General features: G+C 51.8%; 2 protein-coding genes across 4 annotated transcripts; one reads left to right on the top strand and one right to left on the bottom strand.

The window, feature by feature from the left end:
• Positions 1-42,180: 42,180 nt before the first annotated feature.
• RRP1 (ribosomal RNA processing 1) lies at positions 42,181-66,125 on the bottom strand. 3 transcript variants are annotated; one of them, XM_061422866.1, is made up of 13 exons: positions 65,724-66,125; positions 54,115-54,197; positions 52,663-52,720; positions 51,077-51,162; positions 50,593-50,654; positions 48,891-49,020; positions 48,731-48,795; positions 48,387-48,565; positions 45,503-45,582; positions 44,759-44,856; positions 44,626-44,645; positions 43,641-43,751; positions 42,181-42,701 (listed from the first exon to the last, which is right to left on the bottom strand). In XM_061422866.1, exons 1-13 carry the CDS (start codon positions 65,764-65,766, stop codon positions 42,469-42,471), a joined length of 1,248 nt encoding a protein of 415 aa, XP_061278850.1. In that variant the 5' UTR covers positions 65,767-66,125; the 3' UTR covers positions 42,181-42,468. The 3 variants fall into 3 exon arrangements, with proteins under 3 accessions (XP_061278850.1, XP_061278841.1, XP_061278859.1); XM_061422857.1 differs by lacking the exon at positions 65,724-66,125 and adding an exon at positions 56,085-56,308; XM_061422875.1 differs by lacking the exon at positions 65,724-66,125 and having other exon boundaries at positions 51,077-51,211.
• A 297-nt stretch (positions 66,126-66,422) lies between these two features.
• LOC133250986 (cystatin-B) lies at positions 66,423-69,942 on the top strand. Its single transcript, XM_061422916.1, has 3 exons — positions 66,423-66,656; positions 69,078-69,179; positions 69,603-69,942. Exons 1-3 carry the CDS (start codon positions 66,438-66,440, stop codon positions 69,729-69,731), a joined length of 450 nt encoding a protein of 149 aa, XP_061278900.1. The 5' UTR covers positions 66,423-66,437; the 3' UTR covers positions 69,732-69,942.
• The last annotated feature ends 247 nt before the right edge of the window (positions 69,943-70,189 follow it).

The following is a 70,189-nucleotide window of genomic DNA, read 5'->3' as shown; positions in this document are numbered from 1 at the left end:
ATTTGGTGGATTCTTTAACCCGGATCTTCCATTTTTATTCCATCTCCTATAATAGGGCAGCTATTTGGAAGATCAGATGTCAGAAACACGGGGGTGCTTCTAAGCTGTTCCCTCAAATTCCTGTGTGGCTCAGAAAAGTTTAACTAGTTTGTTAATTCCATGTGATGCTCCTTCAAGGGTAGCTGGGAACGTGCTATTTAAATCCAAGCTTTAATTTTTATCCTTATCTGAAAAGGCAGCTGTGAACAGTACCTGCTCCAGCAGGCTGCCATTAAATTTAATTGTCTCTTAGTTTCTGGGTTTTCCTGTAGTGAGGTTTGGTGCTGGTGCCTGGGATGTAAGTAAACAGGTAAGCCTACCAGGATGTCAGGGGAAAGCAGAAGAGTTCAATTATCAACACTTCCTTGGGGCCAGAACCTCAGATGTAGCTTCTCTTTGCCCTGTCCAGGCCTGGTCCCAGGGTAGTCCTACTGCAGACTCCACTCCACGCTCCCCTTTGGTGGCCTGGAGCCCTGACTTCAGCACCATGGCCAGCTCTGGACTCTCCCCTTTAGGGAGACAGTCTGCTCCTCTCAGCTCAGATCTTTTGTTCTCTTCCCATATCTTCCGGACTCTCACAATTAGACAGGAGGTCAAATACCCCACAGTGTGATGGGCTTTGGGACTAGGTTTGTTTAGGCGGGGCAGTGACTCGATCAGTCCCAGGTCCTCCACCATCTCTCTGGTGCCTGGTCCTCAAGGAGCTTGTGTACCAAACCCTGGACATCACTCTGACCTGCCCTCTCTCTCCAAATCACTAACCCCACTTTTACTGTCTGAAACATTTATTCACTCTGCAGATTTGCTTAGCAAGCTCTGTTCTCAGCATGGACGAGTTCAGGGACCAGGGATGAACAAGACAATCCCAGTAGATGCTGGAGTCTGGGGGCAAGGCTGGCACCAATGGGGAAGTCTCGAACCTCAGACCATCCACAGCTGTGACAAATGGGCATGAGGGACAGAGAGGCAGCAGACACTCCCTGGAGGGAGGTCCTCACTCAGGTACCACAGTAGCAAGGGGACTCAAGGTCAAATAGCTGAAATGCAGCAGGCAGGCTGCCAGTAGCAGACCACAGAGCTCTAGCATCAGGCCCAGGGCCCAGGGTTGGCAGACAGGCTTCTGGAGGGAATGTCTGGAGCAGGCCAGGCAGCCAAAGCTGGACTGTCTGAGCAAATTCAACTGCGATTCTTCCTGGAGGTAATTATCAGTATCTCCAAAAAATATTTGTACACAAAGATGTTCATCAGGGAATTTAAATTGTAAACAGAACATCAAAAAGGAATAGTTTCATCAATTTAATAAAATATATAGTCATTAGAATTATTAATATTGATGTGCTTACCATAAAATCTCAAATGATAAAAGAAGGCTAAAATTTATAAATATAATTGCTTATGTTGTTGTTATTCAGTTGTTATGTTGTGCCCAACTCCTTGTGACCCCCATGGACTGCAGCATGCCAGGCTTCCCTGTCCTTCACTATCTCTTGGAGTTTGTTTTCAAACTCATGTCCATTGAGCCAGTGATGCCACCCAACCATCTAATCCTCTGTTGTCCCCTTCTCCTGCCTTCAGTCTTCCCAGCATCAGGGTCTTTTCCAATGAGTCAGCTCTACACATCAGGTAGCCAAAGTGTTGGAGTTTTAGTTTCAGCATCAGTCTTTCTAAGGAATATTCAGGGTTGATTTCCTTTAGGATTGACTGGTTTGATCTCCTTGCTGTCCAAGGGACTCTCAAGAGTCTTCTCTAGCACCACAATAATTTCTTACAACAATACAAAAAGAGTTCTACATATTTGGGGAAAAGATTGAAGGAGTATCAGCCCAAATACTCAGAATTATTGTCTTTATGTGGTCAGACTGATCTACTTCTTTTTTTTTAGTTTTCTGAATGTCTCCAACTTTATTCAATTAAAATTTTATTTTTTAATCTAGAAATATGTTTCTGTGGCAGTTACCCTGTTTCTGAGAGGCAGCTCCTAACACATGATGAAATTAGCTTCCATCCATAATTGCAGTGACATGCATGGGTGGTTCTGGGTCCACAATGAAAGGATGATAATTATGTACCATTAAATAGGAAACGCAGTTATTAATATAGCCTCAGTGATTAATCCTCCATCCACCTCACAGTTGTGCTGGTAAAAATCAAACGGAAGGTAGACAGGAAGGTACCCAGAAGGAAATTAAAGCCCAGCTCAAATGCCAGGAGCTCATGCCCTGGAGCAAAGCCTGATGCCCACTTGCTAAGTCCTAAACAGGACAAGGAGGCTGCAGTTTACATGTAACTAGACCAGATTTGCCTCTAATCCTGGAGAGCAGTTCTGCCACGGTGAGAAGTGACAGGCCTAGAGCAGGTCTGTTCTAACCTCCCCTGGAGGCTGTGAATGTCCCCTGTAAGGACCTGAGGTGGGTCCTTCCACATCCTTCCATGAGGACAGAGGTCTGCAGTGGAGGAAGCCCTGGTTTCAGGGAGCTCCGTGGCACTGAGGGCCTGCAGTTACCGTGTTCAGCGTCCTCTCACTCATCAGCTGTGCTCCCGTGGAGTACGACTCCCACAGCAGTGGGGACTGTGCTTCCAGCTCACTCCATGCCCCAGTGCCCGGCATGACAAACACTGGGCATCGTGCTCGGACATCTGTGGTCACCGCTGCCTTTGTTTGAAGGCGATTCGGGATTTGTTTTAATGAGGGATGTTAAGACACACACACAGAAATGATGCCAGAAAGGAAGAGGTTTATACACACAGCTCCCTGGAATCAGGAGACATGTCAGAGCAGGCAGGGCCCCATGGACAGGCATCAGGGTCATCAGGAGATAGAAGGAGTAAGAGGAGAATGTGGGCAAGAGCTAGTTACAGGGTGTTTTCCACAGGAAGGAGCTGGCAAGGCGGGGTCAGCAGGCTTGGGACTAGCTGGCCTGAGTCATTCCAGCAGGCTCTGGGCCCAGTGGCTGTTCCCAGGTATTGGGTACCTGCCCTGGGTGACAAGGGACAGTGGCCCAGAGTGATGGTCCCGTAGAGGAGGGGGTGGGATGTGAGCTCTCTGATTGGTTTATCTACATATGAAAGAAGCACTGGAAGGTAAGTGGTTCACTGTCTCTAGGAATTAGTTGACCTGGGCAGGGCCATCCCTCCAGAGTCAGCAAGGCCCCAACGTGACAAAGCATCAGACACAGAAAATAAACAGATGGGGTGATGCAGTCTCCATAGATGTGTATCTTATTGGCAGGGAGTCTGAGCTGTGGTTTGCTGTACATTTACTGGTTACATGCCTGTCTTGTGACTCCTGGGCCTTGGCGTTGGCTTCAATCCTTAAGACGTTTTCCAAATACTGCTTCTTTTCTGTGTGTGTCTTTGGCGCTACCTGCCAAGCATCTCCATTTTCCCTCTGGGAGGGAACATGCGATAGGATTGCACTTCTGGCTTCCTGTAAACAGGGAGGGGAAAGGGACTGTCGTAGGGTTCTTACAGTACAGGGGAAGTAGAATAGAAACATTGGAAGGTGGAATGCGTGAGTTAAAGATATACGGAGTGTACACACGGCAGCTTGGAGGATACGAGGGTGGGCGTCCAGAAAGAGTGAAACAGAGGAAGGAGAGGGGACCCCAGAGTACGGCCTGGCTCTCTGCACCTCTGCGGCTTCCCCCAGCACCAACCATAGCTCCATCCCACAAGCCATGGCAGAGCCAGAGGTCTCCTAACAAGCAGCTTTGGTTCATAACCACTTCTGAAAAAAACAAATTCTTTGGTGCTAGTGAATAAACTAGAGTCCAGATTCAAGCCTTACATATGACTGTAGGGAGGAAAAAACACCCCATGAAAAATTCATCTTGGATTAATTGATCTGAACATAAAATGAATGGCAGGTCCTTTGGGACACATTCCACATAAAAAGAAAGTGCTGAAAACACCACTGCTGTGCTCCAGCTTTTAGCCCATTCTGAATAAGATGGAAATCTACTGGCTTCCTTAATGAAATGATGGTCTCTCACTCCCAGGTTGGTGATGGGTTTCCCTCATTGTCATTAATTAAAAAAAAAAAAAACACCAAAACTAGCAGCTGCCTTTGTTTTGCTTGTTGTGGGCTAAGTCTTGGTATATCCTTCTCCCAAAGGACAGGGTGCACTTGGGGTGCAAGAGATGGACCTCCTGGGCATATGTTCCTTCCCAAGCAGCCTTGAGCACCAGGGTTTGATTTCATTAAAGGAGTCAGAAAAGGGTACCTTACAGACAGACCCTCACACAGTCACCAAACTGGCAGCATGATGGCCCAGCTACACTCTCATGGGCTCCCAGCATGACCATCATCCACCAGCGAGAAGACAGCATGGCCAGGAGGTGCCAGAAAGACCAACAACCTCAAGACACACAGCCGTGTGTCTAAGGACCATCGCCTTGCCCAGGTCCCTTCCCCCAACTCCACTGGGCCAGCCACTATTGATAGAGCTGAGAGCTGGCACCCAGCAGCAGTTCTGGGCTATCGACAGGGAGAGCTGCCATGCATCAAAATCAGAGACAGGGAATACTTTAGCAGAAATAGCTGCTTTCAGAATGGCTGAGTAAGGACTTCCAAAAAACTGGTCCTCCATAAAATCAGTGAGAACACTGGCCAAAAAAATTATGAAAATGAACTTTTTCAGAACTGTGGAAATTAACCAAAGGCTTGCAACAATTTGAGAAACATTTATTCAAGAAAACAGCTGAAGCTCAGAGAGAACAGTGAGCTTCGTGGCGCTTTAGCTTGCCCCAGTCCCATTCCCCCACTCATCTCTGCAGTAGTTCAAAGACCAACACCTTCAAAATTTAAGTAGCCATGAAAGGCAGAAGCCTAGCACCCCTTGGAGGGGACAGATTGTGTTTGGGGCTCACCAAAAGTCCATCTCCTGATGTGTCATTGGTTGCCCTGTGTGGTAGACCCTGGAAAACCCACTGATTGCTTGAAACAATTAGTGGCAATTGTTTAATATGGCAGCTGTCTGAGACACTGTTTGCAGTTGAGGCAAACAAGAAGTCAACCAAAACATAAAAGGAAAAGTCTGAGAATGAGATGTCCGCAGGGCACTTTGAAAGGCTCTGGTAGAGTCTGGGGAATGTAGAAATTAAACGTCACTAATAGAAGGATTGGTGCTTCCTTGGTGGCTCAGAGGGTAAAGCATCTGCCTGCAATGCAGGAGACCTGGGTTTGATCCCTGGTCAGGAAGATCCCCTGGAGAAGGAAATGGCAACCCACTCCAGTACTCTTGCCTGGAAAATTCCATGGATAGAGAAGCCTGGTAGACTACAGTCCATGGGATCACAAAGAGTCAGACATGGCTAAACACTTTTCATCTCAGATTTTTCAATAGAAGGATATTTAGGAGATTCATAAATAGGTGGAAATTAAAAAGCTCACTTCTAAATCACCAGCTGGTAAAAGAAGACACCACGAAATGAACTAGAAAATGTTTTGAGATGAATGAAAATGAAAATACTAAAACTTATGAGATGGAGTGAAGTAGTGCTTAGAGGAAGTTTATAGCTTTAAATACATACCTTAGAAAGAAAATCTTAAATCAATAACCTAACCTTCCACCCTAAAAAGAGTAAACCAAAGCAAAAAGAAGGAAAAAAATAAGATTAGAGCAGAGATAGATGAAATAGTATGGAATGGAAAAGAATGTAGAGAAAATTAACAAAGCCCAAAGTTGATTCTTTGGAAAGACGAACATTTTGATAAATTTTTAGCTAGAAAGAGAGAGAAGATTCAAATTACTAGAATAAGGAATGAAAGAGGAGATATTGCTACTGACCTTGTAGACCTGATAAAAGAGATTTATGAAATGCATGAACAATTGTATGCCACAAACTGGATAACTTAGAGGAAGTGGACAATTACTAAAAAGGCACAAAGTACCAGCACTGACTCAGGAAGAAATAGAAAATGTCAATGCAAGTAAAGATAATGAATTAGTAATTTTTAAAAAACTACCCACAGAGAGAAGCCAAGCCAAGACGGGTACACTGGGACTTCCCTGGTGATCCAGTGGCTAAGACTTGGCACTCTCAAGGCACGGGGCCCGAGTTCAATCCCTGGTCAGGGAGCTAGATCCCACATGCCACAACTAAGACCCAACTCAGACAGATCAGTAAACAAAAATATTAAAGAAAAGAACACTATTAGGGTGTAATGTATTTTTTTCAGGCCACCCCCTGAAGCTTGTAGAATCTTTAGTTCCTTGACCAGGAATTGGAAGCCCAGGAATTTAACACGGAGTCCTAACCACTGGGCCATCAGGGAATTAAATTAGTGTGTACTTTAATTATATTTTTCTTGTATAGCTTTTTGTTTGGCCTTTATATTTACTTAAAAAAAATTCTCTTATTGAAAAAGTGCTGTAACAACATTAAAAAGAAAAATGATGCTATCTTAACGTAACACTATTCTCATTTTTGTATATGACCTCCCAGATTCTACTTATATCAACACACATTTTAGAATTACCTGAGTGACACTATATTTAAAGTGATGGAAGGAAAGAACCTACAACCAAGATACTCTACCCAGCAAGGTTCTCATTCAGATTCCACGGAGAAATCAAAAGCTTTACCAACAAGCAAAAGCTGAGAGAATACAGCACCAACGAGACCAGCTTTGCACCAAACACTAAAGGAACTTCTCTAAGTGGAAAATAAAAGGCTACGACTAGAAACAAGAACATTATGAGTGGAAAAGCTCACCGGTAAAGGCAAATACTCAGTAAAGCTAGGAAATCGTCCACACAAGTGTGGTGTCGAAACCAGCAATCGTGAGACGGAGAGAATGCAAAGGCAGGATGCTGGAAACGCATTTGAAATTAAAGGACCAGAAACTTAAAGAATCTTGTCTATATACAGGGTGCAGTATTGAAACTTCATGGCAACCACACACTGAAAATCTACAATAGAAACACACACGGAAAAGAAAAACAAATCAAAACAAAGCACTAAAGCTAGTCATCAGATCACAAGAAAATAGCATTACCTGTGTGAGAATTACTGATTTCTTGAGGTTGCAGGCCAACAAAGATTTTTTTCCTTTTCCAACACAGTCTCTGTGATGCTGATCTTGAATAGTGTTTGCCAGTCTCCACTGTGCTGAAGAACTTTCATGTACTAAATGACTATTTTTTAATAACTTTAGGTTATTTTAGATTTTGCCATTATTAAAACCCTGCAAAGAATTTTCTTGTGCCAAAGGATTTTACCTCAGTTAAACTCCCATGGAATTAACTTCCAGTCAAGGAAGAGAACTTCTAAAAATGGTTTTGGTAATGCACTCTGTGTCTGTCATCTCATTTTTTTCTTTAATATTTTTGTATAACAAGTTCAAACCTCAACAGAAAAGTTGAAAGAATTACGCACTGTGCACCCACCAGCTTGATTCCACAATGGACATTTCTCATAGTCGACCAGCTCCCTGTCTATCTCATTTTTATGCATTTCAAAGTAAGCTGCAAGTATCAGTGAATGTCTTCCCACAAAAGATTTCAGCATGCATTAAGCTCAATATTTATCTATGGTTATTCAGAAGTAAAACTTACAATAAGATGCATGGATTTGCTTCTTTCTGGGAAATCCACACATCTGTGTCAACCAAGTCCTTATGAAGGTGCAGAATGTGAATGCTATTCCAGAAGTTTCCTTCATGCTCCCCCTCCACCCCTCCACCCCGCAGAAGGCACTTTTGTTCTGATTCTTCTCTACTGCAGTTCGGTTTGCCTTCTCAGAACTTCATATACATGGGATAATACAGTAGGCATACTTTTGGTTAAGGTGTAGCAGGTTTTGGATTCATTAATGTTGCAGTGGGCATTAATAATTCTTTCGTTTTTATGGCTGAGTTGAATTCCATAGTGTGGATATAACACAGTTTATCCATTTTCCTGTCTGTGGACCCCTGGGCTTTTCCCACTCTGAGGCTATTATGAACAGAGCTGTGCTGTGGACTGAGTGTTACTGTACCCCTCGGAGTTCATATGGTGAGGTCTAATTTCCAATGTGCTGGTGTGGGGAGATGGGACCCTTGGCAGGTGATGAGCTCCTTCCTCATGAGTGGATTCAACAAGAGGTCAGCCCTCCCAAAACCGGACCTGACCTCAGCCTCCCCGCCTGCAGAGCTGAGAAAAGAAAAAGGTCTATGGTCATGACCCCACACAATCCCTTCCCCGTCTTTGGTTCTTTCTTAAAGCGTCCTGAACTGGCAAGGACAAGCTGCTATGAAGATCTTTCAAGGGTCTTTCTGTGAACATCTTTTCCTGTTTTTCTTGGTAAAAAAACCTAAGAGAGTGCTTCCCTGGTGGTACAGTGGATGGGAATCTGCCTGCCAATGCAGGGGCCCTAGTTCAATCCCGCTTTGGGAGTATTCCACATGCCACAGAGCAGTTAACCCATGCACCACCACTACTGAGCCTGGAGCTGCAAATACTGTGACCAGTGACCTAGAGCCAGCACTCCACCACCAGAGACGCCAGCGCAACAAGAAGCCTGCCCACGGCATCGACGAGGAGCCCCCCCACCACAACCAGAGACAGCCTGCACACAGCAAGGAAGACCCAGCACGGCCAAAAATAAAATTCAAAAAATCTTAAAAAGAAATAAAAACCTAGAAGAGCAATTGCTGGATTGTAAGTTCAGTTCAGTCGCTCAGTCGTGTCCAACTCTTTGAGACCTCATGGACTGCAGCACACCAGGCTTCCCTGTCCATCACCAACCCCTGGAGCTTCGTCAAACTCATGTCCATTGAGTTGGTGATGCCATCCAACCATCTCATCCTCTGTCCTCCCCTTCTCCTCCTGCCTTCAGTCTTTCCCAGCATCAGGGTCTTTTCCAATGGGTCAGTTCTTCAGATCAGGTGACCAAAGTACTAGAGCTTCAGCTTCAACATCAGTCCTTCCAATGAATATTCAGGATTGATTTCCTTTAGGATTGACTGGTTGGATGCCCTTGCAGTCCAAGGGACTCTCAAGAGTCTTCTCCAACACCACAGTTCAAAAGCATTAATTCTTTGGCACTCAGCTTTCTTTATGGTCCAACTCTCATATCTGTACATAACTACTGGAAAAATGATAGTTTCAACTAGATGGACCTTGGTTGGCAAAGTAATGTCTCTGTTGGGTTATAGGGCAATTGTATCTTTAGTTTTATAGAAACTCCCAGCTCTCTGACCAAAGAGTTGTAGTGTTTACCTGGCTATCAGCTGTTGCTCTACATTGCTGCCTAAACTCCATCATGTTAGTTTTTAGCCATTCTTTTTTTAAATGGGTTTCTAAGTTTTTTTTAAACACATACTTAACATGTGGTTTTTACTAATCTGAATATATTGCTGTCCTAAATTCACTCTGAGCCAATTTACTGAATCATATTCACTTTGGTATGTTTTTTTTTAAATTGGAGTATAATTGCTTGTTGTGTTAGTTTCTGCTGTACAACAAAGTGAATCAGCTATACGTATAATATACCCCCTCCCTCTTGGACCTCCCTCACACCCATGCCCCGCATCCCACCCCTCTAGGTCATCGCAGGGCGCTGAGCTGAGCTCCCTGTGCTCCACAGCAACTTCCCCCAGCTGTCTACTTTACGCGTGGCAGGGTATATATGCTAATGACGCTCTCCCAGCTCATTCCACCCCCTTTCCCCTCCCTGTGTCTGCATGTCTGTTCTTTACATCTGCATCTCTATTCCTGCTCTGAAAACAGGTTCATCTGTACTGTTTTCCTGGATTCCACATGTATGCATTAATAAACGATATTTGTTTTTCTCTTTCTCACTTCACTCTGTATGACAGACTGTAGGTCCATCCACGTCCCAACAAAGGACCCAATTTTGTTCCTTTTTATGGCTAATATTTTATTGTACATATATGTCACATCTTATTTATCCATTCCTCTGTTGATGGGGCTTCCCTTGTGGCTCAGCTGGTAAAGAATCTGCCTGCAATGCGGGAGACCTGAGTTCTATCCTTGGGTTGGGGAGATCCCCTGGAGAAGGGAAAGGCTACCCACTCCAGTATTCTGGCCTGGAGAGCTCCATGGACTGTATAGTCCATGGGGTCACAAAGAGTTGGACACAACTGAGCAGCTTTCACTTTCACTTTCCTCTTGATGGACATTTAGGTGGCCTCCATGTCCTCACCAGTACATTAATTGTTGTTGTTCAGTCACTAAGATGTGACCAACTCTTTGCTCACTAAGTGTGACCCCATGGACTGTAGCTTACCAGGCTCCTCTGTTCATGGGATTTTCCAGGCAAGAATACTGGACTGTGTTGCCATTTCCTTCTTCGGGAGATCTTACTGACCGAGGGATCAAACCTGCCTTCTGCTTGGCAGGTGGAATTTTTACCGCTGAGCCACCTGGGAAGCTCCAAGACATTAATACTATTGTACGAATACACAGTGCTGCAAGTTTTAGCCATTCTGATGAGTGTTGTAACAGTAGCGCTGTTGTGGTTTTTACCTTTATTTCCTTGATGTTTAATGATGCTTTTAATGAACATGTTTCCATGTGTTTTTTGGTCGTTTGTATGTGTTCTTTTGTGAAGTGTCTGTTCCAGTTATTTGCCCATTTCTTAACTGAGTCGTCTGTCTTTCTATTGTTGAGTTGTGGGAGTTCTTCACATATTCTGGACCCGGTGCTTAACAGATATGCATTTTTACACACATTTTCTCCCAGTCTGTGGCTCGCCTGTTTACTTCCTTTTGAGAGTATTTGCTTATTTGGCCGCGCTGGGTCTTTGTTGCTACATGTAGGCTTTCTCCAGCTTTGGTGAGTCAGGGCTTCTCTTCCTTGCAGTGCGTGGGCTTCTCGTTGCTGTGGCTTCTCTTGCTGCGGAGCATAGGCTCCAAGCACGCTGGCGTCAGCAGTTGCAGCTCACAGGCTCAGTACTTGTGTCTTCCAGGCTCTAGCGTAGAGGCTCAGCAGTTGTGGTGCACGGGCTCAGTTGCTTCAAATCATGTGGCATCTTCCTGGACCAGGGATTGAATCTGTATCCCCTGCATTGACAGGCGAATTCTTATCCACTTCTACCAGGGAAGTCCACCTATTTATTTCATAATGAAACATTTTGATGAGCAGAACTTCTTAATTTTAAGGAAGTCAAATTTTCTTTTATGGTTGTTGTTTTCTCTGTACTTTGTAAGAAAGCTTTGCCTACCCCCAAGTCAAAAAGATATTTTCCTGTGTTTACTCCTGGAAGGTTTATAGTTTTAGCTTTTACATTTATGTCTAGGATCCATCTCCATTGAATTTTGCCTAAGATGAGGGACCTAGGGTCATTATTTTCCACATGAATATCTAGTCATTTAAGACTTTCTTATCTGTATCAGATCACTTTAGTGCCTTTGTTGGAAATCAGATGCTGGTGTTAGCGGGAATCTAACTTCTCTATTTTGCCCCCATGATGTATCTGTCTACGGTTTGCCAGGACCTTGCTGTATGAATACTGGAGTTTTATGGTGAAACTTGATACCCAGTAATGAGTCTTCTAGCTGTTCTTTTTCAGGAGAGCTATGGAGAAGGAAATGGCAACCCACTCCAATACTCTTGCCTGGAGAATCCCATGGATGGAGGAGCCTGGTAGGCTGTAGTCCATGGGGTCGCAAAGAGTCGGACACGACTGAGCGACTTCACTTCACTTTGGCTAGTCTAGGTTTTTGGGTTTCCATATACGTTTGAAACTGGTTCATCAACTGCCGGTTCATCAATCCCCAAATCTGCAGAATTAGGGATTTTGTATTATAGCAATAGATCAGTTTGGAAGGGACTGACCTCATAACAGTATTGGGTCTTCCAAGTCATTGAACATGGTATGTATTAGGTCTTGTTTAATTTCTCACACCACGTCATTGTATGTGTGTGTACACGTGTGCAACTTATTCATTATTAAAATCACGAAGTTTCACTGTTAAACCGATGGGTGCTGTATATAACACAGGGAACTGTGCTCACCCTTGTGTGGCAGCCTGGACGGGAGGAGCGTTTGGGGAAGAATGGACACGTATATGGCTGAGTTCCTTTGCTGTCCACCTGAAACTATCACACTGTTGACTGGCTTTAGTCCCATTAAAAGTTTTTTAAAAATTTAAAAATGGAAAGTACAGTAAAGTCAATATAATGAACAGAAAAGAAAATGCCCCACTGTCTGTGCTTCAGAGACTCCAACTGTTAACAGTCCAGTGTATTTTCTCCCAGTCCTCTTTCTATGCAGTTTCGTGTGGCTGTTAGTCTTGAATATAGAGTTGTGTGCTTTGCGTTTATGACTCAAGCATGCTGTAGTAAACTCCGCTGGTGCCTGCCACCTGTTTCTTGCCTCTCTGCCTGAGGGTGTGTGTCTCCAGCCCTGGAGGCTGCTTGGATGGTGGTGCACGAAGCTGCCAGAAGCCCTGGTGAGTTGATGTAACAGGAGCAATCCTCTGACAAGGAGACAGGATGCTGCATGGACCTCCGTGGAGTGTTCCAGCATCCCTGGCGGGATGGAGCTCCCAGCTCAGGAGGGCATTCTCTTCCCCTACAGGTCCTCTCCCATCTCCCCCAAGGGGACCACCCCACGCCTTGGACCAGCTTTGCCAGGAATTCACACTAAGATGCCTAGATGGCGTGTTAAAAAGCAAAGACATCACTTTACTGACAAAGGTCCATCTAGTCAAAGCTATGATTTTCCAGTAGTCATGAACAGATGTGAGAGCTGGACCATAAAGAAGGCTGAGCGCCAAAGAAATGATGTTTTCAAATTGTGGTGCTGGAGAAGACTCTTGAGAGTCCCTTGGACACCAAGGAGATCAAACCAGTCCAACCTAAAGGAAATCAATCCTGAATATTCATTGGAAGGACTGATGCCGAAGCTGAAGCTCCAATACTTTGGCCACCTAAATGGGAAGAGCCAGCTCTTTGGAAAACACCCTGATGCTGGGAAAGATTGAACTTAGGAGGAGAAGGGGATGACAGAGGATGAGATGGTTGGATGAAATCACCAATTCAACAGATATGAACTTGGGCGAACTCTGGGAGGGACAGGACAGCTGAGGGACAGGGAGGCTTGGCGTGCTGCAGACAGCGGGGTTACAAAGAGTCAGACACAACTTGGTGACCAAATAACAGCAACAACAACAACACACTAATATGCATTTCCCTGGTGTCTTAATGCTCTTGGGAACATCAGCTTTAGTTGCCATGTAATATTCCATCCAATATGTTCACCATTGTTTTCTCAACCCTTCCTTCCTTTTTGGTGAGATTTTCACTCTCAGGAGTTGTACGTGATGCTTTTTTTTTTTGGTACCAAGAGTAATTTCCTTAGGATCGCTTCCTGGAACAGGAATTTTTTCAAGGCTCGAATTCATTCTGCCAAAATGCTCTTCTGAAAAACTTAAACCAATTTAGAGTCCTCCTAGGAGGGTATAAAAGTGCCTGGTTTATCATATGCTAAGTGGCCCACATTTTTTAAAAGGAATTGGCACCTATTCCTAGTTTATGTAATGGAAAGATTAAAAACCTGAGTGGTTTTCTTCCACTTCAGGTGATTCAGGAAGAAAACAGACACACAGCTTCCTTCTGTGTTTCTCTTCTGTGCATGCGTGCTGAGTTGTGTCCGACTCTGTGTGACCCCCATGGACCATAGCCCACCAGGCTCCTCTGTCCATGGGACTCTCCAGGCAACAATATTGGAGTGGGTTGCCATCCCTCCTCCAGGGGATCTCCCCGACCCAGGGATCAAACCTGCGTCTCTTATATCTACCTGCATTGACAGCAGCAAATGGCTATCATGGCCATCAGGGAGTGCTAGCCAGAAGGCCCACTGGAGCAGAGGCAGCAGCACCCACAACAGTAACAGTTTCTGGGCTTGGAGTCAGGTCTGTCCTACTTTGGAGCAACTCAAGGACCAGGTTTGGAGAAAAAATTTGATTTTTCATTTTTCAGATGCTTTTCATTTGGCTGAAGAAATGTAATAAGGTGAGAAGACATGTATAGCTGAGAAATGTGGTTTAGGAGAAAAAGATTTTTAAAAACTAGCTCTTCACTTGGTCTCTAAAGAATTCCACTGAGGTCAGTGTCTTGGCATCGACCTCCTGGATAAGCAAGATTGACTTCACATTTAGGTGGTTTCCATGGTAAACAGAATGATGATCCCGAAGAGGTCCATGTTCTGATCCTGAGAACCTGAGAGTGTTACCTTATGAGGCAAAAGAGACTTTGCAGATGGGGCTAAAAATGGGAAGATGCCAAGGTGAGGGGGGGGGCTTGATATAATCACGAGAGTCCTCTTGAGGACAGAGGGTCAGAGGCAGAGGGTCAGATTCAGAGAAGACAAGATGCTACAAGCAGGTTGGGGCAGGCTCTGTGCTGCTGCCCATGGGGGCGACGGAGGGCCCACGAGCCAGGAAATAGTGCCTGTAGAAGCCGAAAGGCAAGAAAAGGCTTTTCCCCAGAGGGCCCAGGAGGAAAACAGCCTTGCCCAGACCTCGATGACTTCTGACACCCTGAACCGAAAGATAACACATCTGTATTGTTTCAAGCCGCTGCGCTTGGGGCCATTTGTTCAGTAGTCACAGGAAACCAGGGCAACTGTGGTCGGCTCTGCTGGTCACCAAAGACCCTCACAAACTCATCTCAATGCTAAAGTCTCCCACGTAAGCACCACTGTCTTAAAATGTCCAGCAGAGTGAGAACTGCTTTAAAAAGCTCCAACATGGATGGACCTAGAGGTTATTGTGTTAAGTGAAGTAAGTCAGAGAGAGATAAATACATGATATCACTTAAATGTGGAATCTAAAAAAATGGTACAAATGAACTTATTTGTGAAACAGAAATAGACTCACATAGACAACGGATTTATGGCCACCAAAGGGGAAAGTAGGAAGCGATAAATTAGGAGTCTGAATGAACAGATACACACTACTGTGTATGAAATAGATAAACATCAAGGACCTACTGTACAGGACAGGGAGCTCTACTCAATATCTTATAATAAACTACATGGGAAAGAGTCTGAAATAGAATATATATCAATGGGCTTCCCTGATGGCTCAGCAGGAAAGAATCCATCTGCAATGCAGGAGACACAGTCAACGTGACTTCGATCCCTGGGTCAGGGAGAGCCCCTGGAGAAGGAAATGTCAACCCACCCCAGTACTGCCTGGGGAATCCCATGGACAGAGAATCCTAGCGGTCTACAGTCCAGGGGTCACAAAGAGTCAGACACGACATAGCACACATGCACAATACGTGTAACTGAACCACTTTGCACCACACTTGAAACTAACACAACTGTAAGTCATTTATACTTCAATTTAAAAAACAAAAAACCTCAACCAGCCTCCCAGAGGAGGCAACTCTGCAGAAGCTGCCCAGAGATCCATGACCGGGGATAAAGCATGTTGTGCATGGGAACCCAGGACCGTGTCCCCCCGGCAACCCCTCTCTGTGCAAACACAGTGGGGGCAATGGTGTCAGATGGTACAAACTAGCAGTACATTTAGAAGAACAACTAATTCTACTACATATTAAAGATAGAATGGGCATCTTTTCTCTAAGACAGGGCCAGCTGGTCCTTTGCTGGGCCTCAGCTGTGAAAGCCTGCAGCATGCACTGGACAGTGTGATGCAGAGCCCCCTCCTGCATCCACCCAAGAGATGAACCTGCCTTCTCCCTTGGGAGACGGAGGGGGGACCAGGTGGTGCCTGTCATCCTTCCATGGGTCTCAGTGCTGTCTCATGTTCACATGGTCGTGTTGTCAGGAGACCTCCACCCACAGCTTCAATTTGATTCCTTTCAGTTCAGTTCAGTCACTCAGTCGTATCCGACCCCTTGTGACCACATGAACTGCAGAACGCCAGGCCTCCCTGTCTATCACCAACTCCCAGAGAACACCCAAACCCATGTCCATTAAGTCGGTGATGCCATCTAGCCATCTCATCCTCTGTCGTCCCCTTCTCCTCCTGCCCTCAATCTTTCCCAGAATCAGGGTCTTTTCCAATCAGTCAGCTCTTCGCATCAGGTGGCCAAAGGACTGGAGTTTCAGCTTCAACATTAGTCCTTCCAATGAACACCCAGAACTGATCTCCTTTAAGATGGACTGGTTGGATCTCCTTGCAGTCCAAGGGACTCTCAAGAGTTTTCTCCAACACCACAGTTCAAAAGCATCATTCTTCGGCACTCAGCTTTCTTCACAGTCCAACTCTCACATCCATATGACCACTGGAAAAACCATAGCCTTGAGTAGATGGACCTTTGTTGGCAAAGTAATGTCTCTGCTTTTTCATATGGTTTCTTTAGCCGACCAATAACATGACATTAAGCGCCTACTGAGCACAAAGCCTGCTGGTCACTGTCTCCGCCAGTGCAGGGCCGTTTAGGGAGCCTGAAACACGAGTCACACTGCCAATACCTCGACTGAATTTCTGCTCTATTTCTTTTACTTTCTTTAAAAATTGGTTTTCATTGGAGGTTTGTGGCATTGTACAGGAGACAGGGATCAAGACCATCCCCATGGAAAACAAAATGCAAAAAAGCAAAATGGCTGCCTGGGGAAGCCTTACAAATAGCTGTGAAAAGAAGAGAAGCGAAAAGCAAAGGAAAAACGGAAAGATATAAGCATCTGAATGCAGAGTTCCAAAGAATAGCAAGGAGAGATAAGAAAGCCTTCCTCAGCGATCAATGCAAAGAAATAAAGGAAAACAACAGAATGGGAAAGACTAGAGGTCTCTTCAAGAAAATTAGAGATACCAAGGGAACATTTCATGCAAAGATGGGCTAGATAAAGGACAGAAATGGTATGGACTTAACAGAAGCAGAAGATATTAAGAAGAGGTTGCAAGAATACCCAGAAGAACTATACAAAAAAGATCTTCACGACCAAGATAATCGCGATGGTGTGATCACTCACCTAGAGCCAGACATCCTGGAATGTGAAGTCAAGTGGGCCTTAGAAAGCATCACTATGAACAAAGCTAGTGGAGATGATGGAACTCCAGTTGAGCTATTTCAAATCCTGAAAGATGATGCTGTGAAAGTGCTGCACTCAATATGTCAGCAAATTTGGAGAACTCAGCAGTGGCCACAGGACTGGAAAATGTCAGTTTTCATTCCAATTCCAAAGAAAGGCAATGCCAAAGAATGCTCAAACTACTGCACAATTGCACTCATCTCGACTGAAACGGCTTAGCAGCAGCACACGCTAGTAAAGTAATGCTCAAAATTCTCCAAGTCAGGAAATATCAATAACCTCAGATATGCAGATGACACCATCCTTATGGCAGAAAGTGAAGAGGAACTCAAAAGCCTCTTGATGAAAGTGAAAGTGGAGAGTGAAAAAGTTGGCCTAAAGCTCATCATTCAGAAAACGAAGATCATGGCATCCTGTCCCATCACTTCATGGGAAATAGATGGGGAAACAGTGGAAACAGTGTCAGACTTTATTTTGGGGGGCTCCAAAATCACTGCATATGGTGACTGCAGCCATGAAATTAAAAGACGCTTACTCCTTGGAAGGAAAGTTATGACCAAACTAGATAGCATGTTGAAAAGCAGAGACATTACTTTGCCAACAAAGGTCCGTCTACTCAAGGCTATGGTTTTTCCTGTGGTCATGTATGGATGTGAGAGTTGGACTGTGAAGAAAGCTGAGTGCCAAAGAATTGATGCTTTTGAACTGTGGTGTTGGAGAAGACTCTTGAGAGTCCCTTGGACTGCAAGGAGATCCAACCAGTCTATTCTGAAGGAGATCAGCCCTGGGATTTCTTTGGAAGGAATGATGCTAAAGCTGAAACTCCAGTACTTTGGCCATCTTATGGGAAGAGTTGACTCATTGGAAAAGACTCTAATGCTGGGAGGGATTGGGGGCAGGAGGAGAAGGGGACGACAGAGGATGAGATGGCTGGATGGCATCACTGACTTGATGGACGTGAGTCTGAGTGAACTCCGGGAGTTGGTGATGGACAGGGAGGCCTGGCGTGCTGCGATTCATGGGGTCACAAAGAGTCGGACATGACTGAGTGACTGAACTGAACTGAACTGAATACTTGCTTTACAAAGTTGGGTTAGTTTCTGCTGTGCAACAAAATGAATCGGGTACATGTTTATATATATCCACTCTTGTTCTTTTTTTTTTTGTTTTTTTAAATAAGCTTTAAATTTCCTGAGGTCTGACCTGGCCCCCAGGTCTTTGTGGAAATGAACTCGTCAGGTGGGAGGACAGAGCTGCTGTTGCCCGTGGCTGGTTGGCTCGGTTATGACTCAAATATCGAGGCACGGCCGCCTGGCCTGTGTGTGTCTCATCCCCCAGGCAGGCCCATGACTGTGGGGGGCTGGAGGAGGGGGGCCGATGCTCAGGGCCCTCGACCATTCACACTGTTCCTCTCGCTGTGTCCCAGATGAGCTAGGATCAGAGGGACGTTCCTGGGCCCCAGAGACAACAATGGAGCCACAGAGCCAGCAGGATGAGCAACTGGGAGGCACTCGGACTCTGGGGAGGCAAAAGGCGCTGCACACATTGAGTGCCTGCTGTGTGCCCTTGGTGAGTCACCTCCAAACAGTCCCTTTAAAATGATCCCCAAAGATAAGCCTTATTGTGCTAAGGTACTGTTGTTCCCACTGCCCTGTGAGAACACTGGAATAGCTTGGAGGATGGGGCTGGAAGACCCCTCCTCCCTAGAGCTGAGTGACTGCTCTGAGATAGAAATGACCACAGGTGCGGGCCTGCAAAGGCGCTGAACCCAGAGCATGCACGGCCCCCCGAGACAGTGCAGAAGGACAGGCTGCTGTTACTAATGCTATTACGACCTCCGTGCTCCAATCGCCTGTTTCACAAACTCTCAGGGCACAACTAAACGCGTGGGATACAAGGCAGGGATGCTGAATGTGAAGGGGTTTGTCTCTGATCACTCGAAGCGCTTTGGCCTCCAGGGACGTGGCTGCAAATGGTCCGCCTTGAATCCGGGATGAGGGGGTGCCTCGCTGACCAGGCTTCCTGAGCACCACACACGATGACCAGGCTGGCCAGAAATAGGCCCGCGCGGGCGCGTGGGCTCGAGGTGGGGACGTGGTCGGAGGTGAGTCATCTAGAGCTCCTGGCGCCAGCGCTTCTAGAAAGAGAAATTTCAGGGTCCTTCTGGAAAGCGGTTTCCAAAGAGGGCTTTTGACCTGCCGTCGTTTACCCAGGACAGAGAGGAGAGACGCTCAGGGCTGAACTTGAGGTAGAGGGGAGGCAGGAGGGGGCTGAGCCCTCCTTCCCTCCTGGGGGCCGAGCGCCTGTGAGCCAGGTGGGGCCCTGGGGCGGGGCCTCCTTCCACAGCCACGTCGGGGCTCCCAACACAATTGAGAAAGGATCCCAAGGAAGAGGGGGACCTTACTGAGGGTGTGCTTCTAAGGTTCCACATGGGGTCTCCGCAAGTGTCTTCACCACCCTCTCACCAGATCCCAGCATGTTGTCCAAGATGAATCTGGCAGAGGTCACCGCAGGACAGACCCACAGCCTGGAGGCCTCAGAGCAGGGGATTCCTCACCCTCCTTGTGGGCAGCAGACCCGGCTGGAGCAGACTTGAGGAGCCGGAGCCAGGCAGCCCCTCTCTCTGGGCCTTTTTCCTTGTTTGCGTAAAAGGAGCAGCAAGAGGAAGTTTGGAGGATTCTAGAAGATTCCAGCCACAAGACCCTCTGCGCAGGGGCCGTGGAGCCTGACCCCTCAGGGCTGAGCGCTCAGACCCTTTATCATCAGAGAGCAAGTCAGCTCTTGGCACCCACTTTCCAGACACCTGGAGAATCCCATGGACGGAGGAGCCTGGTGGGCTACAGTCCATGGGGTCGCAGGGAGTCCACACGACTGAGCGACTTCACTCACCCACTTTCCAGACACCTGGAGGATCCCATGGACGGAGGAGCCTGGTGGGCTACAGTCCATGGGGTCGCAGGGAGTCGACACGACTGAGCGACTTCACTCACCCACTTTCCAGACACCTGTCCCTGGAACAAAAGAGCTGATTCTGTCCAAAACAACCTGAAAACAGGTCAGCAGGGACAGGGATGCTGGGCAGCGCCCCTTCTGGAGCTTGACAGTCGAGAGGAAACTGCTTCTGGAGACGTTCTCAGGCCCGAACACAACAGTGTGTGGGGAATGCCCGCCGCTGACCCCAAGCTGGGGCCTGTGGGCCTGGGCCTTTGAGAGAGGATGGGCTCCTTTGCCCCCAAGTCCTCCTGGACCCAGAGGGTCCTAGGAGCCTGCGTTCTCATGGTAGAAACTGCCGTCAGGAGGCTGTCTACCCGTTTCTGATGACAGTGTTATCTTGCCCAGTGTGGACGCCCTGCAGTGTGGGTTGGGTGGTCTATCGACTCGATGGACATGAGTTTGCGCAAGCTCCGGGAGTTGGTGATAGACAGGGAAGCCTGGCGTGCTGCAGTCTATGGGGTCGCAAAGAGTTGGACACAACTGAGCAACTGAGCAACCACTGGCAGGGTATATTCTTCATAAACAAGCCCTGACTCCCAGTGTGATGGCGTTAGGAGTGGGGATGCTGGGAGGATGACAATGGCCTGCCCCTATTTGGTTGACAGGGGACCGGGCCTCCGCCAGGGCACTCTGTCACCACAGCCCGTGCTGGAAAATGGGGCAGTCTTGTGCCCCTCTGCCCTCAGTCCTGTCCCCTCGCCCCCTGGCCTGGCTGCTATCCAAACAGCCGCGGCTTCTTGCCCTGTGACCATCTGCAGCTCTGCCCGGTGACAGAGGTCTGCCGGGTCACCCCACACCTCTCTGCTGCCACTGAGGCTCCCCGAGACTGAAGCTGCCTCCCCTCCAAGCCATGAACCCCCCCATGTCCATCTGTGCCCCCCAACTCCTGCCAGTCCACAGGCATTGCCCCTCCTCAGGGGCGCCTGCCTCCTGCCCCTGCCCTGTGGAGCGGTCCTGGTAGCCTCTCCCTGTGCCCCTTGCCCCAGGGTGTGGGAACCCACAGCCCCCATCAGCCATGCCCCTGAGGAGGGGGCTTGCGTCCAGGCCCCAGCCTCCCCGGAGCCCAGCCCAGAGGCGGGTCAATGCTGAGACAGCACGGGGCCAACAGGAGATGAAGACAAAATGAACACGGCTGTTTGTTTAGAATAGCAGTCACTCTTAGCAACTGAGAAGAGATGCGGCTTCCCTGGTGGCCCAGAGGTTAAGACTCTTCGCTTCCAATTCAAGGGGCTTAGGTCCCATCCCTGGTCAGGAAACTAAGATCCCACAAGCTATGCGGTGCGGCAAAAGGTAAAAATAAAGAAGAAGAAATAGAGGTGAGGATGGGTATTTTTATTAGTAAACATGGGTGAATTTACTTAAAAAAAAAAATTGACGTTGACTTTATTTGAAATGTGAAGTTCAGTTCTGTGACCAGACCAATCTGAGCTGTAAGATGCAGGCTGCTTCCCTCCCAACCGCTCCTACTGAGGGCCATGCCCCCGACACCCCAGGAGCATCCTGGCCTAAATGAGTCAGGAGTGATAAGCCCCCACTTTATTCCACATTCTCCTCCTTTAGAGTTGTGGACACTTGGGCTACATACACATTTTTACCACGAAGTATGAGTTTGTGATGGTCTGTGGGTTTCAGGGAGCCCTGCTCTCCTTCACTCCAACTTCTAAGACCATGGAGACTGATCCCAGTTGAAAACCTGACCCAGCGTGGGGAGGGAGGGGCGTGAGCAGGGGCTGAGTAGGTGGGGTGCCGCCAGGGCTCAGACCCACCCTCCAGGAAAGACTCACACTGCACTCCTCTGTGAGGCGGTCAGGGCCGGGGCCAGGATTCAGGGACAAGGCAGCCCAGCCCCCACTCTCAGGGAGCGTGTGCCCTTATAGGGAGACAGACAAAGCCTGTGTTGCAGACTATGGTTAGTGCCATGAACAAAGCAAACGGCTGAGATGAACAAGGCTTGGGGCACCTCCTCCAGTGTTCCAGCGAGGGTGCCTGCCCCTCACTGCCTGTCCACTCTCCATTCACTTGGCCTCCCTTTTAACACAGCCCCAGTGTTGGTGGTGTGGCTATGATTACAGCTCTGAAAATGTTTCTCAGCTCCCCTTGCAACAGGGTTTGCCAATGAGATAGAAGCTGAGACTTCCAGAAAAGTTCCTTAAAGAGGGCAGCCTCCACTGAGAAATGCTCTCTTCCCTGTTCCGTTCTCTTTCCTCCTGTTTGGAATGTGATTGTGATGGTTGGGGTTCCAGTGGCCATTTTGTGACATGAAGTGATCTTCCCAAATAGTATTTGAGAATCCAAAGTTTAAACAGAAGGTAAGTTCTAGAGCCAAGCACTGGACTTTTGATTCTAAAACCTATATTCCTCATCCCTTCCAAACCCTTTCCTCTCAACACACACACCTGAGATGGAAAATGTTTTAAGGGGAGCTTCTTGTGGGAAGGAAGAAACCTGTGAGTGCAGAGAATGCTTCTACTCCTGTGAGTTCAGCTTCAGGCAGAAGGAGCAGACAGATCAGATGACAGCAATTCCTGTTCTCCTGAGAGCTCTAAAATCAAACTCTCAGTTCTCCTCTGTGACTACAACCAGATAGAATTACATGGTGCCAGCAACTTATAAATAGAATGAAATAAATGGGGAGAAACGAGCAGATTAAGCCGCAAGCCACCAGGCGAAATCAGGAGGAGGAATTTGCTTGGCTGCTTTTTCTCGCATCCCGCGACACCGTGGCTGGAGTGCTCCGCCTCTGCGTCTGCTGTGTGGTCCGCCGTGCAGCTCTGGCTCCATCCCCCTCTCACGTCAGCAGACCCTGAGGTGGCAGTGCAGAACGAGGTGCTCGGGAGCCCCATCTGCACTCCTGGGTCTGCTGAGGACCCTGAGTCGGTAGAGTGAGACAGCCCTCAGGAGACACATGTTCAGCGCGGTAGTCTGTTTTTGGTGGCTCCACATTCCTGCAGGAGAGGGTCCCGCAGAGAGCAGCCCCAGGATGATTCCAAGGCAAGCGAGGTGGGGGAACACCAGCTCCACGGCCAGGTCCGCCCAGGGATGCTTCCTCCTCCAGCATCTTCACCAGGAATCGGATGCTCACTTGACTTTCCAAACACGCCCAAAGTCCAAAGTCCGCAGGAAACAAACTGAGGAGGAGAAAAGATTCAAAGTAAGATATGCAATGCTTTGTCTCCGAAGCTGCCAAACTCCTGGGATGTGCAGGAGAGGCACAGCTGTGATCTACTCCTGATAGTGGTCCGCCACACAGCAGGCGATACTGAAATACGTCAGCTGGGACGGCAGGAGATGTGCTGAGAGGCAGGAACAGCTCAGCCTCCCTGCGACAACCCCCGTCCCGCACCCAAGCTCTGCCCAGAGAGACGTCTGCTAGGGCGAGTCTCAAGGAGCCCAGCCTGTGTCTCTGGTCTGTGAGTTTTCTTTTTTTTCTTCATGGAAGAATGAGGACTATTTCCCTCTCTCTTTTTCCTTTTTTTTCGTTTTTGGTCTGTGAGCTTCTAAGCATGACAGAGAGCCTGCTTCGTGGAAGCCTTGGGCATGGGTGCCAGGAAGATGTCCAGATGCCCATGTGCAGTGACACCTGTCCTGGCCCTTGCTGTCTGCTTTTTTTGATTATTATCACATTTTAAACTTTGAGATGTAGTAGACTGACATGCAGTTGTAAGAAATAATACAGATTGTGCTTTTGTTCCGCTTCCCCCGTGGTGACATGCTGCAAACGGCAGAGCACTCACACCAGGATGTGACATGGACAGACACAGAGCCTCCCATCCCCATGAGCTCCCTCCCGCCGCCCTCATCTCCTCACTCCCAAGCCTCCAGCCCCACCAGCTGCCAATCTGTCCTCTCTCCACAGTTTTGTCATTTTAAGGATGCTCTCTAAAAGGAATTGTATGTATGTAACCTCTGGGGCTCGGCTTTTGCTTCCTCAGCTTAATTTTCTGGAGGTTCGTCCAGGGGGCCATCTTTGCCAACAGTCTGTTCCTTTTTGTCACCAGTGTCTTTTGAACGGCCCATCTGTGTTTGGGGACACGCCGGGACATTCGCGCTCCGGTGCAGGAGCCAGAGCTCCCTCCCCACCTCTCCAGCCCCAGCAGCCTGACCCAGGCTGAGCCGGGTGCCCCAGGTGAGGCTCAGGTGGGGGAGGGGGCCAGCATGTGACAGGCTGTTTCTAGGCGCAGGTGAGCTCAGACAGCTTTTAGGGCCTCAGCGTCCAGGGTCAGGGTGGGCGGCAGGCAGCCAGGAAGTTTCCTGGCACGAGTGTGCAGCGCCAAGGCAGAGGCTAGGGGTTCTGAGGGCCCGGTCTCAGGGTTTGGCGTGTTGCTTTTAGAAGCTTCCACCTGCTTCTCCGGTCTCCCCACCAGGCCCTGAGCCCCGCTGTCCCTTCAAACATCCCTTTCCAGCTGAACCAGCCCGAGAAATGTCGGCTGCTGTCAACTGAAGACACTAATTAGGGCACCCCCTTCTCCAGGAATGAGATGGGGTGCGGGCCCCTAAACACACAGCTGGGGACAGAGCCCCATATGCGAGCCCACCCGGGTGATGAGAGGGGAGCACTGGATAAGGAGGCCAGCCCAGCTGTGCAAGGGTCACACCCCCGCCTCTCCGGTCTCCGTCTCCTTGGCTGGAAGCCAACACGCGTCACACAACACCTGTCATGACAACACCTCTGTTAGTGACCGAGCCCTGGGTCTGGCTGCACAGCTGTCATTGGAACAGAGAGCTTCTCCCCACGAGACCTTCTCTCATGGTGGGTCTAGCCCCTGGAGTCTCCTACTGGGAACCTTTCTCCTTTCTCTGCCATTCACCCCTCCCCTTGCACACTCACAGATACACACACTTGCACACCCAGGCTCACCATCACACTCACACATATTTGCATGCTCACACTCACAAGCCCACATTTGGGGTCTGAGTTCCCTTTCTGGGACCTTTATGCTCAAGAATGAGCTTGAGACCAGGAAAAAGAAAGCTGGAAGTCTGCCTGCTGTTTAACTGCTTCGTTTTTGTTTCTTATGCTGCCCTGGTGAGGCATCCGTCTGGTTTTTGTTTTGTTTTGATTTTACCTCTTAGGAAATGAAAGCAATGATGCTGGGCAGGCATCTGGTGGCAGGAGGCACCACCCTTACCCTCCTCCAGCGGGGTTGGGGTGACTGCAGGCCTCTCCCCATCCACCCTGGGGGTCCAGACCCCACCGCAGGGTCCTCTCATCTTGCCCCTCCCATCCCACAAGGCCCAAGACATTGCCAGGTCACTCCAGATTAGATGTACAAAGGACAAGAACCCCCAGATGCTGTGATGGGGGCAGGGGGGCTGCCCTGGGTCCCCCAAGGTCAGGAGAGGGCCCAGGGATCCTGCGGGCAGGGCCAGCCCAGGCAGGAGAGCCTTGCTCACTCAGGCAAAAGTATAAGTGGGTGCCCAAAACTCAGCAGCGGGATAAACAATATTTTAATAAATCAAAATGGATCCCACCCCAATAACAATTATTATTGTTTATTAACAATAAACAAAATGTCAAAAGTTTAAGTAGGACATCTCAGTGGGGCAGTGGCTAAGAATCCGCCTGCCAATGCAGGGGGCGTGGGTTCAATCTCTGGTCCGGGAGAATCCCACATGCTGAGGGACAACTAAACCCCTGTACCACGGCTACTGAGCCTGTGCTCTAGAGCCCCGGAGCCGCACCTGCGGGAGCCCCTGCACCACGGCCTCTGAGCCTGTGCTCTAGAGCCCCAGAGCCGCACCTGCGGGAGCCCCTGCACCGCGGCCTCTGAGCCTGTCTGTGCTCTAGAGCCCCGGAGCCGCGCCTGCAGAAGCCGCTGCACCACAGCTACTGAGCCTGTGCTCTAGAGCCCCAGAGCCGCACCTGCGGGAGCCCCTGCACCGCGGCCTCTGAGCCTGTGCTCTAGAGCCCCGGAGCCGCGCCTGCGGAAGCCGCTGCACCACAGCTACTGAGCCTGTGCTCTAGAGCCCCAGAGCCGCACCTGCGGGAGCCCCTGCCCCGCGGCCTCTGAGCCTGTGCTCTAGAGCCCCGGAGCCGCGCCTTTGGGAGCCCCTGCACCCTAGAGCCTGTGCGCCGAAACAGAGGAGCCACCCCAGTGAGAGGCCCACGCACCCCAGAAAGGAGGAGTCCCTGTCTGTTGCAACTTGAGAAAAGCCCCCACAGCAACGAAGATGCAGCATAGCCAAAAGTAAATTGATTAATTTTTAAAATTTTTAAATAAAAGCAGAATCTGGCCCTAGCTTCACCAACCTTTTCACTCACCTCTCCTGACCCCAGCCCCAATCGTGGGCAGCTTGACCCCCAAAGCAGAAGAGGAAGGGTGGCTCAGGGGCCCGCGCGTGGCTCAGGGCTCTCTGGGCTTTGCAGCTGGTCAGGTCCTCCTGTCACCCACGTGGCAGAGGGCTTTGAGAAGTGAGTCGGGGTCGTCCCCTGGAGTCCTACAGCCGTTGCTCTGGGCATCACCAATACAGATGCACATGTGTGCACACACACACACATTCGCATCCACACGTGAACACGTGTGCTCAACAGCCGGCCTCCAGGGAGCCCCTCCTCGCTGCCTGTGGGCTGGAGCAGGGGCTGCCGAGTCCTCATTAGCCAGAGCAGATTTCTGAATCCGGGTCAAAAGTCATCTAGGCAAGAACTGATGGAGGCCCAGGCTGCCCATGGGGCTTAGTCAGTGACGCTGTCTAACTGAGGTGTCAGCTCTGGGCACTGACCTTCCGGCAGGGACACTTCTACGTGTGTGTGTGTGCACGTGTAGGTGTGTGTTCAGCGTCTACTTCCCCGGCTGGACGTGATGTGCACAGGGCACAGCCTCTCATGCCACCCACCCCTCCACTCTGCAGCACAGAGTCGCTCACTCTGCTGGAGTGAAGGAAGGCATGACGTGGGCAGGGGGTCAGCGGGGGTGTGCCTTTCTGTGCAGTCCGTCCTGTGAAGCCCCCATGTTGCAGGGTGGACTGCGGTCTACTGCTGGCTCTGCAAGACCTCCTGTCAACCTTGCGGCTCTTCAGGGCCGGGGGTGAAGGCAGGTGGGCTCCAGGGCCAGAGGTGCAATTCCCACTGGCCCCAGGGAAGGACGGCACAGACAGCACCACCCACATTGGCTGGGCTGCGAGCCCGTCTCGAGGCGGGAGCAAGGCAGAGACGGGGCTCTGTCCTTCTTCCCTCCCAGCCGCGATCCTCCGGGCCTGACCCAACCCGTCATGCACATTCATTACCATTGCTTTCTCGCAGCTTCCAGCTCCGTCCACCGCACTGTTTATAGTTGACTGTTCTGGAGACACAAATGGCCACTGTGACTTGGCCTTTAAAATCCACTGAAGACGCTGGGCTGAAACGTTTACCGGCGGACTTGGAGTCTGGAGGGAAGGCAGTAAAACTCTCTTCTCTGCAGTGCTGAGTGTGCTTTCATGTCCCAAGAGGCTTCTCCAAAAACACAGCATATTTTAAATAAACTGCCCGCTCCTCCTCCTAACCCACCATCCATGGGAGAGAAGCGTCTCTTCCATTTGCGAGTTTAGGAAGGTCCCGGCTATTCCCACGTGGCCCCAGTTTCCCAATTTCACAGCCTCTCCTTTGCCTTGGAGGGCAACCTCTGTTCAGCACAAGCAGAGTGAAAAAAATGATAAAACTTATCCACAACTTATCCATTATCCACAACTGCTCTGGGCCCGTGTGCCTCTAAGTACTTTACACGCATCAGTTCACAAATCCTCAGACGACCCTGAGCCGGCGCGTTGCCAATTCCCAGGTGAGAGACGGGAAACGGGGCTGGCTGTCAGTGCACTGCATCCCGAAGCTGCTCTGGGCTCGATGGTCCTGAGGGCCCTGGGGCCTGAGCCCTGCCTGCCCCCTCATTGCTTGTTAGGAGGCACCGGGGGCTGTGGGCTTCTGACCAGGTGAGTGTGTGAAGTGTGGGGGGTGAGGTGGGGAGGACCCCACGTCCTGGGGGCTGCTCACCAAGGACACTTTCATGAGCGTCCAGCCAAGCCATCCTAAGTGCCCACGGGACTGGTCCAGAGGCAGAGAGGGTCTCTGGGAGAGCCAGCTCACCTGGCTTCTCAGCCGGCCCCTCACCCCAGGGCGAGGGGACCCCCATCAGCGGGTCTCCCCCTCCCTCTGGGTTGCCGTGGCTGCTGGACGCTGCCCCCGCTGCACTACTGGCTGGATCAGGCTGCCGTCAGCCTGCTGAGCAGCCAGGCAGGTGGCGGGAGGGAAGCGTGGCTGCCGGCGGCTCTCTAGCCCAAGGAAGTACTGAGCGGACCTCCCGAGGCTCGTGCCCTAGGCCTGCGGGGCCAGCGCCCAAGAAGCACAGGGAGACAGGCACCCTCGCCTGAGCCAGGCGTCGGCCTGTCCGCCTCTTGGAGACCGTCACCCAGCCCTCTCCAGGAAGGAGCTGGCAGATACCCAGGCAGGAGACAGCAAAAGGGAAAGTCCAGTGAGACAGCAAGTCGGACGAGGACGGCAGAGCCTCCGTGCTGGCCGGGGAGCAGGGGCTACCTCCTCCCTCCAGGACAGATGGGCCAGCTTTCCTGTACACACACACGTGCACATGCACACACACACCACACCACACACACACACACACACATTCACTCTCATGCATGCACACACACCCAGGTTCACACATGTGTGCATACACACAGCACAGATACACACTCACATGTGCATGTGCTCCCCTGACCTGAGCTGTGTGTCCTGTGGACCAATGCCAACTATGAACAAAGAGTGCATGTGGACGTGGGTAACAGCCCCGCCCCCATCATGGTCACACTGAGGACCTGGGACAGCAGCCCGGAGTCTGCTAGGCCCTAGGGGGCCCCAAGCTGAGACCCTGATCACACACACACACACACCGGCGCTGGTGCAGCGAGAATGTGTCCCGGAGTTCGTGGCAGTGCAGTCGGGGGTGTGGGCAGCCCAGGCCGTCCAGGGGGCTTCCCAGGTGGGGAAGGGGCTCCACGTGGCCATGAGCCATGGAGGAAGGGATGTCCCCACCACACAGGGGAAGCCTCACAGTCAGTGTGGGAGTTAACAACGAAGGGGGATGAAGTCCCCGCACAATGACATACACGTGGACCCAACAGGCGGCCCTGCAGCGGAGGACCCACCAGCAAAGTCCAGGAGTGGACAACTGAGGTCAGAGGGAAAGAAAGGGATGGAAGAGGGGCTCTGGGTGAAGAGGTGTAGGCATTTCAATCTAAAAACAAATGAGCAAGCCTGGCAGCCCTGCAGTGGTTAAATGGAGTTTAAATAGAATTGAAAAGAGGTGTTCAGGACTTCCCTGGAGGCTCAGTGGTAAAGAACCTGCCTGCCAATGCAGGAGACACAGGTTCCCTTCCTGGTCCAGGAAGATCCCACATGCTGCAGAGTATCTAAGCTCACGCTCCACAGCCACTGAGCCTGCGCTCCAGAGCCCATGCTGCACGACAGGAGGAGGACAGCAGAGAGAAGCCCGCACACCACAACTAGAGAGGAGCCCGCACTCCCCGCAGCCAGGGGAAAGACTGGGAGCAACAAAGAGGCAGCAAAGCCAAAATAAATATTTAAAAAACCTGTGTCAATAATCTAAAAAAATAGATGTTCAAACAAAAATGTGTCCTCCCAGGAGAGGGATGAAGATGGACCTGCTCCCACAACCATGCTGAAATCACAGCTATTCACAGAGCAACTATTGGTGAGAAAGACTGGAAGCTGAGCCGAAAACACCCAGAGTAACACACCCACGGAGATAAGAGTAGCTTAGTGGGTGTCAGGGGCTGAGGCTGGGTGGGGTGATAGGTAATGGTGCAGGGCTCCTTTGGGGTGACAGAATGTTCCAGAATTAGGTAAAGCAGAGGGTGGCACCAGCCCGGGGATGTATGAAATGCTGCTGACAGTAAAAGTCACGTGATGTGTGTTTCACTGCAATAAAAACTGCTTAGGAAAACAAGAGCCAGACCAGAGTAAACTACTGGCTCTCAGGAAGCAGGCACACTTGGGCCGTGACCTGTTCAAACACACTGGCGGTGATAACTGTGATGAAACCAGGTTTGTAGGTGAAGGTTGGACAAGAAACATTAAACACGAGATCCTCTCTGTGTGTTCACTTGGGCCTCTGCCTCACACATGAACCTGACCTCCTTCAAGGTGGGAAGTCCTGCACCCCTCTAAGATGGATTCATGCTCTCCCTTCCAATGCTGGCGATGGCACTTCTTAGAGGAATGACTGTAGAGGGTCACAGTGGCCGGCCACGCTCTGAGTACATGCTACCTGGACTCTCCACCCCTGGCGACTTTGAAGTAAAATGCCAGACCCTCATTCTGATGGATAATCCTTTGTCTCAAAAACATCCCTGAGCGTACTTTCAACTCCTAGCAGGTGGTCAATGCTCAGAATTTCTGAGAATCTGCTTCTCGGGTTAGAATCCTGAGTTTGGAGTAAAATTCCCTGTTTGATTCTTCCCATGGCCGTGAACTGAATTTTCCTGGTCCATCATGAGAAGCTGGGTTACCTGTGTGGCTGGGCGCGGTGTGTGGAGGGGCCTTGAGGCAGGACGGGGGAGCTTCCGGTACTGCTGTCTGGCCTGGGTGGGCTTCCCCCATAAGCACGTTCCTCGTGGTTTCTATGTCTGGTTTCTAGGACCACAGGCTTCTGGATGCGCCCTGATGGCCATGAGTCTTATACAGGGCAGCTGCTTGTCCCCTCCAACACACACCTGCCGCCCCTCACCTGCTACCTCCCCATGGCTTCCCTGAGGGCTTGCCCATCTGTGGGTGCCTCTAAGCATCTGTGTAACCCCAGAGGAACAGCCAGCTGGCTCCTCTGAGCCCACAGACACGTCAGAAACAGGAGGAGGCAGGGCCGGGCCCTGCTCCCAGCCTCCTGTGTCCATGGGCACTTGTGGGCAGAGCCAGCAGGAAGCTGGCCAGTGAGGAAGCCGGCAGGGGTGGGGCAGTCCTTCAGAGAGATGCCTGTCCTGAGCTGAGGACACAGGCAGGGGGCAGCCAGGCTGACGGGGGAGCACTGTTCCATGCCCAGAGCCTGGCCAGTTCCTCAGCACCCCTGCCCCCGGGCTCCCACGTGGGTGTCGTGGTGGGAGGGCGGTCAGTGGAGGGGTCAGGGTGAGTGGTGGCTGTGGAGGCTGTGACTGTGGTGCTAATACTGAGGGTGGGGTGACCTCGGTGAGCCGAGGAGGGAGCTAAGATGATTAAACTTGAGAGTGCACATATTTCTCTCCAGGTTAGTCCTGGAAGGAGGTGGCTGCTTGCCATGGTAGGTCTCTGTCACCCGGGGGACCCATCTGACCCATATCCCAGAAGGGCCTCCTGTGTAGACAGTGGGTTCGTAAGTAAGCAAGGGGCTGGCCTCACACAGGACATGGACTTTTCATCTAGATTTAGGCTTTCTGTTTATAAACCAGAACAGGATGATTTAAAGCAAAATGATTTTAATTTTACAACATAATATAACCAATTGATCTACTTTGTTTTCATGTAAATGCTTGGCTTTTTAAACACATCCCATTTCCAAAGGTGGCAATAAAAGAGAAATCACGAAAATGATGTTTTCCAAAGCTTTCTTTTCCTTCTCACGGAGAAGCAGGTAAATCTCAAACAGATGAAAGAAGAAAGAATCGTACAATAAACCCCGATGACCTCAGTGTTTCCCCACTTGAAGACTTGCGTGTATCCTTCCCACAAGGATGCTCTTGACTTTCCCTGGTCAGCCTGGAGGTCAGGAGACACGGGGGTGGGTGGCGTCTAGCCTTTGCTCCTGCTCGAGTCCTCTGGGGTCCTGTGATGTCCTTAGGATCAAATCGGGTTCCCTGAGATCATCACTCTTCCAGCACAGTCCCGGCAACATCTGCGTTTTCCTAGTGTGTTTACTGGCATCATAGATTCGGTCTATAGATGGAGACCAGCTGGTGTCTCCACTGTGCTTCTGCAGCACCCCACCCCCAACCCCACTTCTTTTCCTATAAAGTTTCTGTAAAACCAGGCTGCTTGTCCTGTGGCGTTTTCCCTGGACTAAAGGACACGTTTCTATAAACAGGTGTCCACTCTGCAGACCTAATCCATCCTGGATTCCTCTTCTTTCTTTCTAGACGTCCTTGCAGGCAGGGGTAGGGTCTCTGCCAGGAGGCACTATGGCCACTTGTTTCTCCTTTCACATCCATTGGTTTCCATCCTCCACACCCCTTAATTCATCAGGGGCTGCACGATTCTTGGGTTCTATCCTCCTGTCTTTGTCTAACTCTCTGTAGTCATCTCTCAACTGCCCTTGGGCAGGGGAGGGTCTGGGGGGTCTGGACAGGAAGGGTGAGGTTGGCGTGGAATCCTCAGTGGGCCCCCAGTTCAGTCGCTCCTGACCCCCTAGGCTGCAGCACGCCAGGTTTCCCTGTCCATCGTCATCTCCCGGAGCTTGCTCAAACTCATGTCCATCGAGTCGCTGATGCCATCCAACCATCTCATCCTCTGTCGTCCCCTTCTCCTCCTGCCTTCAATCTTTCTCAGCATCAGAGTCTTTCCTAATGAGTCAGTTCTTTGCATCAAGTGGCCAAAGGATTGGAGCTTCCACTTCAGAATCAGTCCTTCCAATGATATTCAGGACTGATTTCCTTTAGGATTGACTGGTTTGATCTAGTTGCAGTCCAAGGAACTCTCAAGAGTCTTCTCCAACATCACAGTTCAAAAGTATCAATTCTTCAGCACTCAGCTTTCTTTATGGTCCAACTCTCACATCCATACATGACTACTGGAAAAACCATAGCTTTGACTAGATAGACCTTTGTTGGCAAAGTAATGTCTCTGTTTTGTAATATGCTGTCTAGGTTAGTCATAGCTTTTCTTCCAAGGAGCAAGTGTCTTTTAATTTCATGGCTGCAGCCACCATCTGCAGTGATACTGGAGTCCAAGAAAATAAAGTCTCACACTATTTCCATTGTTTCCCCATCTATTTGCCCTGAAGTGATGGGACAGGATGCCATGATCTTCATTTTTTTAATGTTGAGTTTTAAGCCAGCTTTTTCACTCTCCTCTTTCACTTTCATCAGGAGGCTTTTTAGTTCCTTTTCACTTTCTGCCATAAGGGTGGTGTCATCTGTGTATCTGAGATTATTGATATTTTCCCCAGCAATTCTGATAACAACTTGTGCTTCATCCAGCCCAGCATTTCGCATAATGCATAGAAGTTAAATAAGCAAGGTGACAATATACAGGCTTGACATACTTCTTTCTCAAGTTGGAACTATTCCATTGTTCCATGTCTGGTTCGAAGCTTGACCTGTATACAGATTTCTCAGGAGGCAGGTAAGGTGGTCTAGTATTTCCATCTCTTGAAGAATTTTCCACAGTTTGTTGTGATCCACACAGTCAAAGGCTTTAGCATAGTCAATGAAGTAGAAGTAGATGCTTTTCTGGAATTCTCTTGCTTTTTCTATGATCCAACAGATGTTAGCAATTTGATCTCTGGTTCTTCTGCCTTTTCTAAATCCAGCTTGAACATCTGGAAGTTCTCAGTTTGTGTACTGTTGAAGTCTAGCTTGGAGAATTTTGAGCATTACTTTGCTAGCATGTGAGAGGAGTGCAATTGTGCAGTAGTTTGAACATTCTTTGGCATTGCCTTTCTTTGGGATTGGAGTGAAAACTGACCTTTCCCAGTCCTGTGGCCACTGCCGAGTTTCAGCCCCATCCAAAGCCCACAGGTGTGTTTGCACAGCCCCGTCCACAGAGCTGATGTCTGACCCGTTAACCCAACGGCAACGTCCATCCTGGTGGATCTTCTCCATCACCTCTCACCTTGTGCCATCAAGAGCTGGGGGAGTTAGTGACACGGCACCAAGAGCGGAAGGACGCTGACATTACGCTGGGGTCAGAGTTTGCACGCCGGGCATGACCTCAGGCTCAGTGTGACAAGAATGGAGGGAGAATGAGTGGGCAGGCTGGGGGGCCGTCCCCTCCCCGCCCTCCTTTCTGAGCTGACTTCAACACAAAGCTAGCGTCTGCCGCCACTTCGTCTCGTGCTGCCTGCGCTGGGACGGAGCTGCTGGGGGCTTCTGAGAAGCAGGGAGACTCTCCCCACCTTCCACCTCATGCAAACACTGGCTGGTGTTTGGAAATAAAATCTGAGCTTGGCAGAGTTTAAAACAGGCCACGAATTTCACAAGATGCCTTGTGGTCTGGTTGACACGTGAGTTTCACAAAATAAACTGGCTTCTGTTTTCTGTTAGAATCTACAAGTGTCCATCTGGTTCCTACCATGAAGGAGAAAAGACAATCAACAGAAGGATATTGAGAAATACTTTAAGATTATTAATTACATTCAAAATCACTTCCAAGGCAGGAGAGACCCTCTCTCTCTTATTAAGGCTTGGTTACTGCACACCTCTGGGCACACTCCTTAGATACCACCAGCTGCCACCAGCTGAATGTGTCCCCCCAAATTCACGTGTTGACATCCTGACTCCCAGCATTTCAGAGTGTGACTCTGTGGAAAGAGGCAACTGAGGTCAGATGAGGTCACCAGGGTGGGTGTTCACTCCAGATGAGTGTGTCCTTACGGGAAGGAGGTCAGGACATGGACAGGCACAGAGGGATGGCCTCACGAGGAACCAGCCCTGCACACACCATGGTCTTGGATGTCCAGCCTCCAGGCTGTGAGAAGATAAATCCCTGTCATCCGAGCCCCCGTCTGCTGTACTTGTTAAGGTGGCCCTGTGACTGCCCCGTTACCACCCAGCTCACCCTCCAGCCCTCCAGCCTCCTTGCTGTTCCACCAGCAGGCAGTCCCCACTCAGGGTCTCTGCTCCTAACGTCCACTCAACTCCTGGCTTTGCCCAAAGGTGGCCTCAGAAGACCACCCTTCACCCTCCACACCTGATCCTTCTCCTCCCTCTACTGTCTCAAGACCCACGGTCTCTACCTCTAGAGTGTGGTTCCATGAGGACAGAGTCTGGCTGTATGAGGAGCCCCATCTGGGGAGCCCACGGCAGTGATACCAGGATCCCTGGGGGCAGGGGCCTGACTCCACTGCTGAAGCCTGGGTGGTCACTTGGGCCACTGGGCTCATGTCCTGTTTGAAATTCTGAATGATTATAAAGAGGGGCTGTAATCATTCATAGTCTGCCCCACTGATTCATTCTTTAGACAGGATCCTGCAAACTGTGGGCCTTGAGGACCCCACCACATTCTAGACTCGTGGGAACAGGCTACCAGACACCAACACCTTGAATGTTCTCATCAAGGTTGTACCCCAGCTCCACGGTCAATGTCAGATTTGGCGGCCTCCCCCAAGCAGCTGGCCTGGCCTCAGGACAGTCCAACTCTGTAGCTGCCCTGCCCCAGGGCTCCCATGGAGCCAGGTGGGAGCCGGTCCCCAGCCAAACCAACGAGCAGCCACTCCTTCCCAGCCCAGCCCGCCTCCCTCCTTTCTCCCATCAGTCACACAGATGAGAAACCACTCCAAGCCATCCATGTCCCCCAGACCCCCTACACGCAAACTTGGGGTCCACAGTCCCCTGGGCTGCGTATGCCCCAAGTTCATGCAGAAACGGGCGCTTTCACAGTTCCCAGAGACCTGGGTGCAGCCGCCTCACTGCCTCAGGGACCCATCTGGCCTGAAGCTGGCTTCTGGCCAAGAGCCTTTTCTCCAGAGTCAGTTCACCGCCTCCTTCCTGGAACCTTCTGGAACGTGCTCAGACTCCACAGGGTCGTTACTCAGAGGGAGACAGGCAGGGACTTTGCTCTCATTTAGAGAGAAATGCATGAATGTCACCAGGACTTTCTGAAAAGGAATTCTTTGAAAAGGAAAAATAACAACAAAATAATAAAATCTCACCAGGCCTCTCAGCTGCTTCCAGCCAGAGAGGACAATGCTCATGTCAAATAGGCAGGAACATAGCCCAGAAGGAGCAGGCCCCCGACTGATCACAGTCACCGCACTGCCCACACGGGGAGGTGGGTGAGTCAGAAAACCTACCTGAGTCCTGGACTGGGGGCCTCGGGAGAGGGAGGGACAGTCAGGCCTGATGTGTCCTCAACAACACTCAGCTGCAGAGCTGACGGCCCTGACTGCACTGTGTTTCTTCGCTTTGTTGCGAGTGCTGACCCTTTAGAGAGGGAGCCTGTAGGTGTTCTTCACTCAGCCCGCTCGATGCCTCCATCACTGCTGTGGTCCCAGAGGCTCTGCGGCCTGTGGGTGTCAGGGTGAGGCCCTTCCTCTGGCCAGCGGAGGGTCAGGGCAGCATGAGACTCGGGGCCTGGGCTGCAAGCTCGAGACCTTCCCCAGTGGGGGTTGTCAAGGGCGCGGGAACCCTGCTATGAGGGGACACCAACCACACAGGTCTGAGCACAAAGGACTTAACCATTGGTGACCTCACCTGAGGCCAGACAATTCCCAGAATCCTCAGGGGCAAGCCTGGGAACCCCTCCCTTGTGTAAGCCCGCATGTGTCTAGGTTCTGGAGTTAATGCATTCTGAATCCAGAAGCCCCCCACTTCTGAAATTTAACCACATCTTCAATTCACATCAAGGTAGAATTTACTTAGTTATTAAAAGGCCAGGGGCACTTCCCTGGTGGCCCAGTGGTTAGGACTCCACACTTCCATTGCAGGAGGCAAGTTCACTCCCTGGTTGGGGAACTAAGATCCTGCATGCCACATGGCAGGCAACCAACCCCTCCACCAAAAAAAAAATTAAAAGAACAGACACAGACTGCGATGCCAAAAGCCCAAAGCACAAACTCCTTGGCCTGAGAGCAGCTGAGGCCACTCTCCCCAGGGAAAGGGGCTGGAGGCAGAGGCCCAGACTTGGACTGGGGTCCTGGTGAATCTGCTTGGCGCCAAGTCGAAGGAGCTGTGAGAAAGTGAGAGCTGGTCGGGCTGACCTGGAAGGCTCGTTTCCTTAGAAACCGTGTTGCTGAGAGAAGTGCAGCCAAGCTGAGTGCCCTGGGCACAGAAAGCCGCACGCCGACGGCTGCAGCAGAGTTAGGGTTTACTGCAGGCGCCAAGCCAGTGAGGGGAGACAAGCCGGGATCCACCTCCACCGGGTCTCTGGGTTGGGGGATGTGTTTAGGGGAAGAGCAGAGCAGCTGGGGTGAATCACTGTCTCGAGACATTTCTGAGACGTGGTTTTGGGAGGCAGGAGGTTTCAGGTGGTCCATGGCTCAGGGGTCTGTGAGCTCATCTTGCCCTGGAGAAACTGCCTGGATGATGTGTACATTAAAGACCATGTTACAGTAGCAATTTAAGTACCTGCACGATGTTATCGCCAAGAGTACTCTCAGTCACCTGACTGGCTGACTAGGGTAGTTAGTGCAGGATTGCGGTCAGAGGGGACAGAAAGGGGGTAAAGTTTTGGATGAGAGATGAATCATAAACTCAGTATGGGAACTTGGCTTTAGGGGATGGGGTTCCAGAAGAAGGACCTGGCCTGGAGGGTAGGGAGCCTGCTCTCGGGGGGGTTCACGGAGTGCTTAGGTGAGAGCAAGAGCAAGATGTTCTGTCCTCACAGTGGGAGGGCTGTCAAGGTGGGCACCAGCCAGCCAGTCCTCCACCCCCTCCCTGGAGGGACTCACCCCAAGGCAAGGCCCAGGCTGCTCAAGTGCCGGGAAGCACGAAGGGCGCCTCCCCAGCACTGCAGTGTTCTCTAATCCTTTCACTCTCTGGCAAAGCTCCCAGGGCAAGCAGCTCTCTAGGGGCAGGAATCTTCTGCTCCTGGGTCAGGCTCTGAGGATAAGACTTAGGAGAGAAAGAGGACATGGGGCCTATGGCATTGGATCTCAGGCAACCCAGGATGCTACCCTGGTCGCGACCTCCTCCCCACCGCCCCAGGGTGTGCACACCTGCAGATCCCTCCCCCAGCACGGTGGGCCTGACCTCATCAGATGAGCTGGGGTTCGGGACAAAGTCAGAACGTGAGGCTCTCTCCTGCCAGCCACCAGTACATGGCCAGAACTGTGGGCCCATGGTCAGGAGCTGTGGGTGCGTGGCCAGGAGCTGTGGGCAGTGGAGGAGCTCAGAGCCAGTCTGGCTGACAGCCAGCAAGAAAATGTGAAGGAACCTCAACCTCAATCTTGGGTGCAAAGGATTGAATTCTGCCAGCAAGAAGCGAGCTGGACAGAGCTCGGCAGCCCAGAGACCCCTGACCTATGAGGCTGCTGTTTTTGTGCCACACTCGCAGTAATTCATGAGGGAGTGCAGCTGTCTCTTGCAGGACTGAGTAAACATTTAGGCAGGAAAAGGGCAAGGGGACAGGGCAGGAAACAGGCAGGAAGGGTGGCTGTGGAGAGGGGTGGGGAGCTGGGCTGCCAGGGGCACCTCAAGGCCTTGGGTCCAGCTGGGGAGCACAGCTTCCCAAAACACTGAACGTCAAAACTGGAAATCACATAGCTTAGACTCCCCCAAGTGAGGTGAAGGAGGGGAAAGGGTGACCTAGGTCACCAGGTGGCATGCGGGCGCCACATAGCCAAGGCCCCGGGGGCGGGGTGGCCACTTCACCGGAGAACCACTGTGCAGACCGCCCAATTCCCATCCTCGGTGTGGCTTGGTGATCCAGCGCTGGAGCAGTTGCGCCACACTGGGCAAACCCTGACTAGGGTGACCGCCTCCCGGGAAAGGACAGAGGTAAAGCTGGTTTCCATCGCCTCTCCCTCAGGACCCGCCAGTCCACGAATCAGGGACGCTCTGTGAAGTCACCTGAGATCAGCAGCCCCACCCCGCATACAGAGGACACAGGCCCAGAGCAAATGGGGACACTCCAGGGCGGACCAGGACCCAGGCTTGGCTGCTGGCGGGTCTGTCCCCGAGCCCACTCCATCCCATTGCAGCGGGGGTGGGGGTGGGGTTCGGGAGGTGGAGGGTGTGTGTCCCAAACAGCTCTGGCTGGTCCCTCCCCTGTGATGCAGACCCGGCCTCATCCCCCCTCCTCCCCGCCTTTAGACTCAGCCCGGGCCAGAGCTCCCCACTGCTCGCTGCTCCTGTTACAGTATTACTTTGCCTGGCTCCAGCTACAACACAGGGAGTTTTGGGAGAGTCTGACGAGCAAGCCATGGGCTGATGTAAGCACTTTAAGAACTCTGGGCTGTTGTTTTGGACCCTCCTTAGCAGGCCAGGATGAGAACAGACTTCAACCCGGGTGAACTGGGTGGCAGCTGAGAACCCACACGGCTGCCACCCTTGCCTAGCAGGACAAAGTTCCAGGTGCGTCCACAGGTACTGACACACAAAGGGGGTCCCGGAGACACCACTAGTGAACATGCTCCAGAGCCTGTCCAATCTCCCGGGGAGAGAATCATTAATGGTGCTGTTTAACCACAAAGCTGTAAAACACGCTTGCTACCTGACACCCTCAGGTCACTCAGACACAGGGCTGTTTGTTCTAGACCCCGGCTGCTCCAAAAAACTGTTAAGTGAACTTCCTAGTCTGTTGATCAATAATAACCACTGGACCTAAAGCCTCCCCAGGGGTAAGGAAACCCTGAGCACAGGGCTCCTTTGGGGGTCGATGAAGATGTCCTAAGAGGGGCCGAGGTGGTGATGCACAACCTTATAAATACACTAAGAACTGCTGGATTGCATCCTTTAACTGGTAGACTGAATGGTTATAAAGTAAATCTCAATAAAATAGAAGCGGCCCCAGTAGACCCTCATCCACAGCAGTTCCTCCCAGGGCTGGGGCTTCCTGCCGAAGTGAGGGGTAGGGAGCGAGCACCTGGGAAAGGGTCTCAGGAGCCGGCCTCAAGTTTCCCACTGGAAACTGAGCTCAGGATTAACATTCCTGACATCAATGGAGTACATATAATCCACTGGATTAGACAGGGAACCAGGAGCCCCTGACACAGGAGATCAGTGAGTAAGTAGCAGTTTGATGAGAAACAGTACCAGAATTTCAGAGCCCCTTCTACAACACTGTCAGCCCCAGGGGGAAGGCCACTTTCTCAAGATCCGCCCCTCTCTCCACACACACACACACACACGCAGGCAGGCAGGTGGAAACTCTGCAGACTGGACACACGCACACACAGGCGGGTAGAAACTCTGCAGACTGGGCAGGATCCGGGGACAAAGCACATGAGATCTGGGATGCTCCCACCCGACGGCGGATCTGCACAGAAGTATTTACTACTCAGCCCCAAAGGGAATGAAGTTCTGACACACGTCCCAGTGTGCGTGAACGACACACACACTGCAGGAAGCCACACACTGAAGGATCCCCCGCATCTGAAAATCCAAAATGGAGAAATCAGCACAAGAAATAGGTCGGGGTCGGGGTGGGGGGGGGGTGGGGGCTGGGAAGGGACCAGGCGTCCTCAGGGGCAGAAATATTTGATGGTGCGTTCATCACGTCTCAATAAAGTGCTTTAAAGGGGGGTAGGGGGGAATGATACACGGGGAAAATAAAAACAATGCCCCCTTTTGAACACAAGTTTTCCAGGAACAATGGTTGGCATCTTTACCCATCTTGCCCAATGGGAATGTTTCCCAACACTGGAGAAACACTGCCCTTCAGAAAGACAGTGACCCACCGCCCACCAGCGCCCACAGCGAGGTAACGTGGTTAAAGTTGAAGGATCCTGAAGACACTGGAGGCGGTGGTACAGTTTGGCCTGGAACAGTGACAGGAGCAGGGTGCTGACGGAGTTACGGAGGGCCGGGGTTTGAGAACTGCAATCAGGCATGACGCTTTTTCTTCCCCCCAGAAACTTCTGCAGGGATGATGGTTGCTTCCTTACTTTTTGATCAAAGGAATTCCACTGAACAGAAACCCATACCCAACTGCACCCACAAAACAGCCAAGAGCAGCAGGACCTCCCTCCCTCCCAGGGTCCCTGCTGAGGAAGTGACACCTGAGGGCGTCAGTCGGGCAGCCCCTTAGCCAGCCCTGCTGCCAGCGCTGTGTCTCTTGAAGCTGCTCTGTGGAGATGACAGGAATGTTCACCCACTGAGGTGAGGGGAGGACATTCTGGCTTGTACAGGAGTTGACCTGCGTCTTATGCTAACTGCAGCAGCCTGATAGTGGCCTATCCAACACACACCGTGACTGCGCTTTAATGATCGAAGAGAACGGCACAGTCACGAGAAGTAAAAATTAAAGATTAAGTGCCTCTTTTCCTGGGACACCAGTCCTTCCCTAAGACTCCTGCCCAGGTGCCAAGGCCCTGCTGACTCACTGTGCACCTGTGGGCCTGGTTCTGAAACCGTGAAGGAAAGTGTCCCTGACTTGGTACTTTTTGTTCTGACAAGACATAAACCTGTGCGGAAGACTTCCCTGGTGGTCCGGTGGTTAGGACTCTGAGCTCCCAACACACAGGGCACAGGTTCAGTTCCTGGTCGGGGAAGACCCTGCAGGCCAGGTGGGGCAGCCAAAAAACAAATTGTGCTGAAAACCTTGCTTCTCTGGGGCAGCGCCTCAGCCCTCTGAGAGGCTGTCCTCTGGGTTCCAGTCCTCAGTCTGGCTCAGATAAAACTCTTCTATTCCTATCACAGACTGTTGACTACTTCTGTCAACAGGGGAGAGAAGCACCATGAACTTGGGGACTTAACACTCCCCTCCCCTCCAATCTCCCCACCGCCTGCCCCGACATGGACTGGAAGGGGACCCCTGGGGACCTCCTCCTGGGGGCACGAGCCTGTACACAGCTGGGCTTTGTAAACTGAAGTTCAGCTCCAGCCTCAACGGGCTCTCCCGAAGCTGGGCCTCTCGCTGGGCTCAGCCTCACACCTCAGCCCGGCAGAGGCCAGCCCGGCTGGAGACACCCATCTGAAACCCAGGCAGCCCTCTGCTGCGGGCACAGCTCCACCTGGAAGCCCCCCCGAGCCCATACTGCACTGCATCCTGTTTCTATTTCCTGTCTAGTCAGGGCTCGGGCCAGGAGCTGAACCCCAGGGGAAAGGAGCAGGGGGCCTGGTGGGCAGATGCCCGTGGGACCTCAGGCCCAGCTCTGCCTCCAGGTCACAGAGAAGGGGTGGGTGGGGAGCTGACCCTCCCACCCACGTGACAAGGTTGGCGCAAAGCACACAGCACTGTCAGCTCTCACCCCGAGCTGATGAAGTACACGTGCAGACGACACTGTTAACACTTGGCATCGTCTCCAGGGTCTGAGGAAGATGCACACAGGCTCTGGGGGCACACCACCAAAACCGCCGGGCACCTGCCAGGCCATGCGACTGGACATCCCGTGAAACCACACCAGGGCAGGACCGGCGTGTAGGCACCACGTGGCACATTTATTTATCGACACCAGCCGAGTGGCCAGTCTTCTGCCCAAGGAGGGTGTCTGTGGGGGCCTCCAGTCCCAGGTTTTGCAGGCCTGGCTGAGGTCAGCACAGCCGCAGTGTTTCTGGAACGTGGGCACCAAGTGAGGGCCTGACCCCGTGAGTCCTGGCCTCGGCTGCCTCTTGACACAGTAAGTTGGGGAGCAGTCAGTTTCTGGAGTCTTGGGGACCCGGCCCAACTGTCTTGTCCCCTCATTTTCCCAGGGGGCCTGGGAGATGTCACTTCTGGCCCTCTGGGGTCCGCTTCCTTTTCACCTTTGGCTCCTGGCAACTGGCTATCTTTGCTTTGGCCCCCACCCGAGGCCGCCGCTGCCTCCTGGGGGCCCCTCTCCCGCCCTGGCCCCCAGGCCGCTCCCGGGGCACAGGGGGGTCACCGCCTGCTCTCTGCCGCCGCCGCCTCCTCGTGGATCCTGGGCTCGAGTCTGAATGTAAGGCCTCCTTTGCATGTCTCCCTGAAACACAAGGCTGAATGAATGAAGCATCAAGAAGGTCGGCTCTGACTCCTGAGATTGTCTGGGGTGCTGGGCCCGGGTGGCAGGGACACAGTGTTCAGCATGACGGCGCTGGGAATGGACCTGAGTCAGCCACCCAGGGGCCTGCATCAGTGAGACTGGGAGGTCCACAGCCACCAGGTGGGCACACAACCTACGGAGACTGGCCGGGAAGTGGGCCTTTAGGACGACCAGAGTGAGGACAGGACCGGGAGAGAGGGACGTGGGCGAAGACGAGATGGACGGGGGGGCCCAGGCTCAGTGCACAGGGGCGGGGGGGCTGCTGAGAAGGTGGGGCTGGAGCTCAGTCAACGCGACAGCTGTGAGTGGCATCCAGGGCCCAGCCTGGTGTGGGTGCATAAGACGTTCAGACTGCAGAGCAGCCTGGCACCAACGGACCCGGACAGGACTGGCCTGGGCTGGTGCAGGGGTGAATGGAGGCCCTTCACAGGGCGGGTCGCATTCCAGCCACTGGCCTGTGTACAGCTGGTAGGGAGGGGAGGAGGGAGGGAAAGGGGCAGGGGAAAGGAGCAAGAAGGGTGGGAAGGAGAGAGCACGGGGGAGGGGGGGGGGAGCCTCTAAAATCAAGGGAGTTCCTAAGGATGCTGCAGAGGAGCAAGGGGAGGCGTGGAGCAGGTCAAACCAAAGACGGAAAAGGGTCAGGAAGAGGCACCAGACCAGGCCGCAGGGAAGGAGAATGGGGAGGACTGCGAGGGCGTCTGGGCCAGGGTGCCACATCTCCAGGACACGTGGGCAGTCGGGGGTGGGGCAGGGAGGCTTGCAGCAGGCTGGGGAGGGAGGCAGGGAGTCACGTCTAGAGGGAGACAGGCTGCAGTCACACGAGCAGGGGAGCGGGGGGGAATAGAACACGGGTAACGAAGCCAGCACCACCAGGACTACCTGTCTTGTCCTGCAGCTGGGATCCGGACAAGCGCTTCTTCATTCTCACCCGCCTCCCGCCCCGCGGATTCCGGTATGCTTCTTCTGGGATGTCAGGTTCAGGGAAGAGGCCTGCGGACCAAGGCAGGCGCTCAGGAGGCTGCAGGCCAGGGTGCTTATGGTCCGTGCCTCCACGGCCCCCAGCACCCCACGAGCACCGCAGCCATGAGCTTTGGGCAAGGAGCCCTGGTCTGATTCCCACACGGCCAAGGGCAGCTCACAGGGCATTGCCAGACACTGTCTGGCAGAGCCCACGTGGAGCGCTGAACGCGTTACGCTCTGCCTCACGTACACTTAGCTGGGGAGAGGCAGAAGATCCTTCAGAATACTGACGGGTTTGGGTCACACAAGCGTATGTCAGTCAAAACCCACCAGACGAACCCCATGTTCACGTGCTCTGTAACTTCACCTAGAAAGTACTGCCCCAGCATGGAGTATTTAGAAAGTATGCTCTGACTGAGGGGTGGGGGTAGACATATGATAAATCAAAGATGAGAAAACACTGATAGTAGAATCTAACTACTCACTGTAGAATCCCTGAGACTTTGCACGTATTTAAAAATTTTCATAATGAAATGTTTGGGGGAAACACTTACATCTTCAATCTTACGCTTTCTAGGAAGCTGTCTTTCAGAACAAGCCATACAGCTCCACCAGCCACACACCAAGAAGTGGAGCCGTATGTTGCACCACAGGCAGCAGTGTGGCCGGCCCAGGGAACTTGCTAGAAATTCAGGTTCTCGGGCCAGCCACCCCTCACCCCACACACTCAGCCCTGAGAACCCCTGGGCTTCACCAGGACGAGAGCTGCACAGGCCCGCAGCAGCCTCCCCGAAATTAGCACCACTGGCCTCCCCACAGCCACCGGTGCCGGGGGGTGAGCACGCATGGCCCGATCCACTCCTGGGAGGACGAGATGCCGTCGCGCCTGGCGCCCAGTGCTCACCTTCTGCGAGGGCCTGCAACCTGGAGGGACGAGAGAGTCACTCACCACACGCCTGACGAGGAGGGGTCGCCCCTAGGGAAGGCCCTCCCAACCATCTCTGAAGATGGGTGGAGCAGAGGGCCAGGGCACTCACTTCCGGATCACTTTGTAGAGGCGCTTCCTGTTCTGCGGAGGGGTGTCCTGGCGACTGGCCATCTCAAACAGTCTGTCGGCAACAGCCTTGTAGTCAAACTGTTCAACAGAGAGATGCCGCAGAGGCTGTCAGCCCCCAGGGGATCCCAGGAGGAGACCCACAGGGAACAAGCAGGAGGACCAACGCTCAGCCGCCCGATGCCCCCGCTGTGCCCCCACACCCGCCTCCACCCGGCAGACGCCGGCCCCAGCGGACATGAGGGGCCGCATGGTGAGCCTCTGCACAACTGTAAGTCCTCCGGGAGCCACGTCAAAACGAGCAGGATGGAACAAGCAAAATTAATCTGGTGAATTTAGCCCAAGACATCTAAAATCTTATTAACTCATCAAGTAATCAACATCTGACACTGACTAGGAAGGCCCCTACGGGTCCAATCCACCTGAAGTCCCCGATCTTGTCTGCTGAGCTCAGGCTCCGATGGGGACCTGGAAGGGCCCCACTCAGCACGTCCCACCCCAGTGGCCCCAGCACCCGAAGGGGCCGGGAGCAGAGGCGGGGTGACTGCCGAGCGGGGAAACCTGGGCTCAGCCTCCCGGGGCCCAGTCCCCAACTCCCCTTTCAACCAGTCTGTGTTCTACAGTCAAGCCTCCGGGGTCCCTGCCTCCCACCCAGTCCCAGGCGGACAGATGCCGCCCTGCCTGACGTGCAGAGCTGAGAGCTCAGCCCACAGACCCAGCCACACACCTGGAGGACAGTGCTGGTGCCGTCCTCATCGTCATCTCCTGCCTGCTGGTCCAGGGGGCGCTGAGTCCTGCAGACCGAACCTAGAACAGAAGGGCCCCACGGACTTAGACATGCCTAGTACCGCGGGAGCTACAGGCCCAACCTGGGGCCCAGGCACTCTGCCTGCCAGGGCCACAGCTGGGCTCAGGAGCTCACAGTGGGATGGCAGGAGCGCTGAGGGCCTTGCCCCAGGGCAGCAGTGCCTCCACAGACAGGGAACCGCAGAGCCGTCCCAGAGGCGGTGGGGCCTGATCACTTCCAGTGAAACCGGGAGGGGCTGACAAAACAAGGGGGCACCTCAGGCAGGATTGGCAGGCCAGGAGCCCCAGGAGGAGGAGGAAGGGGGCTGTCCGGCCACGGGGCGGCCTGGACTAAGAGGCGAGCAGGGAGAGCCGTTTCGGGTGAGGGAGCAGACACCAGACACTTGGGGCCCTGCCGTCTCCACCTACAGAGGACAGCTTCGATCACCAGCTGGCCTGAGGGGCGAGCACGTGTGGCAAAGAATGACAACAGCAGGGCTGTGGGCAGACCCTGGGCCACCGTGGGCCCCTGGGTCCATCTGCGCTGGTCACTCAGGCTACTGAGGACAAGGAGGAGGGGAAGGAGGGCCAGGAAGGACGTCCAGGACGGCTGGAGAGTGTTGAGGGGGATGGCTGACCAATGGGAAAGCCAGGGGCGCCAGCAAGGGCGTTGGCCTCAGAGGCTGCAGCAATCAACTCTCGCTCCTGCCATCCAATGACCTCCCCCCAAGGCACAGGACCATCCAGGGGCCAAAGGATGGTCCCTTCAACAAACGTGCCAGTACACCTGACATCAACACACAGAGAAAGAAGCTAGACCAAATTAACTCAACACGGACCAAAGACCTAAAGAAAGAAACAAAACAGCGAAACTCAGATGCAAACATAGGGCAAAAGCCTCAGGAGACTGGATCTGGCCACGATTTCTTAGACTAAAGGCACAGGTAACATGGAAAATTAAGACAACCAGACTTGATGAGAACTTTCAAATCTGTACATCAAGGGACCATGAATAGAGTTAAGAAGACCGCCTGTACAGCAGAAGACTCCTGCACATCATAACCTGGGGAGGAGCTACAGCCAGAACACGGGGAAGAGCAAGCGTCCGACTCTCCGCGATCCCACGGACTGCAGCCCGCCAGGGCCTCTGTGCATGGGGTTCCCCAGGCAAGCGTACTGGAGTGGGGTGCCATTTCGTCTCCAGGGTCTCCTGCATTGCAGGCAAATTCTTTTACCAACTGAGCTACTAGGGAAGATGCCAGAACATATGAAGGCCTCCTAAAACACAATGAAAAAACAATGACTCAAAAAATGGGCCAAGGCCTTAAGTAAACATTCCTCCAAAAATACGTGAAGAGCCAACAAGCGCATGAAAAGGTGCCTGACACCCACAGTCACTAGGGAAACGAAACCGCAACCCCGGCGACAGCACTGCACTCAGGAGGAGCGCCGCTATCAAAGGCGGCAGGAGACGGAGCGCGGGGGCCGCAGCCCTCTCGCACTGCCGCCCGGGACGCACACGAGGCCGCCGCTGTGCGAGCAGGGTGGCGGTTCCTAGAAAGAAAGTTAAGCACGGCTTACCCGAGGACCCAGCGATCCCACTCTGGGCACAGGCCAAAAAGGATCGAAAGCAGGGTCTCAAACAGATATTCGTACACCCGTATTCATAATAGCACTAACCACAACAGAGAAACACGGAAGCAACCCCAAACTCCACCTACCAACGCAGGACAAAACACGGACTACACATTCAATGCTGCATCGCTCAGCCTCAAGCATTCCCACACACGATACGGCGCGGCTCGGGGAGCTAAGCCAGACACAGAGACACAGACTGTGAGAGCCCGCTGCTACAGACACAGACGCCGACAGGCAGGCTCACAGGACTGACAGCAGGGTGGCCGGTGCCAGGAGCTGAGCTGGGCAGGGGCAGGCACGGCGACAGCTTCGGTCTGGGAAGATGAGAAGTTCCAGAGACGGACAGTGATGACAGCTGTACAATGCGAACACACTTAGTGCCACTGAGCTGTGCACTTACACACGGCTAAGCTGGTAGACCTCACGTCACGTGTGTTCCACAACAAAACGCCGGGGTGGAAAAGTCTGAAGCTGGTGGAGGACACACACCCCTAAAGGCACGAGGACCCACCACACAGTTCCCCCGAGGACACGGCCATGAGCCTAGCTGGCGCCCCCCGAGGACCCACTTAGCACAAGGTGGACGGGCTGGACCGGACACTGTCGACGCAGGCCCACGGGCCCGGCCTCCAAGGGGGACGCTCACTCGAGCTGCCTGCTACTCTTCGTTCATACCCTCTCCCTCGTCCAGCTTGATCCACCGGGCCCCACTCCCAACATCAGGGACACACAGCTCCCACCCTGGTGGGTGGGGCTGGGCACCCAGTGGTGGGAGACAGGCCAGAAAGATGAGCAAGTGACTTATGTAATTTTAAGTGATTTATTCCAAAAAGTGATCCACCATGGAAATGCCCATTGAGCAAGCTGGGTAGGGACTGGGAGGCTGCACTCTAAACGGTGGACAGGGCAGGGCAGGAGTGACGGAGGGCAGAGACCCCACAGGGGCGGGGCGGATACCCAGAGACAGGAACAGAGCCTGGGGAGTTGTGAGGAGGCGGGGGCCATGGAGTGGGCGCCAGGAGAGTGACCGGCACATGTGTTTATTCCAAGGTCAGCCCAGCTGCCGCACTGAGAACAGACTTCAGGGGTAAGAGCAGAAGCAAGGGGGTGGGACAGGAGAGGAAGGTGGGGGTCCACCGCAGGCTGGGACCAGGACAGGCTGTCACCCTGGGGCGTGCGGTCCTCACCTTTAGGGGGCTCTCTGGACAGCAGGCCCGGCTCCTGCGCCTCCTCCTCCTCCGACAGCTCCTCCTCCTCTGACAGCTCCTCCTCCTCCAGTTCATTCATGAGCTCTTCAATGGCCAGTGGGGCCTGCTCCACGATTGTTTCAAAGATGCCTTGAGCGATGTTGTGCAAAACCAGGGAGCTGAGGGGAAACACAACCGCCATCAGGATGGACCATGCTTGAGCCCGCCCCTCCCCATGCTGGCCTCTGGACCTCGCTGGACTGTTGTGAGCACATGGCATCTTCCAAGGGCAGCTCCTCAGGGACTCAACAGAACAGAGGAGGCAGGTGGGAGACAGCACTCACTCCTGAGTCTGGGCAGCGATCGTGCAGAAGGGCCCGATGAGCCTGAGGTTCTGGTCCGCGGTCAGCTGCAGGGAGAGGGCTGGGGCTCAGCTCCCAGGCCACAGGCACCGAGCAGCCTGGCTACTGCCCGCCTCGCCCTGCCCAGCTGCCGACCACCTACCTCGTGGGCGCCCACTTTGGTCAGCTCCTCCAGGAAGATCTCGATGAAGTGGCTCTTCACCCCGTTGGGGGCTTCACTGTCCGGGTGCAGGATCTCTGTCGTTAGCAGCTCCAGCAGCCGTTCGGTTTGTCTGCGGAAGAAGCGGCAAGTCAGGCAGCAGCACCGGGGGCCGCTGACACCAGCAACACCAGGGTGCTGTCCCTGGACCAGAAGTGACCCAGGCCGGGGCCGGAGACCTCTCCTCCAGGCCACGACACACACATACTTACCGCATGTCACCCTCAGTCTATTACATGTGTGAGAATGGAAAAGAGCCAGAAAAGCAGATAAACTAGCTGTTTACACAGGGCAACGGGAGGCTACCAGCTTCTTCATTAAGGATCTGAGGCTGAATTACCAGCAACGAGGATGGAACTACCTTCCTAACAACACCCCCCAAGTCAACACAAGTAATACCATCGCTTCCACTGAGCCCACTGCAAACCCTGCACCACCCCCTCCCCTCGACCAAGACAGCAGAGCCCTAAATCCTGATATGAGGGACACTGCCAGCCTCAGGCCTTCACAGGATTTTTAAGGATGAAGATCACTAAAAACCAGAGGCAGCCTGGCCCTAAACGTGGAGTCAAGTTACCCACAGCCATTCTCAATGTAGAAAAACAGCTCCAGTAACTACAGTCCAACTCCTGGTGATTTTTTATTGGCTGGAGGTTAGGCCAGGGCTAAGACTTGAACTCTGTAATCCAGAAGATGGAAAAGTCCTACAGCGATGCGGGCCGTAAGCTGCCCTTTCCAGTCTGGCAGCTGTTTTGACATCTGGGTCCTAGATTTATTATCCTTATGCTTAAAAATAAATTACTTTACCATCACTTTTTAAACACAAATCAATTCAAAATCTGCTGTTTCTAAGCCCTTTCCCCTAGCACCCGCCCTCCCCAAATTTGGTGGCGGCAGGACACTCAGGTGGGATGTTTGGACACACTTTCAGTAAAATAAAAAAGCAGTCTCTATAAATTCCACACCCAACTCCACACCCCTTTTGTACCAAACACAGAACACCACCATATTTTAAGAGTAACTGTCAGAGTCTCCTGGTGGCCTAGTGGATTCCAGCTTTCACTGCCATGGCCAGGGTTCAAACTGGGGTTCAAACCCTGGTTGGGGAACTGAGGCCCCACGACCCATGCAGCACAGCCAAAAAAAAAATTTTTTTTAAATACTTGTCTGCTGGAATTAAAATTGCTTTTCAATGTTTTTAAAAAGTTTTTCTGGGTTCTTTATACTGAGCACACATCCCCCCTATCATTAAAAAAAAAGTTTTTAAAAAAATTTAATTTCAAAAACTTTAAAACATGAATCTGCAGAAACTCACTTTATGTTGTGATGTCAGACCGCCCCCTGGAGGTTTGGAAACCTGCTGGCTGGCGGAACCAGGACGCAGGGCCGCGGGTGACAGACAGGTCCAGGCAGCAGTAGCCCTGCCCATCTGCCCAGGGAGCCCTGCCCACCTGTCTCCAGGAGGGACTAGTGGGGAGGGATAGCTAAGACCAGCAGAGCCCTGCCCAGCCCTACTGGAGGAGCCCACCCAGCTGCCAGTTGCTAGGGAGGCCTAAGGTGAGCCAGGAAACACAGACCCTCAGTCTGGAAGGATACAGACCACCCAGCAATGGGTGTGAGCAGCACGGGCGGCTGCAGCACCCACCTCTCGTCCCATCCCTGCGTCTGCAGCACCGTCAGGGCCTCGCGTAGGACCATCCGCATGAGCTGTGGCACAGGAGGAGACCCCGTGAGCAGCCCAGCCCAGACATCCCCGCTGCCTGCCATCTGTGTGCCCACTGTGCACCATGGGCCCTCCAGAGTGGCTGGGGGCTGGGCCCCAGGCCGGGATGCCAGCCTCCCAGGAGCAGCAGGATGGACGCTGGGGAGTGACCGTAGCACCAGGACTGATGGCTATGATGGATGTTCCCAGAGTGAAAATAGGATGAGAAGAAGCCCCTCTGTGGCAGCGAAGCCTCCAGACACACAGGTCTGTGCCACGCGGTGCTCACCCCTCAGGGGCCTTGCCCTCGCCACTGTTGGGCAGGGGCACCAAGACCAGGTGCCTGGACGCCGAGCTCGGCTCCCGGAGCGCTGTTCCCCAGCCCAGCACTGTGGGGCCCCTTGCGGGGAGCGGGCCACATCCTCACCATGTAAAACTTGTCCAGACGCAGCCTGTCGATGCCCGGCCACTCACGGTTCATGGTCTGCCAGAAGGTCTGAAGGAACAGGTGCTCTGGGGGAGGGACAAGACCAGAAGGGTTGGGGGGAAGCGGCAGCCACCTCTGGAGGGCAGGGGAGAGCAGAGACCATGAAGAAACCTGGTCAGGAGGTCCCACGGCAGTGGCCTTGGGGCTCCTCGGCCTAAGTGCGCTAAGAGCAGTGCTGCAGATCTGCCTTAAAAATGGGACTTTCAGGAACCTCAGAAAGAAAAGTACAGCCCAGCCACAAGCCTGAACCATAGCCACATCCTCTGAACATCAAGCGTAAAGAGAAGGTGAGGCCTGGCAGGAGAGGTGCTGCCCAGGCCGCACCTCCCCACGCAAGCACTGCCACTGCCCCTGCCCCATCACCTACACCCCACCCCACCACTTACCCCACTGGATCCACTGACCTGATCAAACACAAAACCCTGCCAATAACAGGTATGTCAGGACCAGGGGGCTGTGGGTTCAACCAGGTCCCCAAAGTCCTAATCCTCAACCCTCAGTATATAACTATACTTGGGAGACAGGTCTTTAAAGAGGCGATGAAGAGAAAAGGCCACTGGTGGTTCAAGACACAGATATGCACAGCCAGACGGCCACGTGAGGACACAGGAAGAGACGGCCATCCACACTCCCAGAGAAGAGGCCTGAAGGGATCCTGGCCTGCTGATGCCCTGACTCAGGACACGAAGGCCACCACTATCGCCTGCTGCAGAGCATCCCCAGAGAGAGGGCTGGTCAGACAGCCCAGTGCAGGACAGAACTGCGTCCATAACCTCGCTCAAGCGTCACCAACTGAACGCTCTGTACCCGCCCTCATGCTGAGCACGGAAACGTTTCTGCATGTTCTTAAAAGGTGAAACTTACAGAGAATGGACTTCCTCACATGCAGTACAGACAGTCTCCCAAGAGAAGAAAGTAGTGTCTGTAACTGCACAACCCCTGCTTCTGATGACTTTGGCTACTTAACCATAACCGAACTACACCTACCCACACAGCCAGGGCACCACCAGCAATGGTCCCAGTGGTCCCAAGGTCCAGGCCAGGGAGACCGCCCAGCCTTGGCTGCCCTTGGAGCAGGGTAGGGAGGTCACAGATGCTGGCACACGGGCCCCATCCCCACAGCTCGGCTCAACAGGACCAGGGTCTACATACACATCAGGATTTCTAAAGACACAAGTGATGCCAAAGGGCAGGCGACAGGGCTGAGGATCCCTGATGCTGGTCCAAAGAAGACTCAGGAAGACACACTGCAGGGAGCACACGCCGTCAGCTGCAGACACTCCACAGCTTCCACCAAGATTCTAAATGGAAGGCATTAGCCCTCCAGATCTCGGACGGCTCCAGACCTCTGTTCTGGGTGAGTGAGGAACACATGCTGGAAAGCAGAGTAGCCTCTCCCGCACCAGCAAACACTGGCCGGGATGGGGCCCTCGCTCCCAGCCTCAGAACGCAGGCCTCGTGTTCAGGGGCTGGGTCTCTGCGGATCCAGCCTCACTGCTGGGGCTCACCGTGGCAAGGATACTTACGTGCCTCTGTGGTCTGGAAAGCATGGACAAGCTGGGAAATGGTCCGGCCAAGTTCCTCCTGCACAGGAAACAAGACAAATGCCCTCAGTCCCTGAACAAATGGGCTTCTGTGCGACAAGCAGCGGCAGGAAGAAACTTAACTGTCCTCACTCATCGTGCGATCCGGCTCCACAGGGCCCCGCAGCCCAGCGAGCTTGGGGTCTGGAAGTCTCACACCACTAGAAGAGGCCTCCCCTGAAGGCCATGCCCATCTAGCCCCACAAAAAGCAGGGGCAGGGACTGCCCTCCTGACCAAAGCCCAACACTCAATAACGGAGACTGACAGTCAAAGCGGGGAAGGGAGCAGGAGCCTGGGAGCACACAGCCACCTGAGAGGGGGCTGAGGAGACCCCCAGGTTAACAGCTGCCTGCCGCCTCGGTGTACAAGCCCACCTCGTGCACTGGGCCCCAGTGTAGCCTCTGAACTTCACTAAGTACCCTCACCACGCAGGGTGTTCCGAAGCGTGAACAATTCCCACTGAGACACACCCCAAGAAAGGCGTGTCTTGAGGGCAGTGACACCACTCTGTAAGGTACACAGCGATGGACACGCGCCATGATACACGTACTCAACCCACGGATTGTACAACAGGGCAACCCTCACGGACTCTGGGTGCTGATGATGTGCTGGGTGGGTCCATGGATTGTGAGAAAGGGCCCACTCCCGTGGGGGTGTTGAGTACGGGGGGAGGTGGCAGGTGAGAAATCGCAGTACCTTCTCCTCTCGTGTTGCTGTGAAACTAAAACTGCTCTAAAACATAAGGCCTAGTTTTATAAAAGACAATTAAGAAAAAAAGGCTAGGGACTTCCCTGGTGGTCCAGTGGCTAAGACCATTCCATGCTCCCAGTGCAGGGGGCCCAGGCTTGATCCAGGTCAGGGAACTAGATCCCACACGCCGCAACTAGGACCTGGTGCGGCCAAACAATTAGAAAAAAGGAAAAAATACTTGTCTCAGAAGACTTGGATGCTGTCCCCTGGTTTCCAGCATTTTTGCACTCAGCTCATCATCTCTGACAAACACAAAACAGGCAACCCAGGGACTTCTCCAGTGGTCCAGTGGTTAGGATGCTAAGCTTCCTCTGCAGGACAATGGGTTCAATCCCTGGTCCTGATCAGGGTACTAAGAGCCCACAACCGCTCCCACCCCCGGCTAAAAAAAGCCAGAAAACCCAATTTTCAGCCACAATGTACCCTGGCATTCACCAGCATCGCTATGGTGCCCAACTCACCAAGTGTGAGACCCTCCCTAACCCAAGGCCATGGCCCTCCAGGCCTTAAGGAAAAATAGCATCAAAGCTATAAAACTGCGCTCAGTACGTCTGCTGGAGCAAAATGAGGGCTGACAACATGCTCGTCCACCCTCCCACTGATACTGTGGCCCCGGTGCCTTCTGTAGCCTCCTGGGCGCTCACCTGCAGCAGTGGCTTGTCCTGCATCCACATGCAATAGAACAGCCCTTTCCACACCTTCAGCAGCTCATCATGAGTGAAACCACCTGCGCCAGAAACAGGACCATTCAGACTAAAGGAACACCATCTTTCAGTGCCAGAACAGCCAGAGAACTGTGACTGCCTGAATCAGACCAAAGTCCTCTTACTGTACAGGCGCCTGGCCCTCGCTCTCAACCAATCCTCCCAACCCAGAACCTGCTGGGCCAGTGGCTGCAGGGTCTCCTGCAGGTAACTGTTCTTTGATTCATTCAATAAATGTTTACCGAGAATCTCCAAGTATCAGAGACTGTGCTCCATTTTTCAGATTCAAAATTGAATGAGTCACAGTTTCTTGGGCTGGATGGTGGCTACGCATGGGAACCTGTTGGCCACAGGTCACCCAGTGTTACACCCGGGCTTTGCACACTTTTCAAATTTTAAAGTTACACATTTCCTCATTCAGGCTCGTTATGACAAAACTAGACAGCATATTAAAAATCAGAGACATTACTTTGCCGACAAACATCCGTCTAATCAAAGCTATGGTTTTTCCAGTAGTCATGTACAGATGTGAGAGTTGGACCGTGAAGAAGCTGAGCACCAAAGAATTGATGCTTTTGAACTGTGGTGTTGGAGAAGACTCTGAGAGTCCCTTGGATTGCAAGAAGATCAAACGAATCAATCCTAAAGGAAATCAGTCCTGAATATTTATTGGAAGGACTCATGCTGAAGCTGAAGCTCCAATACTTTGACCACCTGATTAGAAGAACTGACTCATTGCAAAAGACCCTGATGTTGTGAAAGATTGAAGGCAGGAGAAGGGGACGACAGAGGATGAGATGGTTGGATGGCATCATTGACTCGATGGACATGAGTTTGAGCAAGCTCTGGGAGTTGGCCATGGGGTTACAAAGAGTCAGACACAACTGAGCAACTGAACTGAATGACGAATATATAAACTGACTGATGAAGACAGATACATAAAATCAGCCAACAAGTATAGACTGAGCTCTTAACTATGTGCTGGCAGTTTCAGAGCAGTGGTTCTCAGACTTTATTAATAGGATGGCATCACCTGGAGGGTGTCTTTAAAGATTGCTGGACTTCCCAGGTGGCATGAGTGATAAAGAACTTGCCTGCCAATGCAGGAGACATAAGAGACATGGGCTCCATCCCTGTTGGTAAGATCCCCTGGAGGAGGAAATGGCAACCCACTCCAGTATTCTTGTCTGGAGAATCCCATGGAGAGAGGAGCCTGGTGGGCTATGGCCCATAGGGTCACAAAGAGTAGAAGATGGCTGACAAGACTAAGCACATACACAGCCCATCTGCCAGAGCTTCTGATTCAGCAGGGCTTGGATGGGACTCACAAATTTACATGTCTAGCAAATGTCCAGGTGATGCTGAAGTTGCTGATGGAGCCACATTCTGAGAACCACTAAGGAGCGTGATTTCTGACAGCTGTATGCTGCATGAAACTCAGACGACAATCCAACAATTACACAAGAAAACACTACCAACAGCGACAAACGCCGCTCTGAGAGAAAAAACATGGTGCCCAACAGTGGGGAGCAGGGGTAGCGGGATATACGGGTTGACAGGATCCTGCTCCCAGAGTAGGCAAGTCTGAACTGGAAATAGATTAGGGGCTTGGCTGGGGCGGGGGGTGGCCCTCCGCAGAGGGACATATAGCGGCCGAGAACACCGCGCACCTTCAAATCAGTCAGCGTGGATTAGGGGATCAGGGCCAAGCGTTCGAACAGGCGGGAGCGCGAGCGGTGGGGTAGGCGGAAGCATCGCCACGGCCCGGCCGGGCGGACCACGTGGAGGCTCCACACGGTTGGAAAGTCAGCTCACTCGGACCACCGGCCCCCAATCCGGGCCCCCGCGCCCCCAGCCCGGCCTGGTCCGCGAGACGCCCCCCGCCCACATCCCGCCAACCCCGCGCCAACCTTCGGCCCGCTGAGTTCTGGCGACGATGTATTTCCGGAGCTTCCTCACCGCCCGGTCCCGGGTCACCTGCTCGTTCCCCGCCAGCCGCTGCGCCAGCTGGATTTCGGGCGGGAGTTTTACTCGCGGACCCATGGCGACCCTGCCGAGACCCCACGATACCAGTTACCCCGCCGCTATGCCTGGGCGCGTTGCGTGACGTCACAGGCCCGCGCCAGCCTCTCCAGCACTCGGCGTGACGTCACATGTCTGCGCCAAATTCTCCCGGGTCGCACGCCTCTGTCTCCTAGTGGCAAGGCCCCGTAATGACAAGTGCGTGGGGCTCTGGCTCCATTCATTCTGCTGCTGCTGCTGCTGCTGCTGCTGCTGCTGCTGCTAAGTCGCGTACGACTCTGTGCGACCCCATAGACGCAGCCCACCAGGCTTCCCCGTCCCTGGGATTCTCCAGGCGAGAACAATGGACTAGGTTGCCATTTCCTTCTCCAATGCATGAAACTGTAAAGTGAAAGTGAAGTCCCTCAGTCGTGTCCAACTCGTAGGGACCTCATAGACTGCAGCCTACCAGGCTCCTCCGTCCATGGGATTTTCCAGGCAAGGGTACTGGAGTGGGTTGCCATTGCCTTCTCCCCATTCATTCTCAGTTCAGTTCAGTCGCTCAGTCGTGTCCGACTCTTTGCGACTCCATGAACCGCAGCACGCCAGGCCTCCCTGTCCATCACCAACTCCCGGAGTCCACCCAAACCCATGTCCACTGAGTTGGTGATGCCATCCAACCATCTCATCCTCTGTCGTCCCCTTCTCCTCCTGCCCTCAATCTTTCCCAGCATCAAGGTCTTTTCAAATGAGTCAGCTCTTCGCATCAGGTGGCCAAAGTATTGGAGTTTCAGCTTCAACGTCAGTCCTTCCAACGAACGCCCAGGACTGATCTCCTTTAGGATGGACTGGTTGGATCTCCTTGCAGTTCGAGGGACTCTCAAGAGTCTTGTCCAACACCACAGTTCAAATGCATCAATTCTTCAGCACTCAGTTTTCTTTATAGTCCAACTCTCACATCCATACATGACCACTGGAAAAACCACAGCCTTGACTAGATGGACCTTTGTTGGCAAAGTAATGTCTCTGCTTTTGAATATGCTGTCTAGGTTGGTTATAACTTTCCTTCCAAGGAGTAAGCGTCTTTTAATTTCATGGCTGCAGTCACCATCTGCAGTGATTTTGGAGCCCCCAAAAATAAAGTCAGCCACTGTTTCTACTGTTTCCCCATCTATTTGCCATGAAGTGATGGGACCAGATGCCATGATCTTCGTTTTCTGAATGTTGAGCTTTAAGCCAACTTTTCCACTCTCCTCTTTCACTTTCATCGAGAGGCTCTTTAGTTCTTCTTCACTTTCTGCCATAAGGGTGGTGTCATCTGCATATCTGAGGTTATTGATATTTCTCCCGGCAATCTTGATTCCAGCTTGTGTTTCTTCCAGTCCAGCGTTTCTCATGATGTACTCTGCATAGAAGTTAAATAAGCAGGGTGACAATATACAGCCTTGATGTTCTCCTTTTCCTATTTGGAACCAGTCTGTCGCTCCATGTGCAGTTCTAACTGTTGCTTCCTGATCTGCATACAGGTTTCTCAAGAGGCAGGTCAGGTGGTCTGATATTCCCATCTCTTTAAGAATTTCCCACAGTTGATTGTGATTCACACAGTCAAAGGCTTTGGCATAGTCAATAAAGCAGAAATAGATGTTTTTCTGGAAATCTCTTGCTTTTTCAATGACCCAGCAGATGTTGGCAATTTGATCTCTGGTTCCTCTGCCTTTTCTAAAACCAGCTTGAACATCTGCAAGTTCATGGTTCACGTATTGCTGAAGCCTGGCTTGGAGAATTTTAAGCATTACTTTATTAGCGTGTGAGATGAGTGCAATTGTGCGGTAGTCTGAGCATTCTTTGGCATTGCCTTTCCTTGGGATTGGAATGAAAACTGACCTTTTCCAGTCCTGTGGCCACTACTGAGTTTTCCAAATTTGCTGGCATATTGAGTGCAGCACTTTCACAGCATCATCTTTCAGGATTTACCGACAAGTAAAAGGAGGCTAGCATTTGCCCGCCTTTTGGGAGGCGGAGAGGTGCTGTAGCTCACCCTTGGCTGCTGAGGGAAGGCTCTTCTTTAGCAAAGAATGCCAGCGAGCACTGACAGAGGAGTGGTGGAATTATAGAAAGCCCCCAGTGAATGTTGGTTCAGGCCAGGGGCATCAGAAAACGCCATGATGCCAGGGGAGGGTAGTCACAGCGGGGTTTGCGCGAGTATCACCTACACCTGCAGTGGCCTGCTGCCCTGGCGGGCCCCCGGCTACAGCACCCTCACCCTTGGGGCACGCTGCACTGACCTCGTTCACCCTGTAGGTCTGCGACCAGCCTGGAACACAGAAAGGCGGAGGCGGCACACAGAGCAGGGGGAGGCAGTCGCGAACCTGTTCCGGGACAGCGCCCCTCAGTAGCCTTTTTCAGTAAGGGTCATATGTCAGGGGGACCCAGGATCCCCAGATTCATTGATTCACTAGGAAGGCTCTTGGCTGTGATTTATTATGGCAAAAGGATTCAAAGCACAGGGAAAGGTTTAAAGAGCACGTGTTCCCCTAACTTCCCAGCAAACAGCTATGACAACACATTGAATGTCAGAAGGAGCTTGTTAGAGGTCAGAGTCTGGAGCTTTTAGGGGACTTCCCTGGTGGTCCAGTAGTCAACAGTGTCCACTTCCACTGCAGAGATCCCTGGTCTCCCGAATGACCTGAAACACTGCTAAAAAGTTAAAACAAAAAGCCCAGAGTTGTTATTATGAGCTGGTCACAGCACCCTCTACCAGACACACCCAAATTCCAGACTCCCACAGGGAGAGCAGATGTTCAGCACCTGCTGTGTTGTTGGCCCAAACGCCTTAGGCCCATGAGTCACTCTTATCACAATTAGGGTGATGGGGTTGTTGTTGTTCACTCACTAAGTAGAGTCTGACTTTTTGCGACCTCATGGAGAGCAGCATGCCAGGCTTCCCTGTCCTTCACTATCATCCGGAGTTAGCTCAGACTCATGTCTATTGAGTTGGATGCCATCCAACCATATTATCCTCTATCTCCCCCTTCTCCTCCTACCCTCAGCCTTTCCCAGTATCAGGGTCTTTTCCAGTGAGTTGGCTGTTTGCATCAGGTGGCCAAAGGACTAGAGCTTCACTTTCAGCATCAGTCCTTCCAAGGAATATTCAGGATTGATTTCCTTTAGGATTGACTGATTTGATCTCCTTGCAGTCCAAGGGAGTCCAAGACAAGAGTCTTCTCCAGCACCACAATTCAAAAGCATCAACTCTTCAGTGCTCAGCCTTCTTTATGGCCCAACTCTCACATGCATACATGACTACGGGAAAAACCATAGTTCTGACTATACAGACATATGTCAGCAAAATGATGTCTCTGCTTTTTAATACACTGTGTATGTTTGTCATAGTTTTACTTCCAAGGAGCAAGCGTCTTTTAATTTCCTGGTTGCAGTTGAAACAGAGCAGGGCCCTGTGGTCCTTGCCCCCTGCCTGCCCTCCATGTCTTCTGCCTGCCTTTTGTATGTGGAAAACTTTAGTCAAAGAATAAGTTTAATCAGAGAAATGAGAACATGTGAAAACAAAGAAAAACAGTCTAAGGAGACTAAGTAATAATAGTGTAGTTGTTAAGCATAGTCATGGACCTGTAGTTCTTTCTCAAGGGCTATAGATAACATTCTGAATCATATCCTGTGAGCTGTCGTGTAGATACCAAAACACCAGGTGAAAAAGTTAAGTACATGATGACCAGGCTGTACCCAGGACATGAGCTGCCACATGTCTGAGAACTGGCTGCAAAGAAATGGGAACAAATGGACCCTGGAACTGAAGATTAACTGCACCTAAAACAACCAAGATGATGCTGGTCAGACCACTGACGACCAATTTGAAGATGACTGTGCTCTTTCTGCATGTAAGCTCTCCACCCCAACTCTGTCTATAAAACCTCTCAACCCCTGCTTTTCAGGGGGTAGCAGTTGGCCTTTGGACAAATGTCTGCCACCCTACCCCCAAGACAGTTGTCAACATTTGAAATAAAGCAAACTCTCCTTTCCACCAACCTGGCCTGTGTATTGGCTTTTGAGCGGTGAGCAGCCCGACCCACACACTATTCAGTACCATAGTGACCATCTTCGGTGATTTTGGAGCCTAAGAAAATAAAATCTGCTTTACTTCCACTTTTTCCCCATCTATCTGCCATGACGTGATGGGCCTGGAGGCCATGACCTTAAGTTTTTGAATGTTGAGTTTTAAGGGCGATGAGGAAAATCCCCAAATCCAGGTTCCCAGCTAAGGGTCAAACTCATTTGCTGGACTCCCTAAGGATAGCAGTCAGGCCTTATATTAATGCTTTTCTGCACAGGCAGGGTAGTCAATATTTCCATCTTTGTGGGCCAAAACAATTGCTCCTTTGGTGCCTAAAGCAGCTACAGGCAACATGTAAATGAATGGATGCGACTCTAATAAAAATTTATTTACAAAAACAAGTGATGGGCCAGGATTAGGCCCAGTGATTATAGTTTGCCAGCACATGGTGGAGAAGAATGTCTCAACTTTTAGGAAATAACGGTGACGTGTTCGGTGAGAGTTAAATGTCGTGATATCAATAAATGGATAAATGATCACATACATGTAGTACACAAGCAGATACAGCAAAATGGTAACAAGGATTGACTCCAGGGGAGGAATACAAGTGTTCATTGCCCTATTCATCCAGCTTTTTCTGTTTGAAAAAGCTATTTAAGTTTTTCACCAGCAGTGGCACTGTTGAGCAGGACAAGATCCCTGCCTCACCAGCCAGGACTCAGCAGAGATGCCAGGCAGTAAAGTAACAAATCCTTGCACTCCAGAGAGGACAGTGCTCTGGGAAAAGCCAAAAGAGGAAAGGGACAACAAAACCCAAAGAAAAGGGCAATTTTAATAGACATTCAGTGAACTTCCAACACAGAATTTCACCAAAATAATATAATGAAATGGAGCAACATATACTTTAAAAATATTGGGTTGGCCAAAGAGTTCAATTGGGTTTTCCCCTAAGATGTTACGGAAAAAGCTAAATGAACTTTTGGTACAACTCAACATACTTGACAGTGTATACAGCTACTAGATGCTGACAGCTGATGAAGGATTTCTTGCATATTCAGTGGAACTAAAAAATGCATGTCTTTGTTCAGATGAAATGAAATTTATATTTTAAGGCAGGATGAGAAAATGAAGCATAAAATTCTGTCCATTCAGGCCTCCTTCTGCCTTTGATGGCCAAGTGCATCCAAATTATACATTAACCAGACCTCCTCAAAGGTGGGAATGCCTGTTCAATCATAAAGATCATTTTTGTTTTGTTTTGTTTTCTGACACTGGCAATGTGACTTCTTAGAAGAATAGCATTCTTTCCCAACTTCGTAGGGGGTCATGGTGACTGGCTGTTGGCTTTGCTGCCTGGACTATGTATTCTTGGTGAACTGTATCTAAAATGCCAGTATGTCATTTTGATGGATGGTTCTTTGTCTCAAAAATGTATATGACCATGCCTTTGACTTCTAACAGCCAGAAGAGTCTTCAGAATTTTCTATAAGACTTTTTCCTGGCTTATAGTCCTCAATTTGGCTCAAATAAAATTCTCTTTTTTCTTCTTGTCAGCTGAATTTTCCTTGACAATTCTACATACCAAATTATCCTTCTTTAGGACACTTTCCAAAATCTGCTATGCTTCGCAGGCAAGAACCACCCATGGATATCAATCAGTGGCAAAAGGGTGATGACCAACATGATATTCTTATAGCCTCAAAGGACTTATTGGTTAATGGGAAAATTAGTAACGTTACAATGGAGAAACCCCACAGACACACCTTCACTCAAGATTGCCGGGGTCCAGCCCCGGCTGATCCAGGGTATTCGAAGGGGAGACGGCATCCGCGACTATTTATTTATTTATTCATCAAAGATACAAAGAATAATAGAATGAGGATAGCTCAGTAGGAAAATTCAGTGGAGAAAAGAAGCTGAGTAGCTTGGTTTACGCGGAAAATCAATATGACCCGTGACACCAGGTTAGCTTTGACCATGGAGGCCGCAGGCACCCTCTCGAATAGCGGAAGGTGCCCCACCTTAGACGCCTTCTCGAGTGGGTCTTAGAAGCCCAGGCAATGTCAGAGCTGTTCCAGATATCTGAAATATGGTTTTTAATCTTTTCCCAGTCAAAATCTGTCTCATTTAGTTTCGGGGGTGTTACACATATCCACCGGTAGTCAGCATGACAGGACAATGCCATTTTCACTTTTAAAGCCTGCAATTCAGTCCCAATATGTATTACTGCTTCCTCTAGGGCATCTACCCTCATTTCTAATTTTCTGTCTATAGCTTCCTGTGTTGCCAATGCTAAAGAAACATTTTTGGACATAGAATCAACATATTGAGCAGTATGTACTTGTTGAGTCAATGATATTGCTGCCACAGTAACAGAAGTAATTGCACTTATCAAAGCTGCTATTCCCAAGATAAGTAAGCCCACAAACCGTCGTGTTTGCATTAAATCCTGCAGTTGTTGTAATACAGCAAGAGCATAACTCAATAAGTGGTTACATCATAAGATAAGGTGGACGTTGTAACATTACAAAGGAGCAAACATTATATTGAGGATTTAAACAAGATGAGAGCATACATTGTTCACAACACCACCACAAAGGAGCAAACATTATATTGAGGGTTTAAACAAGATGAACCAGGGAGCAGCTGTAGGCATCGGCCGGGCAAGTTGGAATGGGCTCTAATATGTCCCACAATATATTTTTTATCTCTGTGTTTAATCTCCTTTTGTAAATCAGATAACAAGGAGAAGATAGTAGTTTTATTTTTTGGAATATTAGCAGTTTCAATATGAGGAAACAACCCTACAATATATCTGGAGTCAGTCAAAAGATTAAAGGTATGGTCTCCTAAATGTTGAAAAGCCTAAATAACTGCTTGTAACTCAGCCCTGACATTTTATTCCCTTGAATTAAAAGATCTTTTAAAGGCCTTGGAGCTGTAATTTCCTGTACCCAAAAGGCTAGACCACTAGATCTAAATGCATTGTGGCTCTTAGCTTGAGAAGTCAAGTTTTTTCTTGTCTGATAATAAGGTAAAAGCAAAAGCTGTGTTACTCTTTGACCTTTATTAATTTGTACAGTTTTGGTAGGCGGTGAGATCAAGACTTTAATTTTTCGAATATAATCAGAATCTACTACACCATGCACCACCGAAATTTCTTTTCTTTTTTTTTTTCTTTTTTGAAAAGAAAGCGAGCTACGCCCCAGGACAAATCTTACAATGTCCTCAGGTAGGGGGCCAGCCACTCCCATTGGAATTGGAGTAAGCGGCATGTCAGGGGTTAATATTGTTGCTAAATGCCCTTGCCGGTTCCGCTTTTCTCCTAGCCTGGGTGAGACCCCCCGAAGGGTCTCACCGAAGGGGTTTTCTCTAAGGAGCACGCTCTGCATATTGTGCACGCAGTCTGCTTTAAAAGCTCCACTGTTCAAAAAACTTTTTATCTTCCTCAGGCTTAGGCAACGCTTTGGGAGGGTTTGGGGGCAAAGTGGGGAATTCCTGGGCCCTGGGAGGCACAAACGGAGGCGGTGGCGATCACCTTAAATCAGAAAGTGGTGGATAAGTTTTTTAAAGGTTTGCGCAGAGAGGGAGGGAGCTCGCCAGGGCGCTCGGCCGCAGCGTCCTGTAAGCCCTCTCCTTCCTCAAGAGGTAAAGCACTTTCTCCCTCTCTTTTTTTTTTTTTTCAATAGCAGAAATTATGATCTGTGCAGAAAGTGGAGACTCACCACCATCCACCGCTATAGCCTCTCCCATAGGCTATTTAACAGCCTCATGACAAGGGTCCAGGACATTTCTAATCATATTTCACAGAGCCAATAAACATTTGTCTATTCTTAGATGCAGAGAAACTCATTTTTTTTTTTAATTTTAGAGAAGATTTTTATTTATTTTGTACCCTCTTTACCCTATCTAAACTGCAGAGGGGACTAGAAAAGAAGCCTCAAGGTGAGGATCAAATTCATCCTTGGGACTAGAGAAAACCCTTTTCCAGGAAACTCCTAGCGGAGACCCTTAACCCCCACATGAAGGAGGAGGCATGGGGGGATGGGAGCGTCCCCTATTTGTCCTCTCCTGTTCCGGAGATCCTTTAACTGTTTGGTGACTAAATCTTACGGACGGTGTGATCGGGGATGTTTCCCTCAAGCTCCTAGGAGCGGATGGTCTGATTAGGGATGTTTTTCTTAAACTTTTAGGAGCATCTTTAGCTAAAAAAGACCAATCCTCATCAGAATGGCATCGAGCTGCTGTTTCCTCTAAATCTTTCTCATCTTGAGGGGAGGTCTGATCTTTCCTTTCATCCCTATCTTTTACATGTTCATTGGCAGTCATAGTGGCTAGCCATTCGTTTAGCTGCCAATAGCTAGGTATAGCCTCTTCATTTTCACTTTTCTTTATAACAGGTAGATTCGCTTTTTTGTTTAACAGGTACTTTTCCAACTTTACTTTTCTCTTTAACAGGTAGGTACCTTTTTAAATTCATGAGCTGGATCTAAAGCATCTCTAATCATATTCCACAGAGGAAGGGTGTAAGTAGGGATTTTCTCCAAGCCGTGCTGAACACAATAAGCTCTTAGCTGTTTCCCTACTTTTTCCCAGATATCTAGGTTAACAGTGCCCTGTTGTAGAAACCAAGGGCAGTGGTCTTGTACAAATGTAAAAAATGATTGAATGGTAGATTTTTTAACTTTGATTCCTCTTTTACTTAATAACTGTAAAATTACTCCTATAAAGAGCTGTCTTTCATTTGATTCAGTGTTACCCATGTCAGAAAATTAAGTATAGTAAAAGATTTTGCTTTTAGCTATCAAAAGATTAGGCCTTTTTTGTCAGTCTTTTTAGAAACCGTTTTTTCTAACTCTTTAACACTTTCAACACTTCCCACTCCTCTTGCCCTGTCTATTCTACAGGGGGGTCTGCAGCACAACAGAAAGGAAAAATTGCTCACTCAGACTGAGGAGGGTGGACCTGAGGCTGTCTCCCCCTCCCTTGCTTTGCTGCAGCTCCTGCTGTCAAAGTGCAGCTCTCTGAGCTTGGGCCTTTGCTGGGTGTCAGTTTCTCCTTCCTACCTCCCCAGGGCTCAACCTCACCTGACCTCCCATGCTTCCCTGAATTTACAGACCAGGCTCTGCCCTGGCACTTCCCAGTGAGGCTCCTCTCCCCACACACCTGTTCACCAGCCACTCCTACTGAGGCTCCACGCTGGGCCCCCATGAGGCAGGGCTGGCCTGCACCTGCAGAGTCAGCCCCCAGGGGTGGCAGAGGCCCAGCGCCCACTGAGGGGCAGCTGGACCTTTCTGATAGGCCAGTCCTGTCCAGACAGCTCCCAGCACAGCCCCACCCTGCCCCAAAAAGACAGGGACCCTTTCTTTCCTGGATATTACACATACTCTAAATCCTAAGGCTAACGGCCAGAACCAAACCCTTTACTAACGCCCTCCCCATGACCCCCACCCGGGCCTGAGGCCCTGGGAGTCATCACCTCGCAGCCACTGGACTCCTTTGTGCTTCTTCTGTCCGTCCATGTCAGCCCTTCACCCTGTCCTCGGGTCACACGCCCATGGTGTGCACAGCAGACCAGCACAGGCAGGGCGCTGAGCCAGGCCTAGGGATGAGGGTCGCCGGGCAGGGGATTCTATTCCCCCCGGCCCTGGGCAGCTTTCAGGGCCAGCTCCCCCCTACTCTGCGAACCCAAACACCTCTCATTTCAAGACCCATCACTGTCATCCTGTCTGCAGTGTGGGCACCTAGACGCCAACACAGGAGAGAGGGTCTGGGGGCCCTGAGTGGCCCGGGACGCCGGAAGGGGGCAGGCTGGACCACCTCCACTCCGCGTCCTGCCCAGCTCGGGACGCGGAAACCTAGACAAGACGCACAGCTCAGCGCCCAACCCCGCGGGGCGGGGACCACCCCTCTCCCCGGACCCTGCAGACCGCGCCCCCGCCCACACCTTCTGACTCCGCCGCCCGGGAGGACGACACCAAACCCCGGGAGGGGGAACAGCCCTACAGCACACGACCCTTTGTCCCGAGACGGTACCCATCGGGGGTCCCAGGCTGCGGCCGTGCTCCTGTCCTCCTCAGTCCGCACTGACCAGGACGGCCCGCGCTCCACTCCCTTCCGGGACGCCCCGCACCCATTTCCGGTCCCGGTCCCCCCCCACCCGCCGCGCGCTGTGGTTTCGCCCGCATGGCACATGACCGCCGCGCCAGCTCTGGGCGCTCGACTCCGGTCGACCACTCCCGCCAGTGTCCGCTGCTCCGGCGAGTGTCCGCTGCTTCCGCGTGACTGCCGCTCCCGCGTGACCGCCGCCGGGTGTCCGCACGCTCCCGGCCCGCTTGCCGCCAAGATGATGTGCGGAGGGACTTCCACCACGCAGCCGGCCACAGCCGAGACCCAGGCCATCGCCGACAAGGTTCGGGCTTTGTGGGACGATTGGGGTACTGGGGGCCGGGGGCGTCCGCAGGCATCCCCGCTGGGACGGAGGCTCTGCGCCCGAGCGCATCCCTCCCTGAGTCGGGCTGGACGCAAGTGGATGCACCTCCCTGCCTGCGAAGCTCTCTGGTGCGGAGGTGTCCACTGGGTTAGGGGGCGCGAGGTGACAGAGAATAGCACTTAAAGAGCAAAGGATACGGCAGGCGGGGTGAGGTCCCCATGCGTGAATCTGGGGTCCGGGTCCCAGGCGTCCGAGACTCGGGCTGGACTGAGTGTAGCCCTTTTTGTATTTGGAGTGGTCTCCAATAAAAAGTTTAGAAACAGGAAGTAGCTGGGTCGAGGAGGCAGAGCCCGGTTCAGACCCTGGTCAGCTGTCCAGCCCTGCTCGCAGAAAAACACACCGGAGGATCAGGTTGGGGTGGGACGAGCTGGGCCTGTCCTGCCTGTCATCACAAGTAGGGCCCAGGAGGCTCGAGTTCTGATAAGAAGAAGAGACTGAAGACAAACTTTTGTCCTTTAACCTTCCTTCCTGGCTGCTTCTTCCTAAACGTCGGCCATGAGCTCAGCCCTTTTCCTCTCCCGTGGTTGGGACCATCTGACTGTGGTAAAGGAAGGGGCTGAGTCAGTCTCCTGAGACCTGTGAAAAGTAGGAATTTGCTGGGACTCCCAGGAGAGCCAGACAGGAGGAGATTCCTAGCTTTTCCCCTGTGGCCACTCAGAGAGCCCAGCCCTCTCGGCCTTTTCTTGGGTCTCCAGGCTGGAGAATTCCTGCTGGTCACCTGAGCTTTGAATGAGTGTGAGTTCCCTTGGGAGACGAGAGTCTCTGTCACTATGGCCTGCATTTGGGGTCCAGCCCTTGAGAGTGGACCGTCCTCACTGCCCCTGGGAACAAGGAGGCCGCCCGTGTGCTGGGTGGGCTCTGTGAGGGGCAGGGGCACCATCCGGTCACCTTCTGTTCTGAAGTTTTCATCAACAGGTGAGGAGAAGTGAGGCCAGAGACAGACCTGTACCCACCACATCCAGTCCTATCCTAGGGCCCTCCCTGGCCCTCTGCACACCTAGTCACTCTGGTCTGGCAACTGACAGCTTCCTAGTGACCCGGGGCCTTCTGAGCTTTCCTTGGCTCCAGTCCAGCTCATCTTTCTCCTGGTCGGAGCTGTGTCAGTGACCTGCCGTCCTGCAGGCCTCCACCTCCGCTGCTCCACCACCTCCTCCTGGGCTTCTCCCCAGTCCTTGCACAGGGTGGGGTTCTCCTGCCTCCACTCCTGAAACAGGTGATTCCATCCCAGACCCCCAGGAGGGTCTGTGGGTGTCACTTGGCCCTCCCTGGTCAGGTAAACTGTCTGAGGGCCAATTCCCTGCACACCTAGCGGGAACAGGGGCTACCCAGGTGAGTGTTCAGTCAAAGGTGGGCACTGGCCCAGGGGGACACACCCAGCTGATCACCTGAGGGCCCTGGCAAACTCGGAGGGAGCAGGCGGCCAGAGTCTCAGTACCTGACCCTCCCTCTGATCCTTCCCTCCACTTCATTCACAGGGAGGGCCCCTCCCTGAAGGCCTTTGTCAAGTGACTCACTGGCATTTATGATGGTGATCCTCTCGGCTGTCCGAGCAGCACACTCCTGGTCTTAACTGAACTCCTCCGAGCCCCACAACTGGTCTGAGGATTCCAGCGCAGTCAGCAAGCTCCTGTGGCTGCCAGTGGTCCAGACAGCAGCCTGAGCACTCGGAAACTAGCTTAGGTTTTCAAGTCAAGACAAAACAACCTGCTCTCCCCTTCTTCCTTAAAAATTCTCAGTTCCCCAAAGGCCAAGACCCTGGAAAACATGACTGATCTGAGAGTAAAGATCTGACACCAAAGATCACAAAACAGTCTCTGCCCAAAGGCCCTGCAACCTAGAGAGACCATCTAAAGATGCAGCAAAGCATTTTTTTTCCTACAAAAGTGCTTTATCTGCTGCATATTTTGTCACAGAAGAAATTGGGATTATGTAAGAGAATTAAGGCACGTCAATAAGATGGAAGATTAAATTTAATATTAAATTTTAACATTTTAAAATGTTTTAGCTTTCAAAGTAATTAAAAACTACATACTCTGTCAAATGAAGGTTTGAGTGAAAATGGTAAGGTACGAACTCATATACACTGTTGTAACCATGAGAATAGAAACTATCTGTGTCTGGAAAAGAAAGGGCTAATGATACAGGCAAATGATTACCATTGAAACCTCAGCAGAATTAAAAAACTTTTCTGTACTTGAAATCAGGGCAAGCATTTTAATGTCTGCTCAGCTGTAAAGAACAAATGTGCTCTAGAAAGTATGTAGAATGTGGGCCTTAGAGTTCAGCTGTAACCTCTAATACAGGTGAGCTTACCTGTCTCTCCCTTCTCCCCTTCCCCAGGTCAAGTCCCAGCTGGAGGAGAAGGAGAACAAGAAGTTCCCAGTGTTCAAGGCTCTGGAGTTCAAAAGCCAGTTGGTTGCTGGGAAGAACTACTTCATCAAGGTGGGGTGTCCCCCTCAAAGGAAGGTTGAGCCTGAAGTGGGAGCTCACAGGTGTCCAGGGCAGGAGTGCTCAGCAGGGTCCTGTGGGAGCCCTCAGCTTCAGGGAGTTGGTGGCTGTCTAAAATGAGCATGTGTGTGCAGGCATGTGTGTACACGTGTGTCCTGCGGCTGCCTTGGAGGAGAGGACCAAGCCTCTTGAGACCCACAGGGCTCTGCTGGAGTAAGTGTGGGTGAGGGGTGCTGGCTGGGCACCCCCTGTTCTTGAAGGAGGAAGATGGGAGTGTCCTCAGCTCAGTCTCTGGGGACATGAAGGGACGCAGCCTCCGGGCATCCAAGGCCTTCCTGCCTGTCCAGCCAAGTCCAGCGGAGCAGGGGGACTTGGGGTCAGAGGCCCCACCTGCTCCTCACTGGACTCTCCTTTCAGGTTCAAGTGGACGAGGATGACTTCGTGCACATCCGAGTGTTTGAAAGCCTCCCGCATGAGAACAAGCCCGTGGCCTTGACCAGCTACCAGACCAACAAAGGCAGGCACGACGAGCTGACCTACTTCTAGGCCCGATTTTGCAGAGTCCATTGCCCATGTGGGTCTCTCCTCTGCAGACCTGTCTGGGACCAGACGCGGTGTCCCTCGGGATGGGGTGGTGTCCCTGTTCCCTGCTTTCGCTGTGTTCATTTTTTTCTCCCAATCCATGATTTTAACTAAATTTCTTTCGAGGGGGGCTTGTGTTATCTTTAAATAAACATGTGTTTTCTGTTTTCACAAATTGTCTCTGTTGGGGTTTTTTTCTTCATCTAAAGCTATAATCACAGTAGAGAAGTGTCAGCAGGTGAGAGGTGTCCTGGGTGGAGCCCCCGCTGGGCCTCCTGCCGCCTGAGCCCCCTTCCCTGAGGAGCCGAGGAGGGGAGAGGGTGGCCCAGGTGGCAGTAGGCAGGTGGTACACCCAGGGTTCTGGGAACGTGTGCTCTAACCACAGCTCCACAGGCTGTCATGGTGACTCTGTGTCGTGTCTC

The sequence above is a fragment of the Bos javanicus genome, chromosome 1, assembly GCF_032452875.1.
Source record: "Bos javanicus breed banteng chromosome 1, ARS-OSU_banteng_1.0, whole genome shotgun sequence".
Classification (NCBI taxonomy): Eukaryota; Metazoa; Chordata; class Mammalia; order Artiodactyla; family Bovidae; genus Bos; species Bos javanicus.
The sequence above is the reverse complement of the archived record's forward strand: the minus strand, read 5'-3'. Positions and strand labels throughout refer to the sequence as shown.

Bases quoted from the DNA above. Each gene is read 5' to 3' on its own strand.
- RRP1 (XM_061422857.1), bottom strand. From the start codon at position 56,217: ATGGGTCCGCGAGTAAAACTCCCGCCCGAAATCCAGCTGGCGCAGCGG. The intron at 45,583-48,386 runs GTGAGGACCGCA...CTTCTGTTCTAG, and splicing joins GTCCAGAGAGCCCCCTAAAG to GTTCGGTCTGCAGGACTCAG. The intron at 43,752-44,625 runs GTGAGCACTGGG...CTTGGTCCGCAG, and splicing joins GTTGCAGGCCCTCGCAGAAG to GCCTCTTCCCTGAACCTGAC.
- LOC133250986 (XM_061422916.1), top strand. From the start codon at position 66,438: ATGACCGCCGCGCCAGCTCTGGGCGCTCGACTCCGGTCGACCACTCCC. The intron at 66,657-69,077 runs GTTCGGGCTTTG...CCCCTTCCCCAG, and splicing joins CCCAGGCCATCGCCGACAAG to GTCAAGTCCCAGCTGGAGGA. The intron at 69,180-69,602 runs GTGGGGTGTCCC...CTCTCCTTTCAG, and splicing joins GGAAGAACTACTTCATCAAG to GTTCAAGTGGACGAGGATGA.